At 39.2% G+C, this 72,089-nt stretch overlaps 2 protein-coding genes and 1 pseudogene across 2 annotated transcripts; 2 read left to right on the forward strand and 1 right to left on the reverse strand.

Annotated features, from left to right (window-relative positions):
• The first annotated feature begins 184 nt into the window (after positions 1–184).
• Positions 185–2,786, forward strand: LOC116894295 (proto-oncogene FRAT1-like). The gene has a single exon (XM_032896000.1). It carries the CDS (start codon positions 340–342, stop codon positions 1,162–1,164), a length of 825 nt encoding a protein of 274 aa, XP_032751891.1. The 5' UTR covers positions 185–339; the 3' UTR covers positions 1,165–2,786.
• A 15,833-nt stretch (positions 2,787–18,619) lies between these two features.
• Positions 18,620–20,660, reverse strand: LOC116894296 (annotated as a pseudogene).
• Positions 20,661–34,473: 13,813 nt separating this feature from the next.
• Mkrn3 (makorin ring finger protein 3) lies at positions 34,474–36,997 on the forward strand. Its single transcript, XM_032893478.1, has one exon. The coding sequence runs from the start codon at positions 34,594–34,596 to the stop codon at positions 36,178–36,180; it is 1,587 nt and encodes a 528-aa protein (XP_032749369.1). The 5' UTR covers positions 34,474–34,593; the 3' UTR covers positions 36,181–36,997.
• Positions 36,998–72,089: the final 35,092 nt, after the last annotated feature.

The following is a 72,089-nucleotide window of genomic DNA, read 5'->3' on the forward strand; positions in this document are numbered from 1 at the left end:
ACTTTCTTTGAATTGTGCTAGAGGATGGAATTTCAGCGTATACTATGGATGAGTCCCTCTGGTGGCAATGATCAGAACAGCAGCTGTAAGAACTTTTTGAAAAAAAAAAAAAAAAAGTTAACTTCTCTTAATCAAGAATGAGAAGCCCAGTTTCCGGCTCCCGCGACTCCAAGGCGCGCGGTGCCACTGCCCAGTGGTCCCGGCTTCCGTGTCCAAGGCTCAACCCCCTCCCGGCCCGGACCTCAGTCCCGCTCCCTCCCCAGCCACGGCCCACCGAGCCTGCGGGCAAAGAAGCCTCCAGCAACACCAGCACAGCCGCGAGTACCGGGGCAGGGGGCCATGCCGTGCCTGAGGGAGGAGGAGGAAGCGAGCGACCAGGCGGATGGGGAGGAGGACAACGACAGCTTCCTCCTGCTGCAGCAGTCGGTGACTCTGGGCGGCTCGGCCGACGTGGACCAGCTCATCGCCCGGATCGGCGAGACGCTGCAGCTGGACGCGGCGCACGACAGTCCCGCCTCGCAGTCTGCCGCCCCGGGCCCCCCACCCGCGCCCCCGCGGGTCCTGGCGGCGCTGCCGGCGGACAAAGCCAGGGCCCCAACGAGGCGGCCGCTGCGGCTGGCAGCTTCACCGGAAACCTGGGACCCTGCGCCCCCCGGGGCCATGCGCTGTGTGCTGGGGGAGCGCGGGCGCGTGCGGGACCGGGCAGCGCCCTACAGCGTGGCAGAGATCGCCCCGGGCCCCAGCGTGCTGCCCCAGCAGCAGGGCCTTGAGGGACCCCAGGGAACCGGCAAATTAAGCATCCCACAGCCACTGTCTGGCCCGTGCCGGCGGGGTTGGCTCCGGAACACAGCCGCGTCCCGCCGCCTGCAACAGCGACGCGGATCTCATCTGGAGACCGGCACTGGCGAAGACGACCCGCCCCGGCTCCTGCAGCAGCTCTTACTTTCGGGAAACCTCATCAAGGAGGCGGTGCGGAGACTTCATTCACGAAGGCTACAGCTCCAGGCGAAGCTTCCCGCACACCCGTTCTTGGAGCCTCTGTCAGCCCCAGTGCATGAGCCACTTTCACCCGGGAGCCCCCGCGCGGCCTGCAGCGACCCTGGCGCTTGTGTGAGGAGGGCGCAGCTCAGAAATGGGGACGACCTTCTTGTCTCTGGCAGCTAACAATCTAGGTGGCTACAGCACCAGCCTATAGCCGGGGATCAAGGGTTTCCCCCAACCGAGGCTGGTGGAGGAAAATAAGCTAAGGAAGACAGCCGAAATATCGCATAGATTTTCATAGGTAACTGAAGTTGAGAGCCCTAAATTGTTTGAAACCCAGGACTTAGGTTTTTGTAAGGCAGATTCTATAGAGCGCATCGCAGGCTGTCAGCAGGACTCCTTTTTTGGCATGTTCCAACCTGGTCTCTGCAATTCCGCAAACTCCCCTGGCCACGCGGGCAACCACGTGGCATGCTCTCTGGATAGCTCAGCCAGCTATGGAACCAAGGACGATGATCCCTGTTACTTGCTGTACTTTTCAGGGTTGGTTCATGATTCACTTTGGGGGAGGGGAAAAGAAGAGTGGACGTAAATTCAGGGAGCACCACAAAATGCCACACTTGAACTTTTTAGGACAGTTAAAAGACCATCTCATCTTTTGCGGTGTTGGTTTCAATGTAAAACATGCGGTATCACGAGAGGACTCTCTTGGGGGCTAAGTAGAAGTAACCGTTTTTTGTCTGTCCCTTTTATTTCAAAGGATTGCTGCTGGCAGAGTGTTGAGGGGAAGTTGTACCCCACGAATGTAGGGTGGGGGGCGGCAGTGAGAAATTTTAGGTAATGGAAGGGTGTGGGGAAGCACTGAGTGAACCTTCCTGCCCTTTGTAAAGTGTGCTGTGCAGAGTGGGGAAAACCCATCCCTCTTTGGGTTCGAAGTCACTGATTGCTGGGTGTGCACCATGCTGTGGGGCTCCAGCACGGAGACTAACCGAAATGCCTTGCTGGGAGAAAAGCACACTATTTTTTGCAAATGTTGGAGTCCACTGAGGACGCTTCTGCCACCTTCTGGAGGGGGTAGAGGAGGCGGGTCCTGAGTGTCTGTGCTTCCAGCCGGAGGTCACCGCCCCTCCCCCTCCTCCTGGCTTGCAGAGAAACTGCCTTGAGACAGTGATCTAGTACTACCTTTTCCCCTTAGTTCTGCTGCCCTACTCAAGCGGGGTGCTGCTGGTGATGCTAGTGTCCAGGGTAGGGGACTGAGAAAGTTCCAAATAACGAGCACTCTTGGGACACAGCCTCACACAACCGCTTATCTGGGGCTCTCAGGGCTGCTTGTAATAACAGCTGCAGTTCCCTGGATAGACTGAGTTGATTTCCTCCTTCTGGACCTCCCCCCAGCTGTGCCTGCTCGTCTTTGTAAGCGGAGGAAATGTAGTAGAAAACGTGACCCTCCAAATGGGAAAGCTGCAGGCTTTTTGCTATTGTGACTGTGAAGTGCTTGGAAACACTGTTCCCTCTGAGCAACTGTTTCGTTTTACTTTTTATGTAGTCAAATGGCTTGTTCCTCATCCAGATGTGGCTATTGACATATCCACTCTTCGAACCGGAGTGACTGGAATTGTGGCTGTTCTGATTGTAGGATTTTAACTTAACTGAAATAACTGTTTTTGAATAAATGTCTTGTATTTTTTTTTTAAAAAAAAAAAAAAAAAAAAAAAAAAGAAGCCCGAAAGTATAAACTAGGACATTTTGTATACTTTTTTATGAGTCTAGTGCATGCATACCAAAATAAAAGAGACTTGAGTTCTTAATGGGACGCTTGTACTTGAGCCTAACATTTCTTACCAGTAATGCTAGAGAAACTATTTGAATTTCAGAAATAAGGATGTTTTCAGGTTGTTCCCCATACTTAAAGATAAGGAAGAGAGGGGTCTCCTCTTCAGGTTAAGTAAATTTATGTTCCACAGGTGCCTTACCCAAATGTCCTGAAAGAAAATTTATTACAAATTTCCGGTAATCTTGATTATGACACAAATGTTGATGGTCTGGAATTTGATGCTGTGTGTTTAAATTAACAATAAGGTTGTCTTAATTTAGAACCTAAGACTTGGGGTAGTAGTTTTGGAGTAGGGTGCTCAATCTTAAAAATAGTTATGCCCACACACAATGCATAGCATAACAAGTAATTTTTCCTGAAAAAAAAATCTGATTTTCGGTATTCAAAAAAATTAACAGCAACTACATACAGTTTGAGTTACAGTATCACATTTGTTTCATACTACATATTATATTTCACCATATATTTTCTGTAATGTTTAATCTTAGCTGTGAATTTGACTGAATGCGGGACCCACAAAAGAGACCTCTGTGTGTGTCTCACAGGAATGGCTGATAGAAGACATTTACCCACAGTGGGCAAGGATTTTCTGGAGGCAGAGCATATTAAAATAGGTCTGAAGGAAAGAAGAGCTGTTTTTCCTGACCCCCCCCGTTTATTCCTTGTTCAATGATACTGCCCTGTCATTCATTGTACCTGCCACACTCCATCACTGAGATTGGTATTCCATTTGTTCATCCTGCTACACTCCATCACTGAGATTGGTACTGCATTTTCATTTACCATGGAGTGAAAGTCTGTATCTCACCTGAAATCCTCCAGGCATTTAGATTCAGACTGGAATTGTCGAATCATTCAGCCTCATGGACTTGAGCTACTGGTCTATTATTCTGTTTATGCAAATGCCCATTGTTGGGCTATTTAGAACAAACCATGCAATTCACTAGAATAAAGTCCCTTTGTAATTAATTCTATACGTTTCAGCTCTCTAAAATTTTTAATGTAAATTGCAAGTGGTTCTTCAGAACAAAAAAGAAAAATTGCTCAAAAAGGCCTAGTGTTATCTAGAACTGTTTCTCTAACTTGACTAAACTAAAATGTAAAAAGGCTCACCAGTAGCAAGTAATGCACTGCAAATGCTCAGTGTGAGTTATCTAAGAACTATGCAAAATAATTTATTTCCTACTGCTAATCCACCTCTTGTGAAGAACAAGGATTTAAGTGACTTGAAGGGAAAATTTTTGTGTATTTCAAAAAATAAGGGAAATAATGAGGGTGACTCTTTACATCTGGTATTTATGTGTAAATTTGGTAAATGGGCTCAGAAAATCATACTTCTCAGCTCCGAAGGAACACAAATGACCTAAATGTTTCTCTGTGTTCTCCACAAAACAAACTACTGTCCACTAGTTATAGGAATTAAAATGCCAAAAGCCAAGCACAAGTCATCATCCTAAGATTGGTACATCACACAGTAACATCCCAAATTCAACTTATGGTGGCAGATAAAGTGATGCCCTGATGGGAAAGGAGAAAGATTGTATATGCAAGGATGGAGCTGTGCGGGAGAATCCTACTGGCAATAAACCACTCAGATGACTCAGCACTGGATGAATCCCAACCTTTACCCCTGAAACCTTTCTTATGTGTTACCTTCCTAGTGAACTACCCTTGTCTTGTCTGTGACAATGACCTTTGCTGAAGGAAATGGCAAGCAACACAAAGATAATGTAGCTGAGGGTACGAATGTCTTTGCTTCTAATCATTCTGATCATTCTGAAGGCCAAGCAGACCAATGGAGGGAAGGGGACTCTTCTAAGTGATATAATTGGAGTCCTGCAAATGTGTGTGAAAATTAATTTTAGCAGTATGGGATAATGAAGAAAGGAAAAAAAATCAACCAGGCTGAGTATTGGCACAGGCCTAATGTATAATCTAGATTTATTATTTTCAGTGATTTTAAAAAGGATTCAATGGTTTATTTTGATTAATTGGCTGAATGTATGCCATCAGGTAATGTACTCTGAATGAGTGTGAAATGCCCAGCATTCCTTGGCTTACTCTTCATGAGACAAATCAATGCACATCAAATAAGAATACTAGAATGCTACATGCAGCAGCACAGAGTATGAGTGGCAGTAACCTCTAGAAAGTCCCAGAGACCTGTGATGGGAGAGGCTACCAAGACTCAATGGGAATGACCTTAGCTGAAATGCCCAAGAGTGGAGAGATAGAACATGATGAGACCACCTTCAGTGATAGTCAGGGCCCCCAGTGGAGAGATGGGACCACTCACTTACCTTCAAAGTTTTTGATCCAGAATTGTTCCTGTCTGTAAGAAATGCAGTGACAAAAGTGGAGCAGAGACTGAAGGAAAAGCCATTCAGCAACTGGCCCAACATAGGATCCATCCCATGGTCAAACACCAAACCCTGACACTATTACAGATGCCATATTATGCTTGCAGACAGGAGCCTAGCACGGTTGTCCTTTGAGAGGCTCTGCCAGCAGCTGACTGAGACAGATGCCCATGTTTATAACTCACCACTGAACTGAGGTCTGGAACACCTAGGAAAGATTTGTGGAAAGGGTAGAAGGAGCTGAAGGGAATGGCAACTACATAAAAAGAACAATAACATCAACTAACCTGGACCCCTCAGGGCTCCCAGAGACTAAGTCACTAAGCAAAGAACACTCTTTGGCTGGTCTGTGACCTCCACTACATATGTAGCAGAGGACTACCTTGTCTGTCCTCAGTGGGAGAGGATGAGCCAAATCCTGTAGAAACTTGATGGCCCAGGGAAGGGGGATGTGGAGGGGTGAAGTAGTAGTGGGTGGATGGGTGGGTGGGGGAGCACCTTCTCAGAGCCAAAGGAGAGGTGGTATGGGCTGAAGAACTCTGGCTGGGGGGGGATCAGGAATGGGGACAATATTTGGAATTCACATTAATTGTTTCACAACAAGCAAAACAATTTAATTAGAAAATGAATACTAGAGTGTTTTTTTTTTTTCATGTAAAGCATAAGCTTCTACAGAGGTGACCAGAAGACTTTCCCTTCACTAATACTGTAAGGAACTGGTATATGAGAAGACCACAAAAATATTTGAATCTTTATCATAGTGTTCAGGGAAACAACGGGTGGAATTGCCTGTCTTCAATGCAATAGGTTAAATTGGATCCCACAGTGGAAAGGTCTATGTGTCACCACCAATTTACAAATTCAATGCGTGACTATTCACTTTAAAGGACAGTATACCCAAAGCAATGCTCATAAGGATTTACGCCTGACTAATGAATCAAAGTATTTTCAAAATGAAGATAGATAGGAAGCCTACTAAACCCTGGCTCTGCCCGTATAAGCAGGAAAGTCAGAGAACAAATGAGCAAAAGACTACTTTAAATCATACTGATATCCAAATCTGGGCACCAGAGACTCTGGAAAGACTAAGCTCCTTAAGGAAGGGACTTATTACATATCAAAAGATTTTAAATCAGTCTTTCTCCTGCCCTTCACACAGACAACTATCACCTTATACTAGTATAACTCTATGTTGATGGGAAAGAATTAAGTAGAACTTTGCAAAACATTGCTTCTGAATACACACTGATTCCTGAGGAGCCCAGGCATCATTATGAACCAAAGTTAATGCAGAAACTAATAGAGTTCAGGTGATCCTTGGAGTTCGTGTGTGTGTGTGTGTGCGTGTGTGTGTGTGTGTGTGTGTGTGTGTGTGTTGTTGTTGTTGTTGTTGATGATGATGATGTTTTTTACATTAAACTTTTATTTTACTTTGTGTAGGATTTTTTAATATGTATATATGTGTGCCTATGTATCACACACATGCAGTGCACATAGGACTAAATGACAGATGGTTGGGATCCACCATGTGAATGCTGTGAATCAAATTGAAGCACATTATCTGGAATAGCAGCCATTGTATGTATTGTATGGCATACATTGTATATAATGTATGGCATATGATTTGCTGAGTAAGTAACAGAAGCCCAGCGTCACATTTGCAAAAATTTCTCAGTTCTATGCAGGCAACACTCAGTAATGTACTGTGGTTGCAGTTCTTGAAGAAGTGTGGAAGACAATAGTGAATAACATTTTTACAATTGTGGGGAGTTTGTGCAGTGCATACATTTGTGAATTTTATTTCTAAGAACAAATTATCAGGTAGGCAATAATATCAGGTAGGTACACTGATTCATGAGAATGAATCATGAATTTGTCTTAACTGTTGGGAACTTTAAAGGAGCGTAATTGGAAAGTTGGTCAGAAAGACATTCAGGCAAAGAATGTATGTGTAGATCTTGGGAATGTGACAGCCACCCCTAGCCTGATGACATTATGTATTTATATGCCCAGAAACAAACTGTTCTATCCCAGTCATTAGAGACACTCCCCACAGAGGGCTCAGACTTGTGTAATAATTTACACATAATTCTCTTGAAATAGCCATTTCTAACACACCTTACCTAACCTTGCTCTGTACTAGGCTGACATTGAACTCAGGAATCTACCTGACTTTGTATCTTTCTGACAAACTGCCTCATAGTGTAGCTACCTTTGTTCCTTTAGACTCATGCAAACCTTCATAATTCATATTGCATCCTTATAATTTGGATAGTTGAGAAATTATATATATATATACATATATACATATATATATATACATACATATATATATATATATATATTTGAACTCATGTACTTAGAGCTCTTTCCCATAGCCTTAAAGGCTGTCCTGAAGGTCGCAGCATTTATCATTTTGCAGAGATATAACAGAGCTTTGACTCCTGGACTCATGCTGTTTTTAATTCTCATGGAGTGATCAAGGTTAACAAGGAGGACATTCCTCAAAGGAATGTGAAATATGTGCATTTTTACATAAATAAACCTTCCGCTCCCAGCAGCAATTGACATTCATGGAAGCTCACACTGGGGCCCTGACAAGAGTGGGCTAAGAATACATAAGCCTTTCCCAGGCCAAGGTACTCCTTTTTGATGTATACTCCTTCCTTGTGGTTTAACCAGGTGCTATAAACCAATTAGCTTAAAGAACAACATTCCTTTACCCCTCTCATATAATGCCAAGGCCTGGAACCCCCCCACACACACTTGTGGTTTTTTTTCCTTTATAAGCCCCCTTCACTTAGACCAGTGGGTTTGCTCTCCTTCCTGTTCCATTAGGAAGGTTGGTGGCCCAAGCTCGAGCTTAAATAAGGACCCTTATGTGATTACATCGGGTTGTCATTCCTGGTGGTCTCTTCGGGGTTTTTACAATCTGAGTACAACATTCTCAAACCTTGCCTGAAGGTGGAGGTATCCCATGGACCCAGATTTAAAAAGGCTTGCTTTAATTAATTTGGAACATGGTTATTTGGGTCAGTTGCCTTCCTCTTCCCATCCTCATGGTTGACGTCATATGGCCCCAAGTTCCCATGAACAAATTGGTCATGGTATTAGGGATGGAATTTATGCACGCAGTTAAAAAAATGGACTTTAATTCACCAAAGTTTATCTGAACATTTGGCTATTGCCTAATGTCAAATCCTCCAACGACAGAGAGCAAAACTAAACCCAAAATATGTCACCATTCCTTGGGTGATGAGACAGTAATCAGGACTCAATTCAAATACCCTGGAGCACTTATATCTTGGAAATAAGATATAATTATATAAATCCCTTATATAAATTATATAAATCACATATCCTGTGAATTACTTACTGGAGTATAGATATTTGCTGTGGGTGTGGATTTAGATTTCCTACGAATAATGTGTCTAATAAAACTAACATACATGAGCTTACAGAATAACAACATTATTCCTAATCTAAAAATTCAGAGCCAGGTTGGGGATTTAGCTCAGGGGTAGCGCGCTTGCCTAGGAAGCGAAAGGCCCGGGGTTCGGTCCCCAGCCCCGAAAAAAAAAAAACCAAAAAAAAAAAAAATAGAATGTTTAGGGGCTGGGGATTTAGCTCAGTGGTAGAGCGTTTGCCTAGCAAGCGCAAGGCCGCCCTGGGTTCTGTCCTCAGCTCCGGAAAAAAACGAAAAAAACAAAAAAAAAACAAATAAAAATTCAGAGCCAAAGAAATGTACCAGTTGCTATCTTTCTTGCTCATAGAATTCACGTGAATTGGGATGTTTCCCATTGTTCTAGTACAGCTGACTTACTAAAATGTAAATTGTCTCCAACAAAGCCATAGAGAAACATCATGAAGGGATCAATGCTGACTGTTCAGGTAGGATGTAAATCACTGTTGTTTTTATTGATAATGGAAGTCATTAGTTTTACACTTCCAGCTTAAATTTTTTTCTTCTACTGTCCCTGTGGACGGTTTACTAGCATAGAACGAAGCTCAGCCAGTTTCTCTCCCCCATCCCCCAAGGTTGCAGCTCCCGAGTAAGCCGTTGCATATGTAAAATCCAGCGTTTTCTTAAAGCTGCTAGGACTCCTGCTGAGAAATGCAAACTGACAGTTAAGTTTTTGTTGCTGATGGGCTTCATGCTGCAAAAGGCAAACACAGAGACAGATTTGTTTACCTTGCCAGCAGGCTACATGCTGACAAAGGTAAATCACAAGTTTCAGTCTAAATAAAAATGTTTTTTACTCTTCCTTCATTTAAACAAATTGCCTCGGAATGACCTCAGTAATCAGTAATGCATGTCCATGGTAAAGGGTGGACGTTTCCAGATGAGAGGGGAAAAACACTTGAGGTTTATGTTGTGGACATCTGAAAAAGCTATTTAAGGTATGTGAAAAATGAGATTAAGGATGACATATGGGATTTCAGAGTTCTGAGTTTTAACATATTAACCAATGAAGTTCCGTCACGGGAGAAGCTAGGAGAATTAATTAGAGTAGGAATGAAAAGTATTTTTATACAGATGGTTCCCACTTTTACAACCATATTTCCTAGAACAGTAAATCATAGAGATGAGTAATAGTAGTACAAATTTGATGTTTATTAACAGGTTTCTGGCGAACTAACCCCAAGTCTCTCAGATACTTCCACATAGTTGGCTGAGCTATTTATTTATTTAATGGGACAGTTTGGCAACAAAGCTCTTCAGATTGAGCCAAGAAATTAGTGGTGATTAAAGGGAGACCAGAATCACCAAGATAAAATCTACCGGGATGTGTTTCATGAGAGTTACAATACTGAAGCTTTGTTCCAGAGGCAGCCAAAGTTGCACCTTTTCCTGGTGGCGGAAATCGGTAGGGTCTGGGAGGGACTGGCTTTGAAGGCATGAAAGGGTCCTGCAGAGTAGGTGAGACTTAGCACTTTATGGTAGTAGGGCCTGCCGTCTCTGGAGACAAGGAAAGGCTACTGGTGAATGTCCAACCCAGGTGCAGTGAGAGATCCCACCATTTTGCAGATGCCACTGCCGTGGGATGACCAGCAAGAACAGCAGCAACCATGGAGTGGATTCAACCTGAGCTTAGGGTGGTCTGAACCAGTGAAATGATATAGGCCAGAAGAGATCTGGCCTGGGTGGAGGCCAGAAAGTCATGACTGTATCCTAGTCACTAGACACTGGGGTTATTTACATAGTTGGAGTTTATTTTGCTTTTATTTTATTGCGATTATGCTCTAGTTCTTTCCTCTTAAAATAAGAATGCACTTAATTTATTTTTGATTTTCTATGAGTCAGTGTTGGAGAGATTGGGTTTCAAAAGGGACAGATTTAAAAGAAAGCCAGAATCAACTCTTAAAGTATTTGTATTTGTAAGGACGTGGCACTTTTTAAATTTGTAAAATGTTTTAAATTGTGATGTCAATATTATTGTGTAATCTTGGAGATGAACAAGAAAGGAAAGGTTGTGATGTGCTTGGTTGTCTAGTTGACAAAGCATCAGTTGTGTTGTCAAGTTTTATATGAACCTGACACAAGCTAGAACCACCAGAGAGAGGAAGTCACAATTGTAAAAAATGCCTCCAAAAGACTTGCCTCTCGGCAGCTGTAGGGCATTTTCTTAGTTAGTGCTTGATGTGAGAGGCCCAAGCCATAATGGGTGGGAACAACCTAGGATATTGTCCCTGCATTTTATTAGAATGTGTGCTGAACAAGCCATGGACAAACCAGCGAGAAGCAATCCTCCATGGATGATTCTGCATCAACCTCTCATTCCACTTTCCTACTGGAGATCCTGCCCTGAATTCCTTTGGGGATGTGGAAATGTAAGCAAAATAAAATTGATCCTCGATTAGTTAGTTGCTTTTGCTTGTTCTGTTTTGTCACAGCAGTAGTCATCATAAGATACCTTCCTTCACTCCATGCTCATAATATGCTTTGACAATTGCCACTGCTGCTGCTGCTTTCCATCCATGACATCATATTTTAGTTTTTTATGGCTTTCAAAGAATCCTCTAGTCTCTCTGGGTTACTTTGAATTTACTGAGGCATCCAATCTCATAGACTACGTAGAATCTGGGTTGCAAACTTCTCCAGCAGCACGTGGCCATTGTTGGCCTACCTAGGGCATATAAGATCAGGCAATCTAATAAATTCCCATTTGTACTACAATATGTTCTATTGTTCTTGTTTTATTACAGACTATAATTAAAACTGTCTCATATTAATGATGTGTGTTCCATGTCCGAAATAGTTAGTACCCCGGTTTTCTATGTATGGCAGTCATTTTGGATTTGCGAATGATTTCATAGTACATCTTATTTAGATGTGATAAGGAACTGATTGGGAGAAAATTTCAATAGGGAGTTCAATTCTGTTTTTCTTCTATGTCATGCACATAGCCTTACAATGATTTCTGCAGCAATTTCACTAAAACTCATCATATTCAGTTTATAATTTAGATTTTAAAATTATAAATATTAGTACTATGGCAAACTTGAAATATGAAGGAAGTGTATATATTGGGTAAAAACTGGGAGTTTCTGCCTCATGTTTTTATCTAGGTGTCAGACTCTTTTAGTATTGAAATTTTTCCCTTGGATCTTAAGATTCATTTTTGTTCACCAGTCCCTGAAAATAAAAGAGGAAGAGAGATTATATTAGGACCATTAAGATTCAGATATGTTAGTAGTGTATTTTATCTCTCCCTACCTTAGGGGTTTTCCATTACACAATGTTAACTCACCACGGAACAATGATTAGGAAATATATGGCAGCTAGGTATTCAAATAAAATTAAGATTCAACAAGTCATGGAATTATCTTTTATATGTTATCTCTAGATATCATCAAATATCTACTTTATACCTTTCACAGAAGAATAGAATTCTTTCATAAACAATGTCACCTGCTCTTTGTGCCATCCTTGGATGAAGTCCATAGTTCTGGATTTCTGAATGATACTACCTTTATGCTTCTTCAAGTTTAAGTAAGCAAGACATAACCAGAAATGTCCTTTTCAGCTACATAAAGTCACCTTTGAAGAAAAAGAAAGGATAACCATGAAGAGAACCCTCATATAGAAACAGGAAGATGGTTCCTACATATATACATATATACATATATACATATATACATATATACATATATACATATATACATATATACATATATACATATATACATATATACATATATACATATATACATATATACATATATACATATATACATATATACATATATACATATATACATATATACATATATACATATATACATATATACATATATACATATATACACATATACACATATACATATATACAAATATGCATATATACATGTGTGTGAATATATATATACATATATACATATATACATGTGTGTGAATATATATGTATACATACATATATATATACATGTATACATACATATATATATACATACATATACATATAATAGCTTGGGGGATTCATATTGAAGGTACCCTGTCCAGCTTGAGTGTGGCAGCCTATGACTCTAGAAGGCCTTGTCCTTGTGTCTTACTCCCTCTGCCTTGTTGAAAACCATTAGATTACATTCCTAAAGCTAGCCACCAAGGTCTGTCCCCTTATTTGATTGGGCATTTCCTCCTGCTGAAGACCACCAGGTCTAGCTATCAAAGTATTGAAGTCCAGCAAGCAAAATCCTGCTTTGACTCACCTGATTAGCATGCCCAAATAAATCAAACACTGCATTCTAACACAGGTTTTTCCTTGTGCCATTTTTCTATGTGCCACTTCTGTCTCCTCTCTATTCAGAGGCAGTCCTTTGTCACTACAGGAAAAATACCTCTCCTCCCTCTCTTTTGTTCCTTTCCTTTTCTTCAACATCCTCTGTCTCCTGCCTTTGTCTGTTATTCCCTGCCCTCTGTCCTTCTGGAGCAAATAAATCTCCTTTGTGCTGAAAACTCCAACTTGGGGGTCCTGACCAGATACTTTCCCATTCTTCTGTAGTATAGTACAATTCCATATAGCACTTCAGGCATTCTTTAGTGTTATTTTACCATCCTCCTCCTATGCTTACCTTCTCCCCCGCCCCACCCGTAAGGACAGAAACTACCTTATCTATTACTCCACAAAATCTTCCCATTCTGGCAAAGGTTCCCATTCATTTTGTGTTTTCTGTAGTTACTATAAGCTATCTCTAATCTTCACAGCTGAAGGGTAGGCGCGATCAGTCTCTAATGAGAGACAATATGTGTGTTTTTTCTTTCTTGATCTGGGTTAACCCACTCAATATGATGTAGTCTAGTTCTATCAATATACTGGCAAAATTCCTGATTTCATTTTCCTTTATAGCTAAATAGTATTCCATAGTTGGTATACACCAATTTTTCTTTTTTTCTGTTATATTATTCTTTTATTATAAATGGAAGAAGGTAGTACAGGGATGATCCTGTTTTAGCTACCATTCTTTGTTTATTACTTTTATTTTTTACAGTACAGTCGTTATCCTCTCCCAGTCTACCCTCCCACAGTTTCTCATCCCATTCCTCCTCCCCTGCACCTCCCAGAGGATGTCCTCACCTCCCTACCTCCCACCAACCTACCCCCACCAGATCTCCCCACTCCCTGTGGCTTCAAGTCTCTCACTGAGTCCAAACCAGGCAGTCCTCTGCTGTATATGTTTTGGGGGCCCCAGAACATCTAAATTATACTGGTTGTCGGCTCAGCACCTGAGAGATCTCAGGGTTTCAGGTCAAAAACTCTGACCCACAATTGTTCCTGTCTAAAGGAACTGCAGGAACAAATGGATAAGAGACAGAGGGAAAAAAGTTCCCTAACAGACCCAACTTGGGATTCATCTCAAGGCGAGGTTTTAAGGCCTGGCACTATTACTGATGCTATGGTGTGCTTACAGACAGGGGCCTAGCATGGCTGTCCTCCAAAAGGCCCTACAAACAGCTGACAAAGACAGATGCAAATACTCACACCCAACCAGTGGGCTGAAGTCAGGGAACCCTGTGGTTGAATTAGGGGAAGGCTGCCCCCTGAATGGTTCTGACAGCACTTGACAGATGCAGATGCTCACCACCAGCTATCAGACTGAGCCCAGGAACCCCAAAGGAAGAGCTAGTGGAAGCACTGAAGGGGCTGAAAGGGATTTCAACCCCATAGGAAAAACAATATCAACAAACTGTTCCACCCAGAATTCCCAGGGACTACACCACCAAAAACGTATACATGGAATGAGCCAGGAATCCAGACACATATGTAGCAGGGGATGGTCTTATCTGACATCGATGGGAAGGGAGGCACTTGGTCCTGTAGAGGCCTGATGCAAGTCATCAACCTCTATGAGTGAGTAAAAGAAGCAAAATAACCAAGGCTAAAAAGGGTTGAGTATATGCATGTTATTGTAAAATTAATGCATTTGCCAGGATAGGTATGGTATCTTGGTATCATTTTGGATTTCCGGCAGGAATTCTAATGGTCACCTTTAGAAACATAAAGGTGATACACATTTCAGCTGGACTTGCTAAAACTTATCAGTAATGCTGCAATATTGAGGATGCCTTTTAAACTCACACATGAAATTAAGGCAGTGTGACAGTAGCTATTTTCTTTGATAGATCAAAAGTTACAGGTCCTCACATTGTCCTGCATTGTCACACTCAAGCAGAGCAATTTGTCATTTCTCAGTAGAATTTAATGTCCTTCAATACGACTGACAGAGAGGTGTCAGGGTATCAGGGGTGCAAACAGTTGACTGATTCATTATTGTCCTTGGCTCCTCTTAAATTGGAGCACCACACATTCCACTCACTCCACTGCAGAGTTCAGCAAGCACACACTGATATCACATTTATCTTGTTATGATGATGTCTTGCTCTTTTGGCTTCTACAGGAAAATTTTCCTGATTGTTCTGATATGGGTGCTTCACTTCTGTTTACACTTAGGTGGTTGATTGCATATTAAGTATTGTTTTCACAATAATAAATTGAAATTTATTCTTTCAGATATTTACAGACTGTTAAGATATATTTTATTAATAGAATTTTAATAGACTTGGGATAAATTACACTAACTGAAATATTCATCACTTCAAATGTTGATGATCTATTTTTGTGGTAAGATGCTAAAATGTGTGCTTGCTTAGCTCAGGGACAATTACTTCAATTCCAGTTCAGTAGAAGCCTATAACAGAGCTTCCTTGACTATTACCTGCTAATTTGTATCACATCATTTAGAGTGTCCCTTCATTGTAAATAAACAGTACAGTATTTGCTTATTTCTTATTTCATCGCAATTTTTCCACTGAAAACTCTAGACACTACTTCACAGAAGTCCACAGTCTATTAAGAAGACTACTTTTTGCCTTCCAGAGGCCAATATGAGAAATAACAGCTCTTTCTACTTCTTTGGTACTGTAATTAACTTTAACTCCACTAATGCCATACTAAGCATGAGTGGCCTCAGGAATAAACAGAAAGTTTTTGTACTTTTCAGGGGTCCTTTTTACACTGCTTTTTTCTCAATAGCCTTTTCATAATTGTATACAATGTATTATAATGATGTTCGCCTCTTTGTATAGTCTGAACTTTGTTATAGACCGTGTTCAGCTCAGGTTGGGGAACGAGTATGAAGACTTAGAGCCCATTCTCTATGCACTGGTTCATACAGAAAAGATGAATACAGATATATCCGAAGAATGGATACAGAAAATGTGGTTCACTTGCACAATAGGATATTACTCATTATTAAAAATGAAGACTTCACAAATTTTGACGGCAAATAGATGGAACTAGAAAATATCATCCTGACTGAGGTAACCCAGACCTCAAAGAACATGCGTGGGTATGTTCTCACTGATAAGGGGATATTAGTCCAAAAGCTCAGAATACCCACAATACAACTCACAGACCCTGTGAAACCTAAGAAGAAGGAAGCCAGAGTGTGGATGTGTCAGTCCCTCTTAGAAGTGGGAACAATATATCACAGGAGGCATAGGAAGGAAGGGACCTGGATGGGAGAGGGGAGGGGGAGGAAAAGAGGGAGCAGGAGCAGGTATAGGAAGAAGCAGGAGAGAAGTCCAGAATGTCAGGAAAATGAATAGAAATGTATAGCAGTGGTGGGTAGGGAGCTTGGGGGAGGGACCACTAGAAATCCCTAGGACCCAATGGGGATGACATTAGTGGAAATACCCAACACCCAGGAGATAGAACCTGAAAATACCACCTCCAGTAGATAGACATGGCCCCCAGTTGAGGGATGGTACCATTCACCCATCTCAAAATCTTTAACCAAGTATTGTTCCTGCCTAAAGGAAATACAGGGACAAAATATGGAGCGAAGACTGAAGGAAAGACCACCCAGAGACACCCCCTCCCCCACTGTAGTATCTATCCCATCCTCACACTCCAAACCCAGACACTATTACTGATGCCAAAAAGTGCTTGCAGACAGGAGCCAGTTATAGCTGTCCTCTGAGAGGCTCTGCCATCACCTGACCAATACAGATGCAGATATTCACAGCCAACCTTTAACTCAGTAGTTCTGCTAGCTTTCTGCTTTTGAACATTGCACACAATGGCTCTCCTGAGAGTCCAAGTGTTTGACTTAATTTTACTAGTATAAGATTTTATGTATTCTTTACTTGCTTATCCTGGAACCACTCTCAAATGTTTTGCAAAACTTACTTCAATAACTTTTACCTTCTTGGGGTCCCAGTGTTGGCTCTATTTTATTTTCTAATAATTTCTTCAAACTTTCTTTGCAAGTCAAGCATTAATCTGGAGCTCCCATTGTGCAGTTATTACATTGTTTCTAAGATGAGAACCGAGAGCATGCACCTGGGCCATTAGGACTGTTCTGTGCTGTGTCCCTATGCCTCAGTTTTTAATTGTTTAAGAATCATCACCTCAAGGAACATCTGTTTTCACAGAATTCACCATAGAAAAAGGAGAAAGAAATAGGAAAGCCAGATATAGTAGAATAATTATGCACCTCAAGGCCCATGATAAACAGTCATGCACAAATGAAATCAATACAGCCGTTGTCCGGGGCTAAGGTTAGGAGAAATGGGAACAACTGTTGTTGTTGGTTTTTTTTTTTTTTTTACAAAGAACTGCCACAGGCCACTGAGATGTCTTTATCCTGACCTACTGCAGGCAGTCCCTTATTTTAGATGGCAGGTCTTCAGGAGGGGTGTGTCTCCTGCTTCTCAGGGTCCCAGAAGTCACCGTTTCTTACAAGGAGCTGCCGCGTGCTTCTGAGATGTCTCCATCCCGGCCTACTGCTAGTAGTCTCTGTCATGGTATGGTGTCCCCAGCAACAACAAACTCAAACATGTGGGATGCTATGAAAGTAGTGCTTATAGGAAAGATCATAAATGTCATGGTACTAGTACAGTCACTGCACACCTGAAAGCTCTCTAAGAGAAAGAAGTAAGCACACTCAAGAGAAGTAGTTGGTGAGAATTTATCAAACTGGGAGCTGAAATCAATCAAAACCCAACAAAACGATGCAAAGGATCAAGGAAACGAAGAGTTGTTTTTGTGTGAAAATCAGGAAGATAAACAAACCTTATTCAAACTAACTAAATGACCCACATCCAAATTACTAAAATCAGAAAAAAAAGGTAGGGGGAACATAACAGACACCAGCAAAATTCTAAAGAATCATAGGGATATTGATTACAAACCTGATCCACCTAATTGGAAAAACTCTAATAGAAGTTGATAATTTTCTCAATAGGTACCAGTCACCGAAGTTAAATCAAGTTTCTATAAACAATTCAAATAGACCTGAAGCTATATTTAAATTTCAGCTCTAGTTACATAAAAGTAAACAGTCATTAATTCTCTAAATAACACTAAGTCAGTTATTAATAACTCTAAATAAAAATAAATATCCAAGGCCAGACTGTTTTAGCATAGTCTTCTACCAGACTCTCAAAAGTTAACATGAATATTCCTAAAACTATTTTTTCACAGTCTGTGCGGCTTTTATTCCAACAGGGAATTAATAAAATCTATATACAGTCTAAATCCAGTAGAAAAGGTGAGTAAAAAGGACCCGTGTTCCATCTGGGTCCTGCCAGGGGCGGTGGCACATGCCTTTACTCCCAGCACTTGGGAGGTGGGGGCAGGCAGATCTGTGAGTTCGAGGCCAGGCTGGATGACAGTGAGTTCCAGGCAAACCAGAGCTACATAGTGAGACCCTGTCTCAAAACAAAAGTTTCTGGATATGAATGGTGGGGCTGGACAAGCATCTTACCTGGTGCCCAAAGAAGGGCCTGGTAGAACACCCCTCAGCGAGCAGAGGAAGAGATGACAATGCCTAGCTGTTTGAGCCTGTCTACCTGTCTCCACAAGACAGGCATACATTCCAAGGCCATCATGGAGGTCCAGCCTGACTTAAAGACCCAGAGGGACTCAAGTCTGTCCTAGATTTAGCATGTCCAAACCTTCATGGTGCTGTCTACAGCTTCTGAGAAAAGCCAGCCCCGGGAAACAGCCAGTGCAGTGACATTACCTGGATGGCAGAGCAATGTCTGTGTTCAGATTATGTTGTCCATATGCCGAACCCCGAGGGACCGGTCATAGGATGCACTGAAGACTTTGGTCTGCTCTGGTGTTGAAATGACTGCCAGGGCATATATTGTGCCCGCGTAGCCCATTAGGGTTCGCAACTTATCTTTGGAGTCAATGTCCCGTACATGAATGAAGTTCTTATAGGTACCACAGACAATGTGGTGATTTGTTCCAGCAATGGAATACACACTGACACCAGATGTCTGCACAACATGGATGCAGTCAATGATCCAAATGTCCCAAATCTTGATTGTCTGGTAAGAGCCATTGTACAGATAGCTCTGTGCTGCCACCAAGGCTTGCACCCAGTGGTTGAGGCCTGTGAATTCCTAGCTCAGGGTTCACTATGTCCCAGACCTTGATGGCTTTCATGGAGCCACTGAGAGCATGTTATGGGAAGATACCAGTGTGCATACAGGGTTGTTGTGGGCCCAGATGATGTTCACCTTCTGTAGGTGATGTCCCACACAACGATGGTTCAGTCTGCAGACTCACCGTACTGTTTGCACCTCGGGATACAGAGTGCCAACACAATACCATCATGACCTTCCAGTGTCTTTTGGCACATGTAACTGGTACATTTGTCCCACACCTTGATCATCTTGTCAGGAGAGCTAGTCAAGAGCAGGTTACCCATGGATTAGATACAGAGATACCAGAAAGGGCCCTGGTGTCCCACAAAGGTCCCTTTGCACTTGAAGATCTGCTGACGGTCATAGGATCCAAGGATACCCACATTCCAGCGAGCAATGATGTGAGGCAGCTCGTCATTCAGCATGGATGCATCCTTCCGCAATTTCATGAGGTCTTCACTGAGCTTGCTCTCGTTCTTACCTAGGACATCAAACTTGAGCTCAAGCCTCTTCTCCAGCTGGTCAGTCTTCGCTGAGAGTTTGCCCAGCGTGGAAGGCATTAAGGCAATCTCCTGGTCCTTCTGAGCCAGTGCCACATGCATCTCGTGGAAGCGGTCATCAGTCTGCTGTAGGAACTCATCAGACCCGCAAAGCGACATGTTTCTAAGTGGGTCTCATCGGTGTCGTGATTCCCAATAAATGTGCACCCATTTTTAGAGTGGGGACACTTGTGCTCACATTCTTTCAGGTGGGCCCCAAGATTTATCTTGAGGAGGGGTGGGCAGCCGAAGTTGTTGGCGCAGCACACCGGCTTGTAGTCACAACTACTCTCGCTGTTCTTCAGGGCACTAAGCTTGATGGTGAAGGGTCAGCCCCTTGGGTCTACCTCAGACACCAGGCTTTCCAGGGCCTGCTGCATGGCAGCCATGTAGACAATGTATGAAGACCTCTCCAATTTGCTTCCCTAATGCAATATTCTTCACCACCACTGTCAGCTTTGCATTGTCCACAGGACACTTCTCCGACTTCAAGGTGCTTTGTCTGCAGAAGGTGTGCCCACATGTAGCGAACACAGGGTCATTAAATACACTGCAGCAGAGTTAGCAGCACAGCTTTACTGAGGACTGCTTGGCAAATGCCAATGGCTCTGGCCCCTCCTCCACTTCGGGCAGTGAGAACGTTGAACCACAGGGATATGCTGGACTCAGAGTGCAGGGAGTGGACAGGGAAGGCTGAGTCAGAGTGGCGAAGAGTGTTGATGGGGAGAAGAGGGCTGCACAGATGGAGGCAGCCTATAGGGGCTCATGCCGATCTCCTCATCCCGTGGCAAATAGGCAAGGGTGCTAGAGGGGCAAGGGTCCTGATGTTGTTTGTATTCGCTGGTCCCCTCAGCTTTGGTGATGGTGATGACAGTTGAAAAGGTAAGCCCAAAGGTCATTTCTATCCTGGTCCCACTGCTGCCTCAGGAAGGAAGGTTGGCAGAACACCCCTCATACACCCCAACCTCAGAGAAACGGTTGTAGCAGGCACTCTTGGCTGAGATCATGCTCTAGAGAGGCACCCAGGCTCCTTGGGCAGTGTACCTCACCCACAGCTGCCTGGGAGCAGCGGCTACACCCTCTGGCTTCATTTTGCCCCTCTCGGCCTGTGGCCAGGAAAGGTACAGGATACCCCTAAAACTATTCTACAAAAGAAGAAACAAAAAGAACATTGCCCAGTTCATTTTACGAGGCCACAGTCATCCTGATAATACAACCACATAAAGCCTCATAAAGAAATATAATTACGGACCGATTTCCCTCATGAATGTACATGCAAAAATTCTCAACAAAACACTTGCAAACTAAATTCAAGAACATAACAAAAAGATCATCTGTAATGATCATCCAAGAGATTTTCATCACGTATGAAAATTAATAAATCCATCATATAAATAAGTGGAATAAAAATAAAACACAGGTCCATCTAATTGTGCAACAAGAATTTCTTTGACAAAAGCGAAGACTGCTTCATGATAAAAGTTGGGGAAAGATTAGGAACACGAGAGACATACTTAAATATAATAACGTCAGTTTACAGCAAGTTTATAGCCCATATCAAATTAAATAGTGCGGAAATCAAACAACTCCACTAAAACAAGGAACAAAACAGGGTAGCCCATTGTCTCCATGTTTCATATACAGTACTTGAAGTATTAGTTAAAGTAATAAGAAAACTGCAGTAAACACAAACTGAAAAGGAATGAGTCAAAGTATTATTATAGTAGTAGTATACATAAGTGACTTTAAAAATCCCAGGGGCCAGGCATGATCGATTATGGCTGTAATCCTAGTTTAACATTAAAAAAGGATTGGATAGGAGAAACACCATGGTTTGGAGTCTGATAAACAGGGAGGTTCAGAACACCATAGGCTACAGAATGTTTCTAAAACTCTCAGAATTTTCCCATTCACAATTTACCATGTGTAGTATATCTCGGGGTACGTAGCTCCCTAAACATAACTAGACTATGAAGAAGGTTCAAGGCTACATTTGGATCCAGAACATCCAGTGTACTCACTGGCAGGCTAATAGAGTCTTGCTATTTGTTTAATTTTTTGTCTGGGTTGTCTTATCTAATGAATACTCCAGAGCATTTCAAAGGAAAATCAATAAGATTAAAAAAAAGATTGAACAATGCAATATAAGATCAAAATTGTACCAACAATACCACTGGTTATTTATTTTTAGGACAGAGGATTGCCTTGTATTCCAAACTGACCTTGAACTCATTATCCTCCACCCTCAGATTTTTATATGCTTGCATTATAGGTGTAAGCTCTCATACTGAGCTCTAGCCCTGTTTAAATTTAGTGAGATCCCTTGCTATAACTCTAAGTTTCAATATTGGTTAAAATTTTTGAGATAGTGTTACTTGTTACGTTATAGAATTTTTTTTTGTGTATAAGCTGTCTTCTAAAACATAAATTCAATCAATGCTCTTTTAGCTTGATATGAATATTGTCCAAAAATATGAATTTCATTTTCCACATATATACTTTTACTATAACTAGTTGGACATGTGTGATTTGTGTATATGGAAACAGTATGCATGGATCCTGTGCAAGTTCCTTGTCTCTACTGTTTCCTTCCCTCTTCTAGGTGATTATGATGACTATTCTATTTTTAGATGGATTTTTCATTATGAAATTTTAACGTATAAATTACACTTTAACTATTGGGTTAAATTACCAAACTTTAATTATATATACGTGAACATTATTTGCTGTATACAAATAATTATATTACATTAAATGCACAGGATATTATATATTTCCACGCTTCTTCCTCGATGTAAAATACTCTAGGCAGTTACTATAAAGAATCAGAAACGGGCTGGAGAGATGGCTCAGCCGTTAAAGGCTAGGCTTACACCCAAAAATATAAGAATCAGAGACAGGTGAGCAACTGTGGGTTTTCAGTTTTGAAACAAGAAGGCATGCACTGATACATGTAACCACTAGAGGGCACGCGTGTAATTGATGGATAAGCAAAGGAAATAGAAGCCTCAAAAAGTCGGATTCATTATTATTATACGAAAGCACTGCTCCTGGAGATTTCATATGAGGAAACTTGTGACAAATTGAGTCTGAAATTTGTCTCATTTTAAAGGTATTAAGATTATTCTCAATATATTTTTACTCCAGCCTAAAATTGAGATGGAGAAATTTTAAAAAGCGCTGGAAAAAAATCACTTCCTTATGAGAAATTAATGATTTGATTTTGAAATTAGACACAGGTATAAAAAAAATTATATGTTAGATTAAGCTTTGTTTCTTTGTCATGGTCAAATTGGTATCTTTTCCATTTGCAAGATATTATAAAACTTGAGTTTGGTAAAAAGACCAGCTTCCCTGTGGCTAAGGTTTATTGCTAAAACAGTGTAGAAGTGGACAGATTTATGATCAGCATGAATGAAAAATTTAGAACATGTCAAACATGAATGCAGTAGGTTTAAAAGCCAAAAGGTGTGAAATAAAAACACATGTGAATCAAAGAGGGACCCACAAAGAAAATCATAGCATATTTTCAGTTGCATTGGAATTAAAAACTGTAGGATTCACGAAGATATACACGTTCATAAGGAAGACTGAAAATTTTTCACAGTATATACATTGTGCTGGGGAGGCTCTCAAAGAATTACAGTGTTATTCTCATACAACTCCACTAAACTACACGTTGAGGCTAGAAGGTAGTGAGTTGAGGACCAGGTTCTAAGATACACTGGGATAGCAAGTGAGACTTTCTTTTCACAACAACAATAAAAAATAATGATGAAGCCTCAATTCCGCCTTACATTTTGGAAGAGGATCTGAGACACTCTTTCAAACATAGGTTGGAGCCAAAGAGTTTAAAGTATAATATTTACTTGAAATTTGAATTTTGGGGTATGGTCTATATGTCATCTTAAAAGAAGAAAATTCCTTTTATTAATTCCATATTTTTTACCTCATGTAAAAATTTTAAGCAGTTAATAAGAAGAATCAGTGATAGGTGAGCAACTGTGTTTTGTTCTGAAACGTGAGAGCATGCACTGATACATGTAACCAGTAGAGGGCACACATGTAAAGGATGGTTTCGCAAAGAAATTCAAAGCATTAAAAATTCTGGTGAATTTACTACGATATGAAAACATTGCCCCGTTCAATCCAAACTGTAGGAATTATGTATGAGGAAAATTTTGAGGTACTAAGCCTGAAATATGTCTCATATTTTAAAAGAGTCACAATCATTCTGAATATATTCTTAGTCGAGTCTGTAATTGAGACAAAAAAACTAACAAAATGTAATAGAAAAATACTCGAAATTAATGACACTATTTCAAAATTACACAGGTATAATAAAATCACAAATTAGAAATATGATATGATTAACAATGAAGTTGTTATTTATTCAAATTTCTGCTATAAAGAGATACTTATAGGATAAGCAGATTCATATAGAGATATAGAGATATATATCTACATATATAGATATATAAGAATTTTGATACTTTTTAGAAACAGGATTTCACTCTGTAGACTATGGTTTTCTAAAACTCACTGTTTAATTCAGACTCCAAACCACAAAAAGGCTACTGTTTGGTTGGCATGCAAAATAAGAATTACAGCCAGAGCCCCTCATACCTGGCTTCTGATTTTTCTTAATAAAATCACTCAATTCAGGTCATCACAGAACACAATAGTAAACTTTACCAGGAATCACTACCTGAAGAACATTGCAAAAAGTCAGAAATCAACGAAGCAAAAGAAAGCAAAAACTAGCAGGCGCAGAGTGATTTCTTACAGCATTTAGGAGAATCATGTCGCTTAATGAGGTTCATCTGGGAAAGGTGACCAGTAATCTAAAATCAAGAGTAAAAAAGGAGGGGGCTGAAAAGAGATGGTTTAGTGATTAAGGTCACTGTGTGCTCTCCCTGATGACCCAGGTATGATACCAGTAACCTGCATGGGTGATCCCAGCTGTCTGTCCCTCAAGTCACAGGGGATCTGATGCCCTGTTTGGGCCTCCATGTGCATTGTTATTATATGGTGCACAGATACACATACAGGGAAAATACCCATACACATATATATAAATTTATGAAAGGGATAAAACTAATATTTCCATTATTTCTACAGAATTATGCATACCTAGAAAAAAAACCCAGAAACTTGAATATCGCAAAATTCCTAAGTAAATAACAAGTAGAGGATATCAATATACTTCTAGCTGGTGAATAGGAATAATTTAAATTAAAAACCTTAAAAAGAAAACCCTAGGACCATTTAGTCTTTCACAGCCAATTTTATTATAAAGAAAAATGTACAGAACTATGCTTATAAATTGATGTACATGAATAAAAGGTTCACTGAAGGACAAACGTGTCGCAATGAAAGAAGCATTTTGCTTTATACAAATGCAGATGCTGACTTAGTGGAAGTCTGTCGTTGTGGAGGAAATAAGTTGGCGTTCAATGAATTACATGTTCCCAAAAGTAAAATTCAAAAAAGTGAGACAGGAAAGAGGGATCAAAATAAAAAAAAAACAGAATGAGAAAAGAGACGTGAACTACATCCAAAATGACAAGATAGAACAGGGCATCATTGTAGTGATTTAAGATAGTGAGACAATATGAATACTTGAAGTCATTACTGATCATGGTAATGTAGTCAGAGAGAAACATAAAAATTACAAATTCTCAGGAATTACACATTTTTGTTAAATTAATAGATATTCATGGTAAAACTCTTAAGACACTGCTAAGTGAATATGTTTCTTCATCATGTAAATTTTTTTTATACTTACTGAAATTGTGGGAACTGCGTGTTGTTTTGAGGTAAGTAAATATACAAATATTTCTAGAAAGTCTGAGAGCATCAAGAGATATTATTTCAATATGCTCTTTCTACACACAGCTGCAAGGCACGGGGATTTCAGTCATGGCCATCTTGCAGAATGCAAGGACCAGGCACAAATCTTTATTTGAGAACTAGAAATAGTCCCTAGGCTAATTATCCTTAAACTGGAAATTGAAATAATCATGGATAATGAGTTTAATTCAGTACAATTTGAGCCTAAAATTATTTTGATTCCTTGTACTTGTTTAAGAGTTTTATTTAAAGTCCTTTATATTATACTGTGGTTCTTTAATATTGCAAAAAGAAATGGAGAAATACATTTTTCAATTAAAAAATAGATTTGTAAATTGGGTTCCCATTTCAAAGAAGTGTTAGAAAACGGGTAGTAGTGTCACCCAAAGCAAATTAAACCCCACCACTCTCCCTCTGCCTTGTTCAGGGATTTACAGGATTAGCCTGCTATAAAAGACCCAAGAATGTCAGCTAAGTGTCAGGAATTGGGGAATTTGTTAGTTTTTCTTGTAGTGATGGGGATCAAACCTGGGGCCTAGATAAGTGATCTATAACTGGTCTACCTACTCAGGTTTTACCTTCTATTTACATCAATAACTGTAGTTATTGCCTACAGTTATTGTAAATGTGCTTATTTATTTAAACATTCTTATTAAAAACATTTTATACCATATATTATCAAAATTTCCCCTTCCACATCTTCTCATAGATTATTCAAACCTCCCCACCCTTCAAACTCCATATTTCTGCTTCCTGCCCTGTCTCTGTCTCTCTCTCTGTCTCTCACTCTCACTCTGTCTCTCTCTGTAAACCAAATCATATGGCAAGCAAAACACCAACTAAACAGAGATGGGGAGAGGGAGAGGGAGAGGGAGAGGGAGAGGAAAAATAAAAGCAGTAAAAACGCCCTAGACCTACTTAGCTTTTTTTTTTTTTTTTTTTTTTTTTGATCCTGTAGCTTTTCTTCTAACGGCTTTTGTTAACTCAGGATTTTTAACCCTGAAATGGTTTTGTTCTTAAAAAGCTCCATTCTGACAGAAATTTGGATGTATACCAACTTCATTATTCACCAAGTGATATTTCCAATTTGTGTTTTTTCTTATACCTGTGTGTATAATTGGTAAATAGGCTAATTAATTTCCCAAATGGATTTTTTCTATTTTTTTATTTTCCTGCTTGGATTCTTTCATATTGCTAAAAGAAATGATGAAATAAAGTTATCATTTTAAAGAATATGTTAAATTTATAAATTGGTTTCCCTCTTTTAAAAGGTGTCAGAAAATGGTTAGTAGCCCCCATCTCATGCAAAATTTTAGACTGGAGTACCGGTGTATTCAGAACGATTTCAATTCCTTTAAAATGAGACATTTTCAGGATATTTCATAAATTTTCTCAGAAATTTAATTCCTCTTGGTCTGGTCGTGGGGTAGAATGTTTCCATGTGTTAGTTAAAATGCATCAGGCTTTTTGAAGGTTTTAATTCCTAAGCAATCCATCAATTACATGTTTGCCCTCTAGTGGTTACATGTATCAGCGCATGCTCTCACGTTTAGCACTGGAAAAAGCAGTCAAGTTTTAGACGGGAGAACTCAGGCAGTTAGTCAAGGCAGGAACTGCTTAAAACAGCATGGAAAGTATTAAAAAATTCTTTGCTTTATAAAATGTGATGCAGTCCATTTAACGACTCCAATTTCAAGTATATGCTTTACTCCAGGGCCCCAACACAATTTGTGTGTTTGAAAGTGTTTTGTTTTATTTTTTAAACTTTGTAACTATCCCCTGGTATTTCCCCCACATTTAATTGGTGACCATACATGGAATAATACATGGGCATCACAAAGTGAATTTAACTGATAGAAAAAGAAATGAAAACCAAAAAAGGTCCCAAAGAGTTGTGTGGGTTTAAGAGGAGACATGGGATAAGCTGAGAAAGGAGGTGAATATAATTCAAATGTATGGAATGGAATTTTCAGAGGATGCATGAATAATTAAAAACAAAAGTACAAAAACAATGTTTATGAAATATTACATTATTTAGTATAAATTTTTCTGTGGGGCAAAAAAATATGGGAAAAATTCACAAATAAATTGACTTGAAATCTAAAAGTATTTGAAGTGTTCAGATATAAAATTTCATACCTCTAGTATTTCATTTACTTAGACTGTACCATCATACAAATGCAAGTCTCCCTCACTATCTTTTCTTAGCCATAAACAGAAATAACACATATGGTCAGATGTCTAGTTCAGGAGGAGAAAAGCAAAAAAACAAAACAAAACAAAAACAAAAACAAAAAAAAAACAAAAACAAAACTAGAAACAGGAAAGAAAATGAAAGCTAAATAAAGACAATATCTAAATAATAACATCTTGTGCATTTCAATATACCTAAGTGTGTGGTAAATAAAATCCACATACATATAATTAAAATAAAGTTCAATAATTTAATCCAATTGAGAAATCATAATTTATCTGAAATTCGTGATAGCAAGAATTTCATTTGAAAATAAAGTAGTGGTCAAAAATCACCTGGAAGCAGAAGGATCCAGTAGAGAGTTGTATGGAAGCACATACTGTTTAAGGATCCACGCATGCTACTGACATACAGTCAAAATCACACTGAATTCAATACGCATTTTGTTAATAAAAAGTACAGATGTAAAAAATAAAACTTATCTCTTAAAATAATATTAATTGAATAAAAAGGACATTGTTTGGATTTATGCCGTTCAAGAAAGCTTATGCGCAAATATTTTTTTCTATGTACCAACTAACGATATTTTAGAGACTTTAATTCTTATTGGAATTTAGTTATAGATGGGGATCTCATCAAATTTAAAAATGGTTAAAGCTCAGAGTATTAGCCCAAACCAGTAATCCAACCATTTAAGAACGAGAGGCAGGAGGATAAAGAGTTCAGGATTATCGTGGAATATAAAATAAATACCCCAAACCTCAACATAAATAAATAAATACATAAATACATACATACATAAATAAATACATAAGTGCATTTTAAAGACTTAATTTCATTTAGCAATTTTTATTTTTATTTTACTAGCCCTTTGTTTGAAATATGAGGTATCCACAACAGAAGGAAAGTAAGAAATGAATTCAAGGCAATAGAAAACCTTTATTATCTGGCCAGAAAATACAGTGGGTATTTGGGATTTCATTGGAACTACAAGCCTTTATCAGTGTGGAATTTTAAGCACAAAAGTCATATTCTGGGTTGACACAACTCAGTTAATAGAAACCTGAAACTAAAAGATCCAGGAGACGAGGTTATCCCATAGTTATGGCAGAAAATAGTCACATAGACTCTGGTATTTTAAGCTGAAGTTTGATAATATTTTGTGAGTTGTAAAGACATCAAATGACCATCAAACATGTAAATGAAGCTTAATTCAATATGTGTAGAACAGGACAAGCAACCAGTCTTTGAGAAGCCCATACATATGTCTCTAGGGGGTCCTTATTTTTTTTATTGGATAGTTTATTTCATAAATTTCAAATGTTATTCCCTTTCCTGCTTTCCCCCTCTCCTGTCTCCTCTCTCCCTGCTTCTATCAGGATGCTCCCTCTCCCACCCCCTCCACTCCTCCTTCAACACACTGGGATTTCCATACACTGGGAAATGAGCCTTCACAGGACCAAGGGCTTCTCCTCCTATTGATGACAGACAATGCCATCCTCTGCTACATATGCAGCTGGACCCCTGGGTTTCTTCCATGCATACTCATTGGTTGGTTGTTTAGTCCCTGTGAGCTCTGCTGGTGTCTAGCTGGTTGATATTGTTGATCTTCATATGGGGTTGCAATCCCCTTCAGCTCCTTCAGTCCTTTCTCTAACTCCTCCATTGGGGTCCCCATGCTCAGTCCGATGCTTAGCTGCAAGCATCTTAATCTGTATCAGTAAGGCTCTGGCACAGCCTCTCAGGAGACATCCATATCAGGTTCCTGTCTGCAAACACTGCTTGGCACCAGCAATAGTGACTGGGTTTAATGACTGCATATGGGATGAATTCCCAGGTGGGGCAGTCTCTGGATGGCCTTTCCTTTGGTCTCTGCTCCACTTTTTGTCCCTGTATTTCCTTCCGTGAGTATTTTATTCTCCCTTCTAAAAAGGACTGATGCATCCACATTTGGTCTTCCTTCTTGACCTTCATATGTTCTGTGAATTGTATACTGGGACTTATTTCTTCTGAGCACTTCTTCATCTCAACACATATGCTTAAGTCTGCAGTAAAATATATTTCATAAAAATCACAAAAAGTCTCCAAAAGTTTTAATGAAATTCTCAAAATTTATTATATTATGGAGAAATTAGTGTATTTGTTTTTTTCTTATAATGAATGTGATTTTGCTGATATTAAAAGCAAATGGCTACATATTATTTGAACTTTTAATTTCTTTGAAATTAAAAGATATTTTTAAGCCTGGGATCATGGCTCAGTGGATAAAGAGAATAAAGTGGATAAAGACATATATATATATATGAGTTCAAAGTTCACACAACCATTTTCAAAGGCATAGCATGATAGGCACCTGTCTATAAGCACAGGGCTCCTATTAGATGGTGGATAGAGACAGGGGACTTTCCCAGAAAGTTACAGGCCATAATCTGGCAAACCCAAGAGCAGAAAACAAAAGGATCTTGTCTCAAATGTAACAGAAGTTAAGGGCACATACCAGATGCTGTCTTTTGAAATATAATGTGATCTATGTCACACACACACACACACACACACACACACACACACACTGACAAAATAGCACACAAGCACACACAGAAACTTGTAAGAGATTTTGATTAAAATGTTTAGAAATCATTTTGTTTTTGTTCAGTAGTTCACCCATGGTCATCAAATAAAAATTCTATAAATAGCCTCCCATGAGCTCCCCATAACCCCCCATGAATTCCCCTTCTGATTCTTACTGTAACACTATGGCTGTCATTGTAAGAGAGAAAGAAATGCCCTCCTGCAGGCAGAAATGTGCCTATGTCAGCTCTTTTGGAACAGAATTACATGACTGGCTTTTAAATATGCAAGGTAAAAATACATTTGTCTGTAGATATGAGATAACGTTCATACAATGGTAAATATCCTGGAAACGTTCAGAGACCTACCAAAATCTTGCTGCTGCATTTATCTAGTGGGAAAGGGGGACTAACAAGGATAGAGTCTAGTCAGATTATTTTCTCCCTGGTTCTAGAGTAGAAAATATACATTCCCTGAAGCACTCATTCTAGCATGAATATTTTTAAAATCATTACGTTCTAAATAAGTCTTTAATATTTTCAGTATACTTGTTAGCTAGACATTTACAGTTTTTTTTTACCATATACTCCAGGCTAGAGTTAGCCTAAAAATCATGGGAATTCTCTCATTTCCACCGTTTAGTGCTAGGATTATAGCCATGCACCACTGTTTCAGTAGTTCACTGGGGACCGTCAGATATAGATTCTGCAAAACAAAAGGAGTTAATACTCCTGTTGCTGATCCAACATAGTAAAATTGTAAAATTAACACTCGTGACACAAGCATGCCTGTAAGCTAGTGGAGGACACGAAACCATAGGCTTATGTAAACTTTCAATCCCTGTCCCCAGCTGCCTCTCCAGTACTACTAAAACAGAGGTTGGGAAGCGCAGCAGTATTGTGAAAGAACTTGCTTTGGGACTATTGTGTTCTTTTTAACTGTGGACATGTTGAACGTGTGGGGGTAGGCTTAGCAGCCCTGCTGCTTGAAAAGAAAGACATAGCACCAGCTGCTTCTTCTATACAGCCCCACCGTGCAGTCTCCAGTCTCTGGAGCTATTTGTCAAGCTGTCTACATTTTCCCTCTCCTGTGTAGTGCCTTCAACCTCCACCTTTGCCCCTGTCAGTCTGTACCCTGGCAACATGGTGTTTTACACAGTCTGCTTTAGGATTGTGCTTCTCCTGACGCTTCTTCCATCTATTACTGGACATTGGGAGATCCTTCATTGGGGTCTCAAGCCCTAAGATATCCTGGATTTTGCTGAGAAAAATGCAGTTTTTCTGAATCAAAAAAAAAAGAAGGAATCAAAGGTATGTTTTCAAAGATTGTGTAAATATATCAATGCTGAAAGTAAAAAGAAGGAAGGGAGGGGTTCATAGAAGGAAAAGAATATGGTTTTGATGATTAGAGAATACTCTGAGTGTTCTATGTTGGACAATATATAAAATAGCTGTTTGTTTCTCTCAAGGTACCATAACCAGTATATGCAGTTATTGGTCTACTGTGGAAGTTTTAAAGTTTAGTAGTATGTGACTTTAATTTGTAACATAATATTACTGAATGCCACTCTTTCATGTATAGTCACTATGAGGTAGAGAACACGACTACACAGGACTGGCAACCAAACAGATGGAGTTTCAAAATCATGCATCATTCAGTCCTAGTAGCAAAGCCTTGAGAACATTAGGAAACGTTTTGCTCATTTCTGTTTTTAAAGCTTGAGGAGACACGGTGTTCAGAGTCAACACTGAAGTTAACTGTTTAATATAGACTTTGAGAGTCTAAAGTGGTTGTCTGAATTATCACTATAATTTAAAATTAAAACTGAAGTTCTAAGCATCTTGAACTACATTTCAATTTTTCAAAAGTCAAAGGAGGCTACTGAGCTGAATCAAACCTGTAATTGTTTACAGAAATTTCTGATACCGTATAAAAAGAGGTATAATTTATATAGAGTGTTTGTAATAAATTGCCATTGATCAAATAAGTTTGAGATCTACAAATATTCAAGATTCGTACATTTTTGAATGGTAGGTAGTTTGGTATATAAGGCTAGCAACTACACTTTAAGGTTTTTTTTTGTCTTTAAAAATCAGTCAGCATAAAAAGCATATACTAGATAGTTCAGATACATATTTAAACTTTGGAAAAGCTATCATACAAATAAAAACCTCATATTGACTATGCAGAGGAGAAATTGCCAACCAAAAATGTTCCTTGGCTCAAGATGAAAACTGAAGGAATGATTACCAAACAAGAAGTTTACCTTTAAAAATATGGCATGTTGATTGTGGAGTACCTGTTATGTTTAAGTAAAAATGAATTTCAGTTGATTACAATAAAGTTCACAGAATAAACAACCTTAATTGTTATAAATTCTATACACTTGAAATGTTTAAGTACCGTTTATGTCTGAATATATGATCCACAAATTGTTCTTTATTTAAATTTTGGACATCATACTTGATTAATATGTGTACAAACTAAATGATATTTCTATATATAATTAGCATTTTTACCTGCTAATGAACTAATTACTTTCTGCTTCAAATAAGTCTTTTTTTCTTTTGCTCTATTGTACAAGTGGGCACTTTAAAAACAATAGAAACTTTTCAACCTTCATGTTCATTTCAGAGACAACATTTTAAAATACCTCATTTCAAAATTTTCTTAATCTCATATGCAGCATACCTAATAGATCTTTATTTTTGTTTCTGATATTTTTAATAATGTTTCCCTATTTATGACCATTTAATGACCTGTTTCAAGTTTGGTGTTCAAATATTTTTTCCACTAACATATCATAGTTCTTAGGTCTTTTATAAATTAGTGGGACTAAAACACCTCATTATTTTGAGGTTTCTTGTTACTTAGTGTCAGTTCTTTTAAAGTATGTGATGCTGGAGTTCTGAGCCTTTTATTATGTTTCTTGATAAGTTATACAAGAAAAATTTCACTTATTCTATTTCCTTATTTCACGTTTACTTTTGCTTCATTTCACCTCTTTTATCTATATTCTTTGATAATGTTCCTCTTAGCTTGTTTTATTGTTGTTGGCTTTATTTAGTGGAGACTAATATTTTAATATTTTGAGTTGGATGATTATATCAAAAGGATTCAGAGTTTTTTTAACCTTAGTTTGTAAGACTGCCTGTAATAAAATTATTTTAGCAAGCATAATTTTAGTTTTGGAAAAAAAGTAGTATATTAAATATTATAAGACAACATGGTTATTACTAAAAATAAAAACCCACATATAACTACACTATAAAATTTAGTATGACACTATAGTAAGTAGATGTAGCATTGTAGAACTATATATGAAATTATTAGTCCAATAGTATATATCTGCAAAACGAAAAAACAAAACAAAACAAAACGGCGGCTCAATGTGGAAATGGAAATGAGACACTTTGGGGCACAAAGAAGAGCTTGTATTATGAAAAGCTCGGGAGAGCAGAATGGGATGAAAAGGAAGGCAGGGAACAAAGGGTCTCCGAATCCAACCAACAGAAAAAAGTTAAAAGCCTGGGTCACTCTCAGACCTAGGCTTATTAAGTCTTCATCAGGGCTAGACAAAGTCTAGGCTTCTACTTTGTTGTGGGGTGGGTGGGGATATATAACAAAGGCAGGAAAGTGAAAGGCTCTGACTAGCCTCAGGGCAGAGGATTCCCTTCTAATTAAAGTGCACGCAAATTAACCCTTCAAGGAAAAAAGACCCAAAGAAATTGTGTCAGATCTATAAGCGTCAAAGGAGAAATGCTTCGGCGGGGGCCCCTTTTTGATTTAAAAAGTAGTCGCCTATAAACAAAAGACAGATTGAACCGAAAAATATTTTTTTTAATGTTTATGAGTGAAATGTTCTATAAATGTCAATAGCAGCCGATGGCAAAGGCAAGGATTGTAGCGTTTTCTTAACTGAAAACGAAAATAAAATGCAATGTATACAATCGAAACCAGGAGAGATAAAAACATCAACCTTCAAGGAAAACAGTGTGGAAACAGGGGTTGGGGAGTTCAGAATCGCTCTAAGAGAGCCGGCAGAAGCCGATTCCAATATCTTAAGCGGTTACCGGTACGAGAAAAACATGGCGGAAGCAACTTCCGGTGAAGCACCGGAAAATGGTGTTACAACCGGAAGTGTCCGGCTGCCTGTAAGCAGGTAGGAACCAAAGTTCTCAGGGAACAGGGAGCAGGTGGGAAGACAAAAATTGATGCACTTCTCCCCGAGAAGAAGCCGATCGGACCATCTCCAGCTCCGCAATTCAAGCACAAAAAAGATATAATATTCGGGTTTTTGGACAGTGTTAGAGGCACGCTGCTTAATGGAAGAGTCTACAGCTCCCACGGAGGCCTACGAGGCCGCCGGCGCCGAGGCAGGTGCTGAGGGGGGGGAGGGTGTGTCTGCCCCCCCCCTTCCTCAGTTTGAGGCTTCTGGAGCTTCTGCGGTAGCCAGCTCAGCCCCTCTGCAAGAGGCATCGGGCCTGGCACCGTTCCTTATGGCTCCAGTCCCTGCGAACCGGCGCGCGGCGAGTTTGAGACCCGCTCCAGCCGAAGGGGGCGGGGCCAGGTCTGGTCCGGAGCGCAATACAGGCAGCTGGACGAAGCAAATCCTCTGCAGGTATTATCTGCATGGGCAGTGCAAGGAGGGCGATAACTGTCGCTACTCTCACGACCTTTCTGGGCGGCGAAAAGCTAGGGGGGGCCAAGATTCTCAGCCTCGGGCCTCTGCAGATAGAGGACCCAAGATGGCCACTCACTGGGAGCCCCCGACTCTGGAAGTGGCGGAAGCCCCCCCTACTGCATCCTCAAGCTCCTTGCCTCTGATTGGCTCGGCTGCTGAAAGGGGCTTCCCTGAAGCTGAGATTGACAATGCAGGCATTGGCTCAGCTGCTGAAAGGGGCTTCCCTGAAGCTGAGATTGACAATGCAGGCCTTGCAGCAGGTGCTGCGGGAGGAGCGGGTGCAGAAGGCTGGGAGGGGGCAATTGAGTTTGTTCCTGGACAGCCGTATCGAGGTCGCATGATCCCCCCGCATGGTCCCGAGGCTCCTCTGCAGAGCCCGGAGATTGAGAGAGAGCATATGGCTATGGGCATGGGAATGCCGCTGCCGCTTTGCCGCTATGCTGCCCGGGGACAATGCCTCCGTGGGGACAGGTGTGCATACCCCCATGGAGAAATATGCGACATGTGCGGGCAACAGGCCCTGCACCCTTGGGATGCAGCTCAGCAGGAAGCTCATAGAAGGGCCTGCGTTGAAGCACACGAGAGAGATATGGAACTCTCTTTTGCTGTGCAGCGCAGCATGGACAAAGTGTGTGGCATCTGCATGGAGGTTGTCTATGAGAAAGCCATCCCCAGCGACCGCCGCTTTGGCATCCTTTTCAGCTGCAACCACACCTACTGTCTTAGGTGTATCCGCAGGTGGAGAAGTGCCACACAGTTTGAGAACAGGATCAGTAAGTCCTGCCCACAGTGCAGGGTCTCCTCTGGCTTTGTCATTCCTAGTGAGTTCTGGGTGGAGGAGGAAGAGGAGAAGGAGAAGCTTGTTCAGCAATATAAGGAGGGGATGAGCCAGAAAGCCTGCAGGTATTTTGCTGGAGGCCTAGGTCACTGCCCATTTGGAGAATTCTGTTTTTACAAGCATGAATACCCCGAGGGCTGGAGAGATCAGCCTCCGAGGCCAGATGGTGGTGGATCGTCCAGCGCATACTGGCATCAAGTTTTGGAGCCTGTGCAGTTTCGAGAGGGAAGCGTGCTGTTTAAAAGCCGTAAAAAGGAGCATTCCGTGCTTCGCCTGGCCAATCAGTTGCTTAAGAAGTTGCTTTGCCTGCGAGGCAGTTTTTCCATCTCTGATGACCGGTGGCTCTTGCTTCAGTACCAGCTGGAAGAATATTTCAGTTTGAATCTGTAGTATCACGCTGTGGCATGTGGTCTGGCCTGCTAAGGCTCTGTTGTCTGCTGTTGCTTCTTCCCCTTTATCGACTGACTCAAAAACCCTATCGCTTTCAAAGGCTGTTGAGGCAATCTTTATGCAGTATTGCTGTTTTCTCCTCTATTTCCCATTTCTTCTCGCTAGGATTGTGATGTTTCTCCGTGTTACAAAATAACAAGAAATCTTATAAGTATTGTTTGGTGGAATTAATATTTCTGTCAGCTGATGACTTGTGATGTCTTTTTCCAACAGGATTCAATCACTTCTAGTCTAGTGTTTACAGTTTCTCATTGTGAAGTCCCTTAAGAGTAAATGTGACAAGGTGACAAAAGTCTTTAACTGAATTATGAGCTTTTTGCTATATAGCCTTAAAAAAAAAAATGGACCCTTACAGGACCTTGCAGCTGCTGTCTGTGTTTGTTTACATGTTTGTTTCTTCTCTTTCAAGTGCACTTGTTAACTTGTGGTTATTTTGTGGTTCTGTTTTACTTGACCAAAATGAGGTGCATATGTTTACATGTTTTTATCCTGTTTGGCTTGATGTGAAATTATTTATATTTGGAAATATATATTTAAGAATGATATATATGCGTATATGTATACAAAGATGTATTTGAAAAAACTGGAAACAAATATACATCGTAATATATGTTTGAAGTAATGAAATAAATGTAGAGCTGGAAGCCTAATGTTAAAGTCCAAGTGTATGGGCTGTATGTGAATTGTGTGGATAATTACCTGCCCTTGCACTGATGTCAGTGATTAGCATCTAATAAAAATGACTGCTATGTGTGTATCTGACTCTTTTTAATGGATTTACAAAACATGGCTTCGAAAATTCCTATGATAACATTAACAGCTTCTCTATAATGAAACAGTGCCTCACAAGAAGTCACCATCTCATTTTTCTTCACAGTGACAATTCCTGAACTCAAACATACATTTCTTTGTTTTTAATATCTTAAATATCTTGTTATTGTATATTTTATAAGCAAAGAACTTTTAAGGACAGGTTTTCAAAATGAAAGTTATTTGACTATGAAAGAAAATAGTAATAAGTATTGACGACAGACAGGGTATAAGAATGGAAATAAAGTGAGGCATAGAACTTTTAAAATGTTAAAACACAATAATTTTGGAAGTTTCTAATACATATAAGCCCTAATTTGATCTAACATGCCATTTAAATATCAAGGGTTACTTAAAATGCACAATTATAGGTAAAATATAAAATCAGGAGGATGGGGGGAGTAACTACTGTAAATATAAGAGACCAAGTTTCTTCTAAACATTCCTGGAGAAGAGAAGTGTAAAGCATTAAATTATACTTGTTCTGAAGTAAATAACTTCACATTGTCTACCCATTTAATTTGACACAAGCAAGTGAATAATGTGTAGTGATAGCACAGTTGAAGTGTGTAGTAGACAGTATTGCCACATCTTTTAGTAAATGAATAGGAAACTTTTTTTCAGTCACTGAAAAGTGCAGGTTTAAGCCTCAGAATTGTATAGAACAACTTCCTTTACTGAAGTTGCCAAAAATATGCCATGGGTCTTAGTTCTCTAGTAAATACCATGTTCTGACTATGAAACAATGCCAACACAATTGCACAATTTATATTTAGGTACAAAGCACACACTGAAGTACTGGTTTGTGAGAACTACCTTTTATAGTACTTGTAAATTTCCCCATGTAATTAAATAAATGAGGTAGAAAAGGTATTGAGCACAGGAATGAAGTAAAAATAGTACATTTACAGATCACTTGAGATTATTCTACTGCCTCTACCCTACATATTAAAACTCAGATAAGGCAAATGGTTTTAATATGCAACTTTTAAGCATGGATTGCTCAGCCATGTGCAGCAGGGCATGGACAAGTTCCAAAAAATGGGTTATTTTGGAGCTTTTATCTATGAGTCGCCAGGCTCAGTGTTTTGTAGTCCATTGTTCACAGTGGGATATGCCATAATGCTTCCCCCTTGATTCCAAATAATGGATCAGTCAGGAGGCCATGGACATTTGACTGTTTTCCCATGGGGTGGTAGTTGGGGGTGGGTCAGATAAACCAACCAAAGAATGAGAGCAGATGGGACACTTTTAAGGACTGCAGACTGTCAAGCCTCAAAAGAGTTTTCATAGTGGCTAAGGTGGGGTGGGGTTTTGTTCGGAGCTTTAAAATCTCTGGAAACTCCTAGTATACACTACATAACCTCACGAAATTACAACTTTATTCAACAAGTATATTGAAATAGGAACTCAGATTTCATGAGTTATAATGGATTTAAAGTTATTAAAATAACACGGAAGACAAAGGATAATAGAGTCCTGATTTAGCTTCTTAGCAGGCATGCCACCTAGGCGAGTACTTGTATCCTTTACCTTAGTTGATACATTGGAAAAATGGATGCAGTGTTAACTGTTTAGCAGGGTAATTGCACAGACCAAGTGCAATGTAGACAAAAGGCTTGAAACATGTTTAAAGGGTTTATATACAAGTTGAATGTGCATGTTTATGAACTCAAGCAGCTACCACCTGAAAATACATAATTTGGCAGTTTTTATTTTATGAGTTTTGGAATTCAAGGTAAATTTATTTTGAGATTATTTTTTAGAATATGTGTAGTACCTAGTACACTTTTACATTGATAATTCTTATAGATTTTTTTTCAGCAGAAACCATAGGTAAAACCAGACGTGCTCTATTCAGCTGCTTAAGAATTCCAAACAAGGAGAGAATTATTTCTTGTAGCAGATGCAAAATGGGGAAATAACAAGATACTATTTAAAAATAAAAATTCCTTAACCACTCATCAGTTCATTAAGAAACAGGTTAATAACAGTTGTCACTCACGCTAAAACCAAGTGGATTTTTTTCCTGCTGCTTTCCCAGGAAGACTGCAGGTTCAGGCCTGCTGTATTCAGGAACAAAGAACCCCTTAGCACACAAAGGTTTGCTTTGTGAAGGGTTCAGAACAGGCAGCCCCCACCTCAAAAGGGCTTGCAAGCTCCATTTAAAAAAAAAAAAAAGAAAAACCGTCTTTCTTTCTGTGACATAAGGAACCTGATGAAACACATTTAATTTCCTATGCTTTCCAATTGTAAGTTTGGTAGATAAACATGCTAGTGGAAATTTACTTAGTTATTATTGAGAAAAGATACAGAAACCACTGTTTCTCACATCACACAAAATATCCTGGACACAAAGGAATATAAGCAGCTCACAGTCAATGCATTTATGCATTTCTCTTTTCAAGTTTGTATATCTTAGCACTGAGGTTTCTGCTAACATAGCTCACTCCAAATTACAACTGAATGGAATTGGAATATAGCTGAAAAGGGTTACTTTGGGGATATAAGCCAGTACTAGTGCCAAGAAACAATTACCATGTTAAAACTTTTGCATATGTAAATATATACAGCATTGATGTAATGCTGACCAAAAATAATTGCCCATCTAGTGGGTTAACAGTGAAATGGTCACTTTAATTCAAAGATTAATTTGTTTTCATATGAATATCTATGGATGTTGGTACACAATTGAATGACATAATAGCATATTTCAATTAAAAGGGAGGATTGGGCTGTGTTCTAGAAAAATAAAGATTATAAAACAAGGGTATTTTCCTCTATCAAAAGAAATAACAAGTATCTTCATGGGTCTAAAGATAATCAGTTTAGAAATATAAAGTGCGTGTAATATAGATAGGGGATATACATAAATATGCATGTGCATATCTCCTTTGTCTTCTGAATTTTGTTAAATGTACATAAGTAATAAAAATGAATAAATGAATGTGATAATAAAATGAGAGAAAATAAGAGGTTAAATACACAGGTTATATCAAAAAATTTTATAAAACGTATACTACATGTTTTTTCCATAAAAAACAAAAAGAAACAGCACAACATAGCATACAGTGGAAGAATTTGCAACATTTTATTACATGTATGTAGGATGCATTGTTTAACTAGAAGACAACTGAAAAGTGACCTATCTCGTCACGTAAATTCAAGAAAATAGTTTACCAGTATTTTTCTTAGAATTCACAGATTCTTCATAAAATCTCTAAATAATGAATAGTTTTATATCAATAATAGCACAGTTAATTTAGCATTTATAAAAATAAATGCTCAATCCCATGAAATGTTTTATAAAAAATAGTACAACCATAATAAAATATTTTAAAATTTTTGTATCATTTTAATATGTTACTAGTAATCATAGTCATGTTTTGATTTTGATCAGGAAAAAAGGTAGTTCTCTCTGACGTAAATTTTGATGGGCAAATCTGTGCAAATGCATAAAAGAACAAAATAAAACATGCTCAAGTGTGACATCATCCAGAGACTATGCAGCTTTGTCTCTTAGAGGGGAGACTGTTCAAAGTTCTGAGTATCTAGAAAATCGTAAAAAGCCAAGCAAATCACTATGTAAATCAATAACAAGATTTCTATTATAAATGAAAAAGTAGGGATACAGCAAATGACTTGTTTTTATTGTAGCAAAGTGCAGAAATAAATATTAATACGTAAATCTGAGAACAGAAGCACTTTTCAGGAAGTTTTAAAGAATGCTTAAGACATGAAGTTGTATCCCACAAAATTTGATAGGTAAATTTGTTATTACAATTTTGTTCTTGGGGATAATCCTAGTGAAGTTCAGACAGACCATTATTAATTTTTAAGAAAAGGAAGAAACTTTGGAAAGTCTGTGTGCTGTAGAAAACACAGTAAGTAAATGCTGAATAAATGTAAAAAAGAGTCAGGCTTAGTGGCAAATGCTTATAATCCTAGCATTCTGGAGTTAAAGGCAGCAGGATCATGAGTTTGAAACCTGCCTTTGCCTTATAGCAAGATTTCATTTCAACAACATCAGAACAGCTCTGTATGGTGGAGTGCTTCTCTGAAAGAGAAACAAAGCATGGCTTGAGGACAAGGGGGAATGAAAGTCTGCGAGTGAGCCGTGATAGATCAAAGACATAGTGCCATATAGTCCTAGTATGAAGAGGCACAGGGTAGTATTCAAACTCATGGACTTTAAAAACGTGTGTGTGCATGTGTGCACGTTAATGTATCCAGATACACACATGTACCACCAGGCTTAGCCAGAGTATATATCATGCTCATGAATAGTCACGTTTTAGACTCAAATGTGTGATACAGCTCATTAAAACAACTTAAGTGTTATTCAGGAATGATTCTGTGAGCTACAAAATCACTTAGAAGATTAGGATGTGGGGTTCATATATGAACATTCTAAAGATTTTTGGATAGAAATCTTGTCACTTAATAATACCTAGTGACAAACTGCATGAGCGTATGGTGTGCTTCTATTTGTTCTAAGGACACACCATCTCATTTGATTTTTTTCAATCATGCAAACCTGTGAATTGTATTACTAACAACTTGCAGCCACTAGGGAAACTGAGGCTTAGGGAAATTGAGATTCCCATAGCCACCAAGTCAGTGATAGTCCATCATATCTGAGTTCTAGGTCTGACATCTCAGCCACTACATTGCCTTATAGAGACTCAAAAATTTGCATGAGCAAGACCAAAGAAAAGCTTCATTTGTAATATCAAAATAATATTACAATAATAATGTAACCAAAAAATGTGTAGCAGTGGCATAGAGGTGGATACACAGATAGGATCACTGGTTGCTGTTCAAAACGATCCAGGTTCATTTTCTAGTATCCACTTAGCACCTCACAACTGTCTGTAACTCCAGTTCCAAGGAATCTGACATCATCCTTTTGACTTTTGGGCTTATTGCATGGATGGGGTGCATAGACATGCATGTAAGCTGAACACTCATACACATAAAATAAAATGAAAAAGAACCCACAAAATTGTAAGTGGTACAAGAACTTATTTTTCGAACGTATAAGGTTTTCAGTAAAACAAAAGGTAAAGAACTTAATAAAATTGTGATGAATAGAAGATTCAAAGCAAGTCTTTGAAAACACAGGAAAATCCTTTTAAGCATCCTTAATAGTGGCACATATAAACCTGTGTAGACTTTTCATTTGTCTAAGACCCAATTAACTGCAAATCCTGTGTTGTTGAGGGTTGTGGAAATAAGTAATCTTTTATATTGCTTGTAAGAGTGTTATTGGTACATAAATGCAGCTCAGAGTCCTGTTTTATATATGAAATCTCTCAAATATAAGAGTGTGAATTGCAACCTTCATTAGAACAGGAAAAATCTTAGAAATAATCAAAACATAACAGTTAACAACTGATTAAAAATAGTATGGGAACCCACTAGAATTTTAAGACTATAGATTTAATAGCAAAACCAACATGAGAAAAATCTGTCTGGAAAACATTGTGTGAAAAAATTAAATATATAGGAGTTTATAGAATTAAGTTATTCATATGGAGACTAATAATTTTATATAATATGTATGTGTAAAAACATCTTGAAGCATTATAGAATAATCACATATATCCAGATACACATTACAGATATAAATCCATACACATATACACAAATGTGTATCATATACTAACATGAATATACACAGAAATCACATAATGCAAGTACACAAAACAGTGCAAAGTGGAAATGGGGATTTTTTTAGTACATTGATTCCTTTGTTTCTGAAGGATCAAAATTAATTCATTGGACTTCAAAGAGAAACATTATTTACATTTCTTAAGGGATAGCCAAGTGTGACTGCTGTTGTCTGTAATGCAAGCATTTGGAGGCCAAGTGAGGAGTACTGTAAGTTAAATCCTGACTGGGCTGCAGAGAGAGAGGCAAGCAGTACGTCACCGATCCATTCACTAGGAGAAGACAGCTAGTTCTGATGGCTCTTGCCGGTGCAGATGTCAATTTCCTGATAGATTACGGGGCTTTTGTGTAGCCATGTGTTAATATAAGTAATCAAGTTGAATATAGTCATGCCTATGTCTTTTGTACTCATCATTCTACATTTACCTGAGCCATCTGAAGTAAAGTGTTTGGGAATTTTTGAAATGATAACTGAAAACCACAGGGAAAGAAAAACTCAAGGATATTACCTATATAACAAGATAGGAAATACGATAGCAATGACATAAGCTACCAGTGATCTGCTCAGTGGGTAAAGGCATTTCTCAACAAGCTGATTTTGATATGTACAGCTTAGAATAGTGGAAAGAGAGAAGTGACTCCTTCAAGTATTGTCTGACTTCCATTCTGTGTTACAGATTGGTGCACACAAAGAAAAAAAAGAATAGTATTTTGCTTTCTAAAAAAACAAAGCAAATAGTGAACAGCAGGAAAAGTTAAGCATACTCCTAGAGAATGGTTTTTTTTTTTTTTTTTTTTTTTAGATTTACTTACATTAGACAGTGTTAACTTTAACTCAAAAAGATGATAGAAAAATGTGGATCTTTCTATCTTAGTTAAAAACAATTTAACATTTGCATTAAAATATTTTACAGTCTCAAAAGATTGAATGAAGAAATGACTGTTGATGGGTTTACTGAAAGATGTAAGCCGAATGTTCTTGAGGTTTTGCGAAGAAAAGACTGCAAAGCTTTCTCGTTGTATTTATGTTACCTGTCTTTAAGGTGCCACCAGTTTCTGTAGCCTGCAAACGTTGGAAATGCATGACTGCACCTTAGAAGAAAAAGTGAAGTCCTTGACTGGTGATTTCTCCTCTCTTTGATATATTGTACTTTAAGTACTTAAGCCAATCCGTTTTTTTATCCTATGATCATAGGCAAGAGATCTAGGGTCACAGCTGATTAATGCTGCTTCATTCCTCAAATGTGGACAGGAGTATCCTTAATTCCGTTCTGATCTCTGAATTCAGACACTGAGGTTCAACTTCCTTAAATGTGTTTGCTTACTTCCACCTCAAAAAATTATTCTCAACAAATGAGTGACAAATGATAACTGGCTCTCTGAGAAATGGAGACAGGTTTTACACATGTAAGACTTACTTTAGAAAATTCCTGAGAGAAAATAGAGCTCAGGAAGAGTTTGTCAAAAGTAGACATATTTACATTCAGTTGTTGTCTGGGAACAGTTAATAGAAGTATGGCTTCCACACACATATGCTAATGGACTTAAGAGCAGAAGCTCTGAGGTCTTGCTTCGGTTCAGCATGTGTACCTGGTGTTCCACACATTCTGGTGACTCTGTCATGAACCCACAAATTTACTTCTACAAATGGGGATTGCATTGCCTATGGTTTTCAAGGTACTGAATCTTCAATAAAAGTCTCATCTTAAGAAGTTGGCTTACATTATTCTAGAGGCTGAGATGACTTGTGGAGTGCTTTTGGAAAACATAGAGCCTCTGGAAAGTAAGCATGAAGTATACACACAGAAGATTGTGTTCACTGCATCAATAAAGGGAAGGGAGAGGTGGAAGAACATAGAGCACTCTTTACTATACCCCTGAAATTTTATAATGCCTACCCCATCCTGAGAACAGTTTATTTTGCTCTGCTGATAAACTAACTATTAATCTCATTCAGAAACCTCTGTGACCACATCTAGTAAGAGATACAACACGGAACCAGATATCCATTCCCAAATCAAATTGACACCTAAAAGTAACTGTCGTAAGTAACTGCTGCTTTCTATGGGGTATTTATCTCCATATGGAGATGATGACAGATTGTGTATCCATCTTATGTAATGAAGCTACCGTGCAAGAAACTAGCAATGCACTAGTCCTTCCCACAGAAGAGAAAATAAGCTTGAGTGGTGTGTATTCATCTCCTTGATACTAGAGAGTTAGCCAGCCTTTGGGAAATAAATCTGTGCATCTTGGGTTGTGTGATAGTGGGATAAGAAGTTGAGTGCCATATCTCATTCACGGTAGTGGTACCCCAACATCACCAGTACTGTTCTGTCCATGATTTGTCTTATGTCACCTGCATATCCTTTAGACACTTGCTACCTGGCTCCTATTTATGGCTCCTGGATGGATGACGTCCCCAACACTGCTTGGCAGTATTTCCTCTTATGCCTGGTGAAAAAGAGCTTTTTCTCTGAGTTCTACACTAAGTATATGCTTTCTTTCAAGGTAAGCAGCTTAGACTTAATGGGAAACACCTACATAACACACTGAACCCAGATAAACTCTCACTCACAAGGCACTCCCTTTTTACCTTGGTTTTTACCTGCTCTTTGTTGAGAACAAATTGGAAGGAACAGAAACCACCACCACCAACCTCAACACACATGTGGCACACTACCCATTTTTCTCTTAGTTTTGTGGGTAAAAAAAAAACTAACTTTGACCATCTCCATCTGAGAGTCTGTCACTGTATTCCACTTCACTAAACAGATGTTAATAATTCATGTAAGAAATCCCAGTTGTATCATCTACACAGTGATGCACTCACAGTTCTGAAAGGCATCCTGGTATTACTCTTGGTTGCTCTAAGCTGGATTGCTAATACAAGTGGCTAAGGCATTTAGTTGCTAAGGCACAGTGTTCACTTGGTGAGCACTCTAATCTGTTGGAAATGGACCAGGGTGTTGTGTACTGTGGGGTTCTCCAAACTATTAAAGGGAGAAAAAAATGATTAGTCTCTGGAAATGGGAATTATCCTGAGATGATTAACTGCAAAGTCATGAGAAACACAAAAAGAAGGAAGACCAAAATGTGGATGTTTCATTCCTTCTTAGAAAGGATAACAAAATACTCACAGGAGGAAATTCAGGGCAAAGAGAGGAACAGGGAGGACTGAAGACAAGGTCATCCAGAGATTGCCCTCTGGGGATCCATCCCATATGCAGCCACCAAACCCAGTCACTATTGATGCTAAGAAGTGTTTGCTGACAGGAGCCAGATATGGCTGTCTCCTGAGAGGCTCTGCCAGAGCCCTGCTGATACAGATAAGAATGGTTTCAGCAAACCATTGAATTGAACAACGAGACCCCAATGGAGGGGTTAGAGAAAGGACTGAAGGAGCTGGAGGGGTTTGCAGCACCATAGGAAGAACAATATGAACCACCCAGACCCCAGGGCTCACAGGACTAAATCACCAACCAGTGAGTACACATGGAGAGACCCATGGATCCAGGCACATATGTAGTAGAGAATGGCATTGTGTAGCACCAATAGGAAGAAAAGCCCTTGGTCCTGTGAAGGCTCATTTCCCCAATGTAGGGGAATGCCATGGCATTGAAGTTGGAGTGGGTGGGTGGGAGTGGAGCATCCTCATAGAAGCAGGGAGAGGGGGTATGGGAGAAGGGGAGAAAATGGGATAGCATTTGAAATGTAAATACATAAAATATCCAAGAAAGATAAATTAGAAAGTAAAGTCGTGAGACATCCCTGAAAGCTGGCAATTCATAACTTCTGAACGGTTTGGTGCTACTAAGGCAAAGTTCCGGGTAAAAGCACAGCATCCTGTGCGGGAGCGAAACTACAAAGGCCCATCTGTTGAGTTGGGAAGATAGCTCAGTCGCTGAAACACTTACCAAGTATGAATGAACATCAGAGTTTGTACTCAGCATCCATGTAAAAGGTCTTCTTTACTGGTACGTGCCTATAATCCTAGTACTTGAAGAAGGGAAGATAAACATCCCTTTAGCGTGCTGGTCTGCTCGTCTTTCTGAACTATGAGCTACAGGTTTACTGAGACTTCGTCCCAAAAGTTGACGGAGAGTAACGGAGGAAGATGCTCAACACTTCCCTGTGGCATTTGTCTGTGCGTGCACACAAAATCGTGATCCATTTTTGATATCGATACAGTTTTCTTGGATTACTGAATCTGATGCATTTTGGGGAACCTAACTCTTGGTTAATGATGCAGCTTGTGGTCGTTTTTCTGTGTATGCTGTCTCACCACTCTCTCGATCATCTCTTTGCTGTGCGTGCTCTTTAATTGTTTTTAGTTTTATTTATTTATGTGTGACTCCATGAGTGAAAAGATTAAAATCTTACTATTTTCTACAATATAATTAGACATGCAAATCAATTTTGCATTAAAAAATGACACAGGTGATGGCAATATCTACATGATTTTACTCCTATGGGCTTTAACAAAGCTGAGTTTTTTAGGAGTGAGAGGTGAATAGCAATGACCAGAGGTCAGGGGTTATAGAGGAGGTGGATGAACAGGGAGAGTTATTTTAATGATCATGAATGCAGAGACACAAAGGAATGAGTTCTAGTCTTTATTACACAGGAGGGATAATAATATTTATCAGTAGAATACTTAAAATAATTAGAAAATAGAATTTGAATGTTTGCATTAGAACAAAATTATAAACATTTAAAAATATATTCTCAATATCCCGAGTTGATCATTATACAATGGACAACTGTGCTAACATTTATACCATAAATCCTATTAGAGGGTGAGAAAGTGTCTGAGAAAGACAAAATGTTGGCCTCTGCAAACCTAGGTGTCCACTTTAAAAGACAAACAAAAACTCACAAAGTGCACACTTACCCACAGCCACAAATGCCAGATTTCTATAAATTCACAAGTACACACATAGAGAAATAATAAACAGAGGCACAGAAATACAATTACACACATTCAAACACTTTAACAGATACACTTAAAACACAGGTTTTTATTGTATACATGTACACATACTAATATGCCTTATTACACAAATGTACAATACAAATGCATATATAGTAATACAAAACATACATTTAAGGACACAGGAAGATGAATTTGCAGGATCTTACATTGGTATGTAATTAAAAATGTTGCGTTCAAGCGCCAGGGTAGCTGTGGGGTCAGATGACACATCATAAACACAAACACACACACAAATTCATAGTCACCTTTTCAAGGTGTCCCATAGCAGTGTACTCCAGCAGAAATACACTGACGTATTATACACAGGAACAAGTCTTCACACAGAGACATTCACTTATATCAAGTCTCACATAACTCAGAAACATTTGCACATGTGTGCACACAAATTCAGGGTCACAACCCTTGCTCAAGAATGTACACTAACTATATAAAAACAAAATACAAATACACACTGACACACACCAAGCATACCTAATGCATAGCCAGGCATAAACACGCTCTATTTAATGCGCATATATATTACATATATAATATGCATTTATAAAATCTAAGTACAGTAACACTTTTCATTTCATACCCATATATCTCCACTGGCTCTGTATGTTTCCAGAGTTCTCTGTACCAGAATTTGTGTGTTTGCTTGTTCTTAAATCATTTCTTCAGGACGATTTTCCTACTTCTGTTCAACTAAAGGAATGAACCTATTTTTATACAGTATCAGAAATTTCTGCGAACAATTTCAGGCTTGGTTTTCAGCTCAGCTGCCTCCTTTGGCTTTTGAAGAATTGAAAGGTAGTTCAAGATGCTCAGGACTTCAGTTTTGATTTTAAATTATAGTGACAATTCAGACACTTTAGATTAACATCAACTATGTTAAACAGTTAAGTTCAGTGTTGACCACCAAGTCTCCTCACTTTAAAAACTGTGAAATGAGCAAAACATTTCCTAATGTTCTCAAGGCTTGCCGCTCGGACTGAATGATATGTTTCCAGAGTTCTCTGTACCAGCTGGTCCTAATAGAATTTAGGTGTTTGATTGTTCTCAAATAATTTCTTCAAGACTGTTTCCTACTTCTGTTCAGCTAAATGAATGGTTTTCTATCATCATCTCCATCTGTACCGAGTAGCTGAATATCTTTTCCTTGCTTATTTATTGTGGTTGCATTCTAGTGCCTCTGCTGTATTCTGGGTCCCCCACTATTTTTTCTGCTATGAACCCTTCACCCCACAACTTGCATGTTCCCTGACTGCCTCCTCATGTTCTCATTGGCGGTTGTCTTCTCATAGTGGGCACCCCCATCACTGTCCTCACTGCAATTTCTGCTCCTTTTAGGAAACTAAGCAAATGATTTTTCTTCAATCTCCCCTGGAACAAACACTACAACCGTGTGTACAAATGCATTGTGGGTCTCATCAAGTTTACTCCAGAACAAAGCAAAAGAAAAATATGTACATCATCATCAGGTGCACCTCATAACTCTTATACAGATTTCACAAACTGAGCACCCACCACCCACCTCATATCCATCTTTCTACTTTGCTTTGTCCAGTAACAAAACTTCAATCTGGAAAACAACTTTAGCACCCTTAACTCGCCTCTCTCCTATGTATTGAATTGAAAGAAATTAGCAACTCCTGGCTCTATAAATTCTTCAGATCTACTGCTGTAATCGTGTTCTCTGCCATAATCTGTATTTAATCGGTTTTCTTTTACTCTCATTACATTAGCACATCAGTTTTCATCTGGGTTCCCGCCTCACCATTTCCTCCTTTTTTAGGCTGATCAGTCTAACTTTATGGGGGATGGTGCTTGTTCTCCCCCCGCTCAAAGCCTGCAACTGTTTTCACATTGGATGCGGAACAGTGGAGCAGCTGCACAGTGCCCTCAAGGGGGAGACGTGTGTGTACAGCTGAGTAGTGAGAGCCTTGATAGTGAAGCTGATGATCCCTCACCAATAAAAATAATACATACATGTGTGTGTGTGTGTTCCTTAAAAATGGATGTACATGCATCATGTGCATGCGTGCAGTGCCCGAAGAGGACAAAAGGAGATCTCTTGGGACTGGAGTTATAGACAGTTTCAAGCCACTGTGTGTGCATGGGAACCGAATTCTAGCAGCCAGTGCTTTTAACTTCTGAGCCCACTCCTTGCCTAGTTTCTTTAAATCAACCATTTATGGTAACACTTGTAACTTCATTTCTGAAGTTTGTGTAATCTACACAAAGCATTGCCATGATTTTCATGTTGATCCAGAAAATCACATAAGCACTTTCTCACCCACTTTACCTGGGAGACCTTCTCTGGGAAGAGGGCGTGTTTTCCCATAACTACCACTTTTACTGTGTCCCTGTCCAATGGGAATATTCCTAGACTCTCTGTCCTGCATTGTACAATCCACCATCCTCTGGTACAGCTGCTTCTGGTAGAATGGGTAATCCTGTCCAATGGGGTTAAGGGTTATGGTTTTTTTTTGTCATTTCTTATGATTTTACATTTAGCTTTGGTTAAATTTATAGTGATTTGGCAGTCCAGGAGAATGAGCACAGAGTTTTTCTAAGTGTCTGCCTTTTCTTCCAGCAAACAAAAACATAAAAAACCCCCACCACTACCAACAAATCCCCTTGTCATCGTGTAGGTTAAAGTGAATGGTTTCCTTTGTCAGCAAGGTCTTGTTTCCCTGTCGGAATCTGACCCCATAACAAAACCTTCAGTAGCAACCCAGCTCTAAGCCATGGAATTGCATATTCTTCCCCTCAGTGCTCTTGGCTAAAGGTCTTTTCTTTTTAAGACACATGAATTTACTTTTTTTTCACATGTAAAAGTTCTATGTCAGAAGAAACTGGACTGTAGATTATGAATAACTGACACAGTTATAGTGAAAATGAGTTTTATAAGACACGATTTGGTCTACAAAAATTTATGCCTAAAGAAGGACTTTTATCCCTACCATTAGCCCCTTTCCCCTTCCTCTGAAGCTTATTAATATTCTTTGGAGCAATAGGGGCAGAAAATGTCTGTTTCCAAGGTGTTGTCCCTTGGCAGCAGCAAGCATTCACTTTTATGACTTTGTCTGTATAGATAAAAAGGACGTTTTAACATAACGTTTAATGTAACAGGCAGAATGGCAATTCTTTTTGTTGTGATAAAACAAGGATTTGTAAACTTTAAAGCACCAGGCCTTTTCCATTCTATATGCAGAATTATTCAGATGCAATTTTTACCTCAGTTTAAAAAGAGCGAATTCTTTATACATTAGACTGAAAAACCCTGTGATGTAAAACAAATTAAAGTGCTCTGATAGAACGCTAAAGATTCAAACAAAATCTGAGCCGGATCACAGCGCAGCTTTCTATAGTTAGAGTCTCTGATGACCTTACATTTATTAGTCCTGTCACACATCACACTTAAGTCCAGAATTTTAACTGCGCTTATATTTTGTTGTTTTATTTAACCTCAATAAAACAACAACAAACAGAAATGTTTATTCCCTGACCGTTGGAAACGAAAGGGAAACAAATAAGTAGGGAACCGTGCTTATGAACGTGCAGAAAACAAAAGTTTTTCTTTCTCGGAATGACAAGTGAAAACGTATCTAGATCTGCTGAAGCTTTGTGTTTGTTTTTCTGTTCATTCCTCCGGGAGTTCTTCAACTTCTACTCTCCGGGTCCCTCTCTGATCCCTCTCCGCTAAGACTGCCCCACGCGTGCGCACGATGCGTCCGCGCGTGGAGAGCGCAGGCGCGGGATTTGATTGTGGCATCTCAGAAGCTTTTTAGTCGCAGAGCCCGGATACTGCCGCCCAACCGCTGGTCCCGATGTTGTAGGTCACATGTGGCTGTACCCAGCAGCGCTGCTGTGTTTTGTGTAGTTCTGCTCTGTCCCAGGCTGAAACAGGCTGCAACCTCTCTCCATCCCCGGTCTCCTGGCGCTCCTGCAAGCCAAGGATTTAGGACAATCTTCACAACGCCCAGGCTTTAGCACAACTGAGGGAAGGGTCTCTGGGGAAGTTGATACAGGATTTCGTTAAGTCGGTGACATTCTACGCTAACCAAAAACAAAACAAAACAAAAACAAAAACAAAACAAAAAATCAAAAAACCAGACAAACAACAACAACAACAACAACAACAAAAAACAAAAAAACGAAAAACAACAACAAAAACAAACAAACGAACGAACGAAAAAAAAAAAAACAAAAAAAACGCTAAAGCACAGGAAGGGGGAAAACGGGCTGGTCGAGCACCCTGGTCTCCTGTTGCACTTTTTGAGGTCTTGCAGCCTGCAAATACCAAATTGGGGAAAACTTCCAATTATACCTCAGGCACTTGTCTTTCTTTTTAATACTTTTATTTTTCTTGGGTATTTTATTTACTTTTCAAATGTTATCTCCTTGCCCCCCTTGTCTTTCTTAACCACTCACAAGTCTCAATGGGTGTGAATGTCAATCCATTAGCATAGCAGTGGGAGTTTTATCCATGAAAATGTTTTTCAAACATATTTCCCAAAGCAACCTTCCTGGTTTTCGTTTGTTTGCTTGCTTGCTTTCTTATTTTTGCCCGTGTTTCAAAGAAGCTGATGTTCTCTCTTTGTTCCAACGCAAGAAGAATTTTCATTCAAATATACCACATTTCTTCTAAATTTGTAGACGTCAATTCCAATGAAAATGATACAGAAAAAAAAGCTAACGTTGATTTAAGATCTACAAAGAGGTGTTAGAGGCTTTCGACACGAATTTTTACAGACAGTGCAGTAAGCAAGCAAGCAGTAACATCCTGAAAAAAAATGCAATATTTTTCAGTTGTGTGAAACAAATTAATTTTGTGTTTTTAGTATGTTTTTCATACAGTTTCCACTGCTGTGAAAAGACATCATGACCAAAACAACTCTTTTTTTTTTTAAAGATTTATTTATTATATATAAGTACACTGTTGCTGTATTCAGACACACCAGAAGAGGGCATCAGATCCCATTACAATTGGTTGTGAGCCACCATGTGATTGCTGGGAATTGAACTCAGGACCTCTGGAAGAACAGTCAGTGCTCTTAACCACCGAGCCATCTCTCCAGCCCCCAAAACAACTCTTATAAAGGGAAACATCTACTTGGAGGTAGCTTACAGTTTCAGAGGTTTTGTCCATTATCATCATGGCAGGAACTATGGCAGCATCCGGGCAGACATAGTGTAGAGAAGGAGCTGAGAGTTCTGTATGTCGATCTGACTGCAACCAGGAGTAACTGAGTCTTCTGCACTGGCCAGATAGGAGAATTAAAGGGTCTTCTGCTATTTCATCATGTGTATATGAGTTTAAAATCCCAGAAAAACATCACAAGCATGCTAGTGCCAAGCATTTCATAAAGAATTTCGACATCTGCTGCAATCATTTTAGACAGCACTAAGCGGTGAGTGGATTTAGTGATGGTTATCAAAACAGAAGACCTGGAGGTGGGAGGGGAACGTGAGTGGAATCAGAGAGGGAAATTGGGGATGGCTGGCAGAATATATCATTGTATACATGTGTTAAATGCTTTTAAAACACACAAAGGAGACACGGGTTATCAATACAAGTGCGTGTTTGGGTAATTTGTAGACATTATGTGGAATGTTTTGAGCTATTTGACTTCTCACTAATGCTTTACGCAAACTAATATCCTTTATAAAAAATTAAAAATATAGGAAGCTAGTTTTCAAGTACCAGTCTGCAGTGCTTCATCCTTTTGGCCACCAGAGGTTAAATCTTGATATTTTGGAGCAAAAAGACTATACAGATTGTATTATACATGTTTTGTGCTCAGAAGGAATAACTTTCGGAGAGGGAGGACCATTGAGAGGGAAGATGGGCAGAGGCAAAAAGAAATGTGTGTGCATACATGAATGCACATAAGCACATGTATACATTATAAATGTTACAGTGAAACCCTTTCCACTCTTTGGGAACTGAAAATTAATTTTAAATATTGTTCATTATGAAAAACTCTGCTGTCTATACTACTCTGGGGATGGAAAATAAATTTCAACAGCATTGTGTAACACGGACAGTGTCAAGATCTAAGAGACTTAACTAGAGACCCCTCTGTGTGCAAAGAACTGGAAATACTCGAGCTAGGATATTGTTCATCGTAGATGCACAGCAGTGGGAATGTAATACACAACATTACTTTGGTCTCTAACTAGAAAGTAATACAGATCTCATCTCCCGCCTTCTCATGAAAGGAGTGGTCTCCTTGGAGTTCACTTTGAGGATTCTTCCACTTTTGAGGAAAGTGTAGCGAAGAGAACACACAAACAGGCATTCTAAAATTTCTATCAAGTATCTTTTGATATAGTTTGAGTATTTTCTTTGTTGCTCATTCTTTCAGTTGGGTCAGCTGGTTGGTTTATGGGTTTCCCATAAGAAATGCATACTCTGAGTGGAAGTTCATTATTTAAATATGTGACTTTCAGTTGATTATGCAAGGGCAACACTTGTCCTTTCACTCTCTTAATAGTGACTCTTATAAGAACCTATTGTTTTAGTAAACCTGATTTATTATTTTTCTTTCAGGCGTTTTAACTTTCACTGAAACTAAGTAGCTGTTGGTAAACAAACCATGTATTTTGTTCTGTGTATTCATTCTGAAATTTCATGGACTTTCTTTGTGTTTTAGTTCTAGTTCTTATGTTTAGCTTCTTCTGTTACAGGGAATGATGAGTGAGAAGGATTATGTCTTTGATTTATTATGGTCATTTGTTGAAATGATTCCTTCATTCTGTTGACTTCCTTTATGCCTTTTCCAGAGGTCAGCAACTTTGTGTCCACCTATTTCCAGGTTCTCCATTCTGGACCACCAATCTCTGTCTGCTCTCTTCCTTCCAGTACTTTGCTTTTTTCTTCAGGAAATGATTTTGTTTCACAGTTGTCAATGTAGGTATTTAAATTTTACTGCCTCTACAAGTATTATCAGAACTTAGAGTCTAAAACACACAGCCATGGCTAGCATTCTGGTAAATATGTTTTACCTAAAAGAATCTCCAAAGATATGGTACAAAGAAAACTTCCATGTCTCTTCATTATGCTGTAGAACTTAGGACGAAACAGACACACATGTTAGAAATGGGGTATGCCATTAAACCAAGCCTCACCAGTCTTGAAAGATAGCAGAGCATTGAATATATGCATACATGTGTGTGTGTGTGTGTGTGTGTGTGTGTGTGTGTGTGTGTGCATGCTTGCGTGTGAAATACAAGACACAATCACTGTTAAGATATTGGGAATCACAAAGTCTACACATTCTGGAATATTCATTAATACCCTCCTGCCTTTTTTTTTGTCCTGAAGAAACTCAAAGAAGCTTTTTTCCTGAGGGTTTATTTCCCACAGATGGCAGTTTTTTTCTCTTTTCGATTTATGATGAAGTATGCCATTATGTCAGTCCTGTGCTCAGAGGGACCCCATAGAGAGTTTTCTATCAACTTACTGTTTATTTCTCCAGAACGAGCTTGTCTTCTCATGGAAGAGTGTACATTAAAAAGTGTCTGTATTAGACACTACCAATCGCTATTTTTCAACTTTGGACAAAGAGATTTCTGTGCTTGACTCACTTCTAAACACCCTCAGCACAGCAGACTCTACACATATGGGAGATTGGGGCATTTCTGGACCCAAGCACCAGTTGCTGTCTGCTTTGAGCAAAAGGTTCTTCATTGGTGGCCCCTGAAACCTCCTTGCTAAGACACAAATCATACCTGTACACAGAATCTTATGGGTTCTTTGAATTAGAGAAGAATGTGGTACCCCTCCTTTTTTAATTGAATATTTTTTTATTTACATTTCAAATGTTATCCCCTTTTCCTGGCTTCCCATCCATAAACCCCCATCCCATCTGCCCTCCCCCTTCTTCTATGATGGTGTTCCCCCACCCAACCACCCACCCCTTCCCCCCTCCCCACCCTGACAGTCCCCTACACTGGGGGATCCAGCCTTGGCAGGACCAAGGGCTTCTCCTCCTGTTGGTGCCCAACAAGGCCATCTACATATACAACTGGAGCCAGGGGTCTGCCCATGTGTATTCTTTGGATGGTGGTTTAGTCCCTGGGAGCTTTGGTTAGTTGATATTGTTGTTCCTCTCCTTCTTAACCTCATGGACTTATTACAGTTGAGTGATAGGCAAAAGCTACATAATGCCCCCTTCTTCTCAGCATATTATCTGTCCGTTGATCCCAACAGGTTGCAGCTGGAAATTTCACAGATGGCTGCGCCAATGCTATAAACATGCAACCACTTAAAATGGTTGTTTTCAATTTCATACAAATATAATGTATTTAGATTATATTCGCCTCCATTATTGCCTTCCCACTTCCTGGAGCCCTTCCATTTCTCAAGAAGTCACCCTCCTTCCTACCATTATGCCTTTTGTAATGGCCCACTAAGTATAATTAGGGTTCCTTACATGCTCACCAGCACAGACTTCATTTAGTGGAGCACAGACAACTCATCATTACCCACACTACTAAGTTAAAGTCATTCCCACTCCCCTAGCAGCATTTAGTGCCAGTAACTTCCCAGCAATGGACATTGCTTCATAAGCCCCTTCCCCATCCAAACTACAATGATGATGACCTCACCCTTGTACAAATTTTGTGCAGATCACCTCAGCATTTGCAAGTTCATGACTGTGAAAATCAAGGAATAGGGCCACAGCTCAGCTGACAGCCTCCAAAGTCTTATTAATAGAGGTCTATCTCCTATGCCCACAGAATTTTCAGAATGGGTCATAGGTTCTGTAGCCTAAGAAATGGGAGCAGTGAAGCTTTGCATCTCCACTGACTCACAGATAGTAGTCAATAGCTCATGTGTTCTGGTAAGGAATTGGACATTAAATGTGCTTGAGTTTCCCCCACGTGGAAGGGAATTATCCTTACCATACTTTCCCTTTTAGACACATATCTCAGCCTTGCAAATATCACTGCCTTGGGGAATTCTAATCTAAAAATACAAAACTAAAAATAAGTCCAATGTCAAGAAAAATCATAATAACAAATCCCAGATCAATTGTTTTTGTTTCATTCACAAAATTACTAAAAATATTGCATATATTGCTTTCAAGATATTTGTATATGACATGTGTTAAAGTAAGTTGACTGCACCTTAACATCAGTGTCTGTCCCATCACTGAAAATCTCTTTAAGTGTGGGGGAATGCTTGAATTTCCCAAATCTGATATCCAAACACTTCTGTTTTCAAATATTTCAAATAAAGAATATCCAACATGCAAAAAAATATTGCAAAGAAAATGGTCCACTATACATTTAGTGGTCTTGTGGACCATATGCAGAAAATCAAAGTTTTATTATTTTTTTCTTTTGAGTTCTTAATCTAGTGAGGTGAAAGTTGTATTTTACATATACACAATGGGCCCTCACTCAGCAACAAATTCAGTCATAACACTTACAGGGAAGTGGTTGAAATTGCAATTGATTATAGTAATTAAACTAAGTATAGTAATTAAAATAAGGCAGACTTCGAATAAGAAATACAGTTTTCCCCCAAGGGATTCTAGAACTTTTAGAAGACTTTAAGGTTTTAACCTGCACGTTTACAATTTGACCACCAGAGGGCAACATAGCCTTAGTAAAGCCAAAGTTAATATTATCAGGAAAAAAATTAAAAGACGTTGTTTTACATACTGGCCACCAGATGGCGGACGAAGACAATCTTAGGACCATTGAAAGACAGAATGAAGTTTACAGCCAAGTTTTAAACAGCTAGGGAGAACACTTTGCTCTTTGTTTGTAGGTAGGGAGCCATATTCTCAACAAAATACTCAGACTAATTACAAGCTAGGAGGAATGACTGCAGTGTTCTAGAGAGTAAAATTAACTAAGATATTTTGGCTAAGGGAAACACATATTTTGAATGGATAATATTTGAAATGTGCAAACATAGACGTGTGCCTCATGAAAGAGTTCTATGGATATCATTGCACACCTTTCCACCAAAGATAACTGCTCCTATGCACTTACTATTAAAGGCGCAGTAACATTTTTATTGGGTATTTTTGAATTTACATTTCAAATGTTATCCCACTTCCTGGTTTCCCATCCATAAATCCCCATCCTATACCTCCTCCGTTTCTTCTATGAGGGTGTTCACCCACCCAAACACCCACTACTTCCCGCCTCCCTGCCTTGACATTTCCCTATACTGAGGGGTCCAGGTTTGGCAGGACCAAGGGCTTCTCTTTCCACTGGTGCTTAACAAGGCCATCCTCTGCTACATATGCAGCTAGAGCCATGGGTCACTCCATGTGTACTCTTTGGATGGTGGTTTAGCCCCTGGGAGTTCTGGTTGGTTGGTATTATTGTTCTTATGGGGTTGCAAACCCCTTTAGCTCCTTCAATCCTTTCTCTAACTCCTCCAATGGAAACCTCATTCTAACTTCAATGGTTGGCTGCGAGCATTCCCCTCTGTATTTATCAGTCTCTAGCAGAGAGCTTCTCAGAAAACAGCTAGATCAGGATCCTGTCAGCATGCACTTCATGGTATAAGTCATATTGTCTGTGTTTGGTGTCTGTACGTGTATGGGTTGGATCCCCAGGTGGGGCAGGCTCTGAATGGCCTTTCTTTCAGTCTCTGCTTCAAATTTGTCTCCATATCTCCTCCTACGAATATTTTTCTTCCCCCTTTTAAGAAGGAATGAAGCATCTGCACCTTGGTCATCTTTTTTGATAACTTTTGGTTGAAAGTCGATATTATTGGATGTTAGAATGGTTACTTCAGCTTGTTTCTTTTGACCATTTGTTGGGAAAATTGTTTTCCAGGCTTTTACTCTGAGGTAGTGTGTGTCTTAGTCACTGAGGTGTATTTCCTGTATGCAGCAAAATGCTGGATCCTCTTTATGTATCCAGTCTGTTAGTCTATATCTTATTGGGGAATTGAGTCCGTTGACATTAAGAGATATTAAATAATAGACATTATTGTTTCTGTTATTTTTGTTGTTACAGGTGGAATTATGATTGTGTGTGTCTCTTCTTTTGGGTTTGTTGCAAGAAGATTACTTTCTTGCTTTTTCTAGAGTGTATATTCCTTTCTTATGTTGGAGTTTTCCATCTATTATCATTTGTAAGGCTGAATTTGTGGAAAGATATTGTGTAAATTTGGCTTTGTCATGGAATATCTTGGTTTCTCCATCTATGTTAATTGATAGTTTTGCTGGATACAGTAACCTGGGCTGGCATTTGTGTTCTCTTAGGGTCTGTATGACATCTGTCTAGGATCTTCTGGCTTTCATAGTCTCTGGTGAGAAGTCTGGTGTAATTCTGATAGGTCTGCCTTTATATGTTACTTGTCCTTTTTCCCTTACTGCTTTTAATATGTTTTTTTTTACTGTTTTGTGCATTTGGTGTTTTGACTATTATGTGACAGGAGGAATTTGTTTTCTGGTCCAATCTATTTGGAGTTCTGTAGGCTTCTTGTGTGCTTATGGGCATCTCTTTCTTTAGGTTAGGCATGTTTTCTTCTATAATTTTATTTAAGATATTTACTGGCCCTTTAAGTTGGGAGTCTTCACTCTTTCTTATACCTATTATCCTTAGGTTTGATCTTCTCATTGTGTCCTGGATTTTCTGGATGTTTTGGGTTAGGAACTTTTTGCGTTTTACATTTTCTTTGACAGTTTTGTCAATCTTTTCTATGGTTATCTTCTGCCCCTGAGATTCTCTCTTCTGTCTCTTGTACTCTGTTGGTGATGCTTGTGTCTATGACTCCTGATCTCTTTCCTAGATTTTCTATCTCTCGAGTTGTCTCCCTTTGTGCTTTCTTTATTGTTTCTATCTCCGTTTTAAAATCCTGGGTGGTTTTGTTCAATTCCTCCATCTGTTTGGTTGTGTTTTCCTGCAATTCTTTAAGGGATTCTGGTGTTTCCTCTTTAAGGGCTTCTACTTGTTTGCCTGTGTTTTCCTGTATTTCTTTAAGACAGTTATTTATGTCCTTCTTAAAGTTCTCTATCATCATCATGAGATGTGTTCTCAAATCCAAATCTTGCTTTTTCGGTGTGCTGTGATATCCAGTATTTGTTTTGGTGGGAGAACTAGACTCTGGTGCTGCCAAGTAGTCTTGGTTTCTGTTACTTACCACCATTTGGTTGTCTCTGGCATTAGCTAGTCTTGCTGTCTTTGACAGTGGCTTGACCCTCCTGTAAGTCTGTGTGTCAGCCCTCCTGGAGACTGGCTTTAGTCTAGTGGAATCTGGGTACAGAGAGCTGTGTCAGAGTCAGCTCTGGGTGCACGCAGAAACTGGAAGGATCCTGTCCCAGACTGCTCCTGTGTTCCTGTGTTCCGAGGGTTCAGGAGGTACCCTCAGAGCAGAAGTGGTGGTCTTACCTCTGCCCTCTGCTTTCCGGTGTGTCAGAGATCCTGTAGCCAGGCTTTCAGCTCTGGACAGAGACAGAGACCAGAAGGATTCTCTCCTGACTGCTCTTAAGTTCCTGTGTCCAGAGGGAGGTTCCTCTCGGGCCAGGAATGTAAGCAGAAGTGGTGGTCTTGCCTGAGCCCTCATGATTGTCTGCACTTCTGAGAGTCCAGCTTTCTCCTGCATGGGATTTAGGTTCAGAGATCTGTGGGACCAGGTTAGTTCTGGCAGGCAGAAGCCAGAAGAATAATATTTTTAAAATGGATAAAAAAAACTGAAACAAGATTTCTGCTACCTATATGCAAGTTTTGTGATTATTTTGTACTTTTTAATCATTTCTCAATTGGACAACTTGCATTTTACTTATGTAATTGTACATTATAGATGCATATTCATTATCATATATGTGGTATGCAGACATTTCCCCCAGACTGAACAGTAGCAAATTCCACAGAAATAAAAGACTATTTTCTTAAAGATAAATTGATTATTTTCCATAGATCATGCATTATTGTTTCATATAAAGAATCCTCAATAAGCACATAGATTTGTAAAATTTCTCTAGTTTTCTTATAAAATTACAAGACGTTGACCCTGAGTCTGATTCATTTTGAACTACTTCTTCATGTAAAGTGAAATCAGTGTCTAGGTTCTCATTTCTATCTTCACTCTGACTGTCAACTATCATTTATTGGAATGAGTATTCCACTACCACTTGGTTATTTTTGTCTCTTTGCCGGAAATCTGTTGACAACCGTTGTACTGATCTGAATTCTCCACTGTGGGCCATACATTACAACCTTGATCTTTCACCTGCATCTGTTTGTTTGGCCTGGAGGGAAAGCATTCTATGGTAATTATTCATGTCTGCCTATCACATATTTCAGTAGTGTCTTGTTGCACTTAATCTACATTGGAAGGATTTACAACTTCATAACCAATTTCTGCCTCCTATGTCTCTGTATTGATGGAGGAGTCCTCCAATGACATAATACAAGCAGGCAGTTCTCTTCTTTTACATGTGTTTGTCAGCCTGAAGAATAATTAAATCCAGGCACTTTCAAATGCTAGGCTTATGTTTTAAGATCAAGAATCGACAAACGGGACTTCACAAAATTGCAAAGCTTCTGTAAAGGACAAGACACTGTCATTAGGACAAAACAGCAACCAACAGCTTGCAACTCTATAAGAACAACAATGCCAACCAACCAGAGCTTCCAGGGATTAAACTACTACTGAAAGAATATACATGGACTGACCCAGGGCTCCAACTGCATATGTAGCAGAGAATAGCCTTGTTGGGGCACCAGTGGAAGTGGAAGCCCTTGGTCCTGCCAAGGTTGGACCCCCAGTGGGATTGTTGGGGAGGTAATGGGAGGTGGATGCGGAGGGGAGCATCCATATCGAAGGGGAGTGGGAGAGGTTAGGAGGATGATGCCCTGGAAACCAGGAAAGGGAATAACATCTGAAATGTAATTAAGAAACACCCAATTTAATAAAAATGGAAGAAAAAAAGAAAAAAATTAGAGGGGAGAGTCTATGTGTCCTCCCTACTTTTTGTCAACATGGAACAAATTAGGGTCCTCTGGAGAAGTGAACCATTATTGAGAAAATGCATTGATCAGATTGACCTGTAGGAAAGTCCTTGAAGGCATTTTTTTCAATTAATGATTAATTTGGGAGGACCCAGTCTGCTTCCAAGTGCCATACCTGGATAGGTCTTCATGTGTTGTAGAAGAAATTTGTCTGACAAGCCTTGGGGAGAAATCAGTGTTCCTCCATGACCTCTGCTGCTATGTCTTGCTTCCAATTTCATGATTTGAATTTCTGTCCTGACTTCCCTTCCTCATGGTCCACACGATGTAAGATAAAATAAACCCTTTCCTCACCAAGTTGTGTTCAGTCATCGTGTTTACCTTAGCAATAGAAAGAAAAGACATCACATCTCAGTGGAAAAAGCTGTGTCTAGCAACTGTGCGTTAATAAGCAATTCTCCACTGCCAGGGGTTTAACGCCTCCCTATGAGTTGGATAGAGAAGCTCCAGAGACCTCTTCCAAAACAATCTTTTCCATTCCTTTTGATGACCACTAAAAAAAAATGTTGAGATTCCGTTACTGAAGACACCACATACATAATATGTTCATGATATAAAGAAATCAAATGGGAATTGAGTTTGTAGTTTCCTCCCTGCTGTCTACCTTTTTCTTTTCTTTTTTGTTTTTTTGGGTTTTTTGGGGGGGGATTGTTGTTTCATTTTGTTGAGACTTTGTTTCTTTGTGTAACATCCAAGGGCTGTCCAAGAACTCACTTTGAAGACTAGGCTGGCCTCAAACTGTCAGAGATTCACCCTGCCTCTGTTTCTTGAGTGCTGGGATTAAAGGCAGGTTAAATTTCATATTTGTAGAAATATCCATCCATGTCTGACCAGCTGGACAATAATGATATCCCAATTATGGTGATAACTAACAACTTTTTCATAGATTTTGAGGCCCACTGTATTCGAAAGAATCCATATCTTAACAATATAAACTGGATACCATGGTAGAGGAAGTCATAAACCGTACAAGGAAAAATGAATAAGATGTTTATCTAAATTGACATAGAATCAACCTGCTTTCTAAATATTTTTATACTAAAAATTAATGCTACTTAGTCAGGGTAGTCACTCTTTTCAGTGAACAGCAGAGAATGCATAGACACACGGTTTTAAAAGGTACAGAGAATAAGTGACCCATTAGTGATCTTCCCCAAATAAGACTATGCTTACTCCCTCTAAATCTTAGACAACATTTTAGAAGAGCAAGTGGGAGAGCCAGTAGATGGGAAGGAGGGCTGCGAAATTCCATCTTCTAGGTAAGATGCAGACATTGTAGTCACCAATTCATACCTGCAGCAGATACCTGGGTCTGCATAAGAATGTGACCGTTTAGTAAAAGATGGATGGATTTCAGCTCAGGGAACTGTACCTTTCATTGCTGAACTTTAATTTTTTGTTTCTGATTAATTCAGAGAGAAGCAGCTCTTCCCTCACTTGTGTTTCTATTTGTGAGTACACTAAGCTCCAGTGGATGAATTCAGTACAAAGTTTAAATTAAGCGGGAAACAAAAACAATGCAAAAGTCATGAATCTGTGAAAGAGACTAGTGGGAATGGGGTTGATAGAGATAGGGGGAGAGTAATCAGAAAGAATTATATACATCTATGAAACTGTCAAAAAACCCCACCCAACTTAATATAAAAAATAAAAATCATACCTTAAAGAAAGAATAGAACCTGGATTTGCAAACCTAGTTTGTTTTCTATCACTGTGAAAAGGAGCACGAGCAAAAGCAACTTGGATGAGGAGAGGTTTACTTGATCCCATCCAGTATCAGAGGGTGGCAGGTCCGGAGCTCAAGTAGGAGCAGAAATAGGAATCACACAGAAAAATAAGCTTCCTGGCAGACTCTTGGGTTCTCTTTTTTTTCATGGTCCCACATGGAGAGGTTTAATGAGAGAAGAAGAGTAGAAGAGGGGAGAAGTAAAGGCTGTCCATGAGCACGTGGAAGGAAGTGGAGAGGGGAGTGGGGAGAGAAGGGACAGCGGGGAAGGGGGTAAGAGCAAGAGAGCAGAGAAAGAGTCAGAAGAAGGAAGAGCTCTCTTGGGTTTTCTTACATGCTCACCTTTATTATAGATTCCAGACACCTGTCCTGGGATAGCTGGACCCCCCCTACACCAGTTATCCAAGAAGAAAATGCCTACAGACCAACCTAATGGAGGCTTTTCTTCTATTGAGGTTCTCCTCTTCAGATGAACCTAGTTTGCATCAAGTTCTCAAAAATACAACCTGCACATGGATTTTTCTTAATACCAAGAGTATGTGGTACTCTTTGCGCTTATCCCCATTATGCACCACACTTTTTGAACAGGGAAAGGCCACTTGATTAAGTGATTAACGAAACCAATACAGTGTACAAAACAGGGTGATGTCTTTCCAAGAACCAAGATGCTGCTTACCTCATGTCTTTGACTCTGAGATTTAAGAAACTTGGGACCATCCTATACTGAAATGATAGGCAGTTGCTAGCTGTAGCTTATCTGAAGAATTAATAGTGTTGAATATTTAAGAAACCCCTCCAACCATTATGTTTATTGTAGTAAGAAATGTTACTGTTGTGTAATATTTTATAACCCATGTGGATGAGAATTTAAGTGATGACTATTTTTAGCAATGTCGGTTATATGTGTTAGAACAAACAAGGCTTGGTAATGTGGACTGTTTTGTAGATTGACCAAGAAGGTATGTAAATGCAGCCACATGGACACACAGAAGTCAAACATTCATACACAAATGCACTTCATATGCAGGCATACTTGTGTACACCAACATGTGTATACACATATGACCATGCATAAATGCACAGTCTCACACACATGGACACAGAGCGGAGTCACATACTTCTTTACATGGTGAAAACACTTTAAAATAAACCTTTTCACATAAATAACGGCAGCATCCCTCATGCTAATACAAGAAGCACACATTTACATATTCATATGTGCATACGCACTATTATACTGTACCTAAGCCAGTCAAATGGAGTTACATTTTACTCCCACCAAACACACACACTAACACAAATGCACAAGACTAAAATTACAAATACATAGTCCCATACAAAATCTACTAAAGCACACAACACATATCCACAGGAAGGCATATACAACGCATTCATGTACAAGCTCCCTTGTGTGCACACAATCGCCTTCATTTAAGTACATGATTCACAGTACTTCTGATTGCTCGCTTTCTAGAACATGCCTTTCAACACTCCTTCCTGTAAAAGATCGTTCATGTCTCTACTTTGATTTCGTTTTCTTATTCAAAATAATTTTCATAATTCCTTTATGAAATAATTTCTTCTGAGAAACCGGTTTCTCACTGCCATCTAAATCTGAATGTAGCAATTGACTATTGTTTTTATAATTATTTTTCAGTGCTTTTTTTTTTTGTCAAAATTTTTTCTTCTTATCTTTCAGTTGTGGGTCATTTCTTACTCCGCTTGCACATCCCATGGCTGCCTTTCGAGGTTAGAATGACCAACTTTTTGCCAAACATGCAGTCAAGTCTCAGTCAGCAAACCTCATCAAGGAATTCAACCAATTCTCTTTGCTGAGGCCCATCTTCAGTTATCTTCAGTGGCATCTGGAAGTAGGCCTACACATCTTGGGTAATGCATACACTGGATGCTTCAGTCAGTTTTATTTACATGAGAAACAGAGAAAACAATCTACCTGTGTAACATTATTTCTTGGATTTGTAGCACAAATATATTACAGACCAAGTGCACGCCCTCTCTGCCCAGCTCTGGAGCTATCTTTTCCTAATCCCTTTATCAGTGGAGGACTCTATCCTATGCATTAATCAAACCAGAAAATCAATCTGACCTTTCATTTAAATCTTTTGCTTCTATTGAATGCAAAGGGAAGAGTTTCTTCTGACTCTCTTAAATCCTCAGATTAACTGTTCTTACTACATTCTCAGCAACACCCTCAGATTACCAAGATTTAACTGCTAATCACAGCAGCTTCCAACTGGCTCTGCTAATTTGTCTAACTCCATAGGAAGAGCCTGTTATTCCCCTAAAAGTGTGTAACTGATTTCATAATGAGCATAGAAAAGGTATGTCAACATACGCATACACACAAAATCCACAGTTCTCTCTCTCTCTGTCTCTCTCTCTCTCTGTCTCTCTCTGTCTCTCTGTCTCTCTCTCTCTCTCACACACACACACTCTCTCTATATATATATGAATATAAATATAATTAAATATATATTATATAAGATATATGTATTGATAGATATAGATATATTAATGATATGTAGATATAAAAAAACATAGTTTATTCTAGATCCATTTTGAGTGACTGTGGGTGGGGAACAGAAATTTAGGTTCAAATTCCATGGACAAAGATGGAAGCTATTCCAGGACATTTCATTGTTTGACAGAAGAAAACAAAGTCGTAAATCAAGGCAAGTTTATAATACATTGTTGGTTACTTCAGAGAGGTGGTTACAGCAAGATAATGGAAGAGTTTTTATAGTCTCAAGAGGCTATCTGATGACATCCTAAGCTTTATGGTTAATGGAAGCAATCACTCTGAGAAGTTAAAAGATTTCAACACAGAGATGGGCAAGGAAGTCTGTTCTAGAGGGCTAGATCTACCCCCAAGATAAGGTAATTAGCCTTTGGACCTACAGCATTCCAATCTCTCCACAGTTCTAATCAGTCTCTGCAGACAAAACTTCTTTTCAGAAGGCTTTGTTCACAACTGATTGCAGTTTTCCAGATGGAGAATTAACGAGTTCAGGATTTGGGTGCAGATGAATACCTTGACATATCTTTGGGGTGTGATTCAGTTTATTCAATTAGAGTTAGTAATGACTCCCCTCTTCCTTTGGCAAACTAAGTCACTATCAAACCAGAATGTTCAGTGACATTTTTCTCCAGAGTTTTGAAAATTAGCATAATGTTGTCAAGAATTTGGAAATGAGGCAGACACTGTGGGCTGTGCGTTGTTCTGTCAATCCCATAAATATGTTCTGTTGGCTCAGATATGAAAAAGAGGGTGTAGAATTCCCCAACCTTCTGCCTTCTCCATGATGCTCCTGTGTGTTTTCCTAAACAATCTTCCTGGCCATGTGTGCCGTGCTTCTATCTTCACTGTTCCACATTTCTTTACATTACAGGGATTCCTGGCCACCAGATGTCTGATTGATTTACCACTTCATTATGCCTGCTGCTCTTTAGTCATGCCGACCGTGGGCCAGGTTGTATGTACTCCGAGGCTACTAGAGAGCCTGTTGAGGAGAAGAGGATAGTCTCCCTTTCAGTGAAAAGTTAAAAAAGAGGGAGAATCCAGCCAGTAATGATAACAGCTAGAGTTTCCCAAGACTCTATACAAGAAGCTTTACAAAGGCTTCAAAGGGAATCCCGCCCAGCAAATGGCAACTGCTGAATTCTTTCCCTGAGCCCTTGGTCATACTTTCAAAGCCCCCTTTTGTCACTCACAGTGATTGGTGACTTGCCTACATCTATTATCCTTAAGTGTCAAATCTTCAGGCAAACAAAAGGTGGCGTAGAGGAATTGGAGGACCACAGAGCTAGTTCTGTTTCATCTCTTCCTACAGCAATTTGTGGCCGCAGCTGGGCAAGGTGGTTCATTGCTATAATTCCTGAGAATCAAACTATCGATGTGAAACTTGTTCCTTTGAAAAAACAGTCATCCGTGGATGTGAGTGGGATAAAGAAAGACTTTCTAAACAGAGGAAGCAACATTCACAAGACACATTATGGGAGATGTATTTAGGAAGTAGAAGTGACGTAGCTAGTTTCTGGGAATGGTAAGGAGAAGAGAGGAAATTAGATAAAAGAGGAATGTTAAGCCTATATCCCCTAGGGCTGTATTGAAAAGGCTGAAGCATTTATCGTCCAGTACACTTTCCTGGGAACCTCCACCAGAAGCTTGTAAACATGAGGAACACATGGGTTTATTGGAATATTTGTGTTTTAAGAGAACATTTAAATATTTATTTTAAATTGTAAAGAGAGTAAAGGAAACGAGATAGAAGAGGAATGTTGAGCCTATATCCCCTAGGGCTTTATTGAAAATGGTGACGCATTTATCTTTGACAAGGCTTGTCATGGAAAATCCACCAGAAGCTTGTAAACAAGAAAAACAGATGGGTTTATTGGAATATTTGTGTTTTGAAAGAATGTTTAAACATTTATTTTAAATTGTAAAGAGAGTAAAGGAAACGAGATAGAAGAGGAATGTTGAGCCTATATCCCCTAGGGTTGTATGGAATATGGTGACGCATTTATCTTTGACAAGGCTTGTCATGGAAAGTCCACCAGAAGCTTGTAAAAAAGAAAACATATGGGTTTACTGTGATATTTGTTCTAAAGTCCATTGAAATATTTATTTTAAATTTATTGTCTGTGTTTATCGTTGTGTGAGTGAGCACACATGTGTGTAAGTGTGTAAGGACCAAGCTAACAAGTATGAGGCCTGGGAACCAGAGACCTTCTGCAAGCCGTTTGGGCCTTTAGTTAACGATCTGGAATTCTAGCTCCATGATACTTTTTCTACTAAAAGATAGTTTAGTTTACTTTCGGGGGACAGAAGGAACACATGAAAAAGTAGTGACAGCTTCCAGGAAAGATTATTTATGGTAAACAGAAATACCCTACATCCCCTTGAATAAATAAAATTTAGGGAAATAATAGTATTTATGCAGTAATAATTTGTATTTATGTATTTATGTAAATTATGTATTTATGCAGTGATAATTTATAAAATATTCAGCTTTATCATCAATTAAACTTAAATTACTCTAATTCCCAAACGTTTAAGTGCCAATATGTCAATGTCTAAAATTCATACTATTCAATATTTATGCCTGGAAAATAATTGTCAATGTCGATAATTTTATGAGATATATGAAATATAAATTAAAATATGAAACACTTTTCTTCAAGTGCATTTGAGATTAAGGATTCTGAACCCACAGTCCAGTTGCTCTGCTTTGAAAGCACAGCTCATGCATTTGGTTTGAGTACCCAGAAGATTGCTGTGCACAACTTTAGACTTTTCAGTGTGGTCTTAGTAAGGCATGAGTTCATGCAGCATTAAAGCGCCATTTGAGATTCCTTTGTCAAGGATTTTCTGTTTATATACGTATCTTACTTTTAGTTAGATTGCTTGATTTGTTGATATCTACTTTCTTGAGTTCGTTATAAATTTTGGAAATTTGTCCTCTTTCAGATGTGGGGTTAGTGAGACTCTTTTTCCTATTCTGTATGCTGTGATTTTGTCCTTTTGACAGTGTCCTTTGCCTTACAGAAGCTTTTCAGTTTCATGAAACGCCATTTATTAATTGTCCGTCTTAGTCCCTGCGTGATCCATGCTCTGTTCACTACGTTGTTTTCTATGCCAGTGCATTCAAGGCTATTCCCCGCTTTCTCTTTCATCAGGTTTAGCATATTTGATTTTATGTTGAAGTGTTACAACTACTTGCACCTGAGTTTTGTCCAGAGTGATAGATATAGATATATTTGCATTCTTCTATATGTTCCCATCCAGTTAGACCAGCATTTGTTGAAGATGTTTAGTTGAGTCCTTTGTCAAAAAAAAATCAAGCGTTCATAAGGGGTATGGATATGACATGGCTGATGATATTCATGGGAGGCTTGCCTTCTTATGAAGAGAAACAGAGGAGGAGTGGGTGGTGTAGGTTCGGTGGGGTTGCGGGGAAGAGCTTGCTAAAGGAGAGGGAATATGGGAGGGAGGGACTGGGATAAAAGGAAGGAGGGAAAACTGCACTCAGGATGTAGAGGTAGAAGCAAGCAAGCAAGCGAACGAGCAAAAAGGCAGAGATACCGATATCCCAAAAGCCACACAAATTAGTAGGGACCCAGTTTCACCTTTCAAATGTATATAATGGAATGTAACTTTATTTCTTTCAAGAATTAAGGTATTTCCATTTCCTTAGATACTGTCTTATTTAAAAATATAATCACATGGTTTTTCATTTGTTTGGGGGAGGTGGTTTTTCTTATTGGGTCTTATTTTCTCTGCCATTCACATTTAGCTTTTATGTTCCATGTTTCAGGCTCAGTTTTTATTATCAACTACCAAAACTGTAACTCAGGACAGAGGGTTACTCTTTGTTTTGATATTAGTATTATACAATGAATGTATACAACATGTTGTTAACTTGATAATTGACACAAGGTACTCGAGTATCAATAAATTGTGGTGTTTATCAAGTAAAAAAATAGTATCAAAAGCTGCCGTTTAATAGGTGGTGATACGTTTTCTCTTTCCAATTTCATGAAATTTTAAAGGCTATTTCTCTTTGTTGCCACCAGAGGGAGAAATGGGATCTAATTTAGAGCTGATTGAAAAGTCTGATGTTTGCAGATGAAGACTTTGTAATATAAGAATCATTATTAGTGTTTGTTTGCTGCAACGTGAAAATGATTCTCAGCAGAGCAATAAGAGTACGTACAGAATATGTAGTCTTACATTTGAGTGCCAATTATATATATATATATATATATATATATATATATATATAATTCATGAGAAAGAAAGTACACATATGTGAGAACTGCATGCGTAGGGAAAGGTACAGCAAAAGGAAAGATTGACATGGGATTACTCCACACTGCACGTGTGTGTAGAATACCTCTACTGAAATTCATCTTCATTCGTTAGTTGTTCAGTGTGTAAGATTTTTTTTTCAATGTTCTGGATGCAAGTTCTTCACTGAGTATGCAATATGCACATTTTGTTTTAGTCTTGTGATTTCTTTGAATTACTTTTGTGTGGAGCGAAATCACTGTCAACTATCTCATTTGTATATGAGCATCTGATTTTTTTTCTCTTTTATTAATTATTTTATGGGATTGGGGATTTAGCTCAGTGGTAGAGCACTTGCCTAGCAAGTGAAAGGCCCTGGGTTCGGTCCCCAGCTCCGGGGGAAAAAAAAAAGAATTGCATGCAATTAATTATTTTATTTATTTATCTTCCAAAAGTTGTCTACTTCCCAGTGCCTCCTCCCGGAGTTTTTCACACACACCCCGCCTCTAAGAAGGTGACCCCTATCCCACCCACCCCCACCTTACCTTTACCAGTATCGCTCTTCCTTGGGGCATCAAGTTTCTACGGGATTAAGCTTTTCCTCTCCCACTGAGGCCATACAAGTCAGTCCTCTGCTACACATGCGCCCAGGCTTCTTAATTTTTGGCTTAGTCTCTGGGAGATTTGAGGGGTCAGGATTAGTTGACGCTGCTGTTCTTCCTACAGGGTTGCCATTCCTTTAAGCTCCTTTAGTTCTGGCTCTGACCCTTCCATATCGGTCCCCAACCTCAATCCAACAGTTGGCTAAAAGTATCTATTTTGTCTCAGTCCGTTACTGGTAAAGTTTCTCCGAGGACATCCATGCCAGGCCCCTGACTGCACACACAGTGTGGTCTCAGTAATAGTGTTAGGACTTGGTGTGCTCGCCTGTGATCGATCCCAAGTTGGGCCTGTCACTGGGTGGCCTTTCTTTCAGTCTCTGCTCCATTTTTTGTCCCTATATCTCCTTTAGACAGGAAAAATTCTACATTAAAAATTTGGAAGATGGATGGGTGGTCCCGACTCAACTGGGGTCCATGTCTATCTACTTGAGGTGGTCTCTCTTCTGCTTCCGTCTCCCCACTGCTGGGCATTTTGGCTAATGTCATCCCCATGGAGTTTCCCAGGTCTCTGGGACTTTCTATAGGTTTTCCCTCCCCCCTCGCCCCCGTCCCCCGTTGCATATTTTGATTCATTCTCCTGGCTCTCACTTCTGCTTCTCCCCATACTCGATCCTGCCTCTCCTTTTCCCCATCCCTTCCTCTCTCCCATCCAGTTTCTCCCTTCCCTCTGCCTCCTAAAATTACTTTGTTACCCTTCTAAGTGGGGTTTCAGGTGTCCACACTTGGACCTTCCTTCTTGTTAAGCTTCCTAAGGTCTGTGAGTTGTATCATGGGTATTCTGCAATATTTTGGCTAATCTCCACTAATCAGTGAGTGAGTACATACCATGCATGTCTTTTTGGGCCTGGTTACCTCACTCAGGATGATATTTGCTAGTTCCATCCATTTCCCTGTAAAAATTATGATGTCCTCATTTTTAATCGCTAAATAGTATTCCATTGTGTAAATGAACCACACTTTCTGTATCCACTGCGGTTGAGGGACGTCTGGGTTGTTTCCAGCTTCTGGCTATTACAAATAAGGCAAAGCATCCAATTTTCTACTCTCAATTGTTGCATTCCAGGTCCTTTTTTTTTTTTTTTTTTTTTTTTTTTTTCCAGAAATCAATTGACACTATTTACATCCTATTAATCTTCTGTTCTCCATTCTGAATTTCAGGTCTCTTTGTTCACTCTTGTCACCTGTGTGGTACAG

This window comes from Rattus rattus, chromosome 2 (genome assembly GCF_011064425.1).
Source record: "Rattus rattus isolate New Zealand chromosome 2, Rrattus_CSIRO_v1, whole genome shotgun sequence".
Classification (NCBI taxonomy): Eukaryota; Metazoa; Chordata; class Mammalia; order Rodentia; family Muridae; genus Rattus; species Rattus rattus.

What these genes read in the sequence shown, in the direction of transcription:
- LOC116894295 (XM_032896000.1), top strand. Translation starts at nt 340, where the DNA reads ATGCCGTGCCTGAGGGAGGAGGAGGAAGCGAGCGACCAGGCGGATGGG.
- Mkrn3 (XM_032893478.1), top strand. Translation starts at nt 34,594, where the DNA reads ATGGAAGAGTCTACAGCTCCCACGGAGGCCTACGAGGCCGCCGGCGCC.